This window comes from Haliaeetus leucocephalus, unplaced genomic scaffold, assembly GCF_000737465.1.
Source record: "Haliaeetus leucocephalus isolate CR32 unplaced genomic scaffold, Haliaeetus_leucocephalus-4.0 Scaffold484, whole genome shotgun sequence".
Classification (NCBI taxonomy): domain Eukaryota; kingdom Metazoa; phylum Chordata; class Aves; order Accipitriformes; family Accipitridae; genus Haliaeetus; species Haliaeetus leucocephalus.
The window spans coordinates 2,826,303-2,883,367 of NW_010972920.1; the positions used below are offsets into that span (position 1 = coordinate 2,826,303).

Below are 57,065 nucleotides of genomic sequence, written 5' to 3' on the forward strand. Positions count from 1 at the left end.
TTTTTGGTCAAATCCAGCCTGCAGCAGGTGGTTTGCTGATGTACTGGCTTGCTGCTTGCTTTGGACAAAAAGTGAACAGGTTCAAGTGACTGAATAGCAGGGTCACTTGTTTAATAAAGATGTTTCAAGATGTCTTTTCTTTTTTTCTTTTTTCCTTCTGAGTCCTGGAAAATAACCTGTGCAAATACCCATGTAGTCAGAAAAGGTTTTTCAAACTGTGTCATGTTCAGTGCTTGCTTTTGTCTCCAGACCTTTGTAAGTGTGCCTTTTGTCTGTTTTGTATGGATGGTTTTATGACATTGGAGACACACAACGTGTCTAAATGCCTTGTTAAGCCTTCAAGTAGGCAGCAGGGCTATAATGGTGTAAAGGATATAGCAAAACTACAGGGTTTCATCTGCAGTGCTCAGCAGACGCTGCACTTCTTTCTGCTTTCTATCACCGAACCTCTAAATAAGATTTTAATGTTGCATTGACCCTATTAGCATCTTTGTTTTGCAGCGCCACGCACATTCAGCTGTAAATGCACACCTTCTCGGAAAAACATGTATTATCATGTCAGCGCCAGCCATGCGTGTGTTTCAGTCTGGAAAGGGCTGGCACGGCTGCTGGGAAGCACACGCTTCCGAAGGGTATGGCCTATACTCTGACTGCAGTCCGGTGCAGCCTGGTGCCCCTTTGGTTTTGAAGGTCTGACCAGTTTCTCTGGCTCCTTCCAATATTTTGACTTCTCAACGCAGCTGTCTTCCTTCTTTTTCTTAGATGGGGGTTGGAATTAGGAGCTATTCCCGTTAGGCGTTGGGTTTAAGTCAACTACAGTGATTATATACTCCCAGATGCAAAGAATTTGTGTTTCCCTGTAGGTTTTAAAAATCACTCTCAGATCATTTTTAAGCTGTTATGATGATCACTGACCCTTCATAACCTCGGGTTCTCCAGTACCGCGCAAGGCACGATCTTCTCGTACGCGCAGACGCCTGTGCTGACTCAAACATCTCTGTTCATGATGGATTGTGTCTTGCAGAAGTTTAAGGCAAAGCCGTAGGACAAGCCATGGGGTTTTTCTTTATTTGTGTGGATTTCTACGGTGGGAACGAACCTCAAAAAACGTGGAACGTGCCTCGTGGAATGCTCCTCCTTGAGCAGCCTGTAGTGGCAGAATTAGTGGTGCAGGTCTATTACCACAACCTGTGCGCCTTTCCTCCATGCAGCCAGGGTGTGCGTGGTCTCGCTGCCAGGTATTTCGCAACTGGTTGCTTTGCCTTTCCCCAGAAGCTAATCCGGTCCTTTGTACGTCGTGGACTTTTCATACTCTGAACAGCAATGCCTCTTCCTTCCTGTTGTAAAAAATATAGTGGTGTTCAAAAGTGGGATTAACGCGGCAATTGTAAAGAGGGATAGTTGAATTCTCCTACAGGGTTGTGGCAAATAGATGGATTGGTTCTTGTAGTACCCACGCCGTTATTTAGCTTATTAATGTTCCCCCCCCCCATCTCTTCCACCATATCCACAGGACAGAGAAAACCTCTGCTCCCTCTCTCCGTGGGTGTCCCGCTCTCCCTTTTTGCTGGTGCAACATGTTTCTGAAAGAAGAAACAGTCTGGGGCTCGCTAGGATGAGGCAATTTGGGCTGAACCGCTCTTAGGGTGCATTTACATTAGTGTCTCGGTTTGGATCACTAGGGTTGGGTGGCTGGGTTGGTTTTTTTTGTTGTTTTGGGGGGGTGGGGTTTTTTGTTTGGTTTTTTTTGTTGTTTGTTTGTTTTTTCTTGGACCAAACATCCCCAACATCCCCACTTACAGTGCTGTGCTTCATCTGACGGGGTGGTCTTCACGGGCATGAACTCGATTCCCTTTTGGTAAAACTAAGCGGGACGACAAAACACAGCAGACGTGGGCCAGCCCCCAGTGGGTGTTCGGTCTACGAGACTGGACTAGGCTGGGTCAAGAATGAAAATTAAAAAGCCCCCCTGATGTGTGCATAGAGTCTGGGTGCCCGGTCTTCAGACTGGTCAATGCTTTGCAGGTGTCGTGTTGGTCCAGGCTACTTGCCGATGTAGATGGGACTGGAACGGTCCTTTCTGACCTTAAGGGAATAAATCACCGTGCTGAGAGGAGCGTGGAAGGAGGAGGAGAGTAGTAATGAATCCTTTCTGGAGCACTGGGAAATGAACGGTGGGAGAAAAATTTAACTGGAATACCTTTCTTCTTCAGGCTGAGATCAAGCTGGGAGCTTTCCTCCCTAGATCAGCTTCCTTGGTGCGTACCCCTGAAAAATCGGTCCGGTTGGGTAAAAGCTGCTTTTGCCCTGTTTTCCATTTGCACATGGCTAGCAGGGGTTGGAAACTTCAGGTTTGGGGTGGGAAACCTTTCTTGCACAATAAAACTTCAAGCCAGGAGATGCTCTAGTCTGTGCTTGTGAGAGGCAGTCACCCGAGCCACGGGAAGGTGGGGTATGAAAGGGAGGGGGGGTACACAAATAGCTTCACGGAGATTCTGGATCCAACCCAAGGCTGCGCCCTGCGACAGATGTGACTTTTTAGGCCTTATTAGTTTTCAGGGTGTGTTTTGTAAGCGACAACCAAGATAAAAGCTGAGGAAAGATCAAAGCAGATTTCATGGTTTCTATGGCTTTATGCTTCTTGGTTTCACTTTCCAGTATCTCCCTAAGTCTTTCTTCTCTCCCTGCACACTGCCCTTTCATCTGCCTCCCCGTTTCCACCCGGCAGGCGAGAGCTTGCTGACCTTCCAGCCTTGAGCATGACTTGTGAGGTCGACCAGCCTTTCTTTCATCCCCCCAAACCTGAAGCGATGTTGGATTATTTTAGCTGCGAGACAACTCCTTTCAGTATCGATTCTTTTAGCTGGTGAGATTTACGTCCTTTGCAGAAGTTGGGCTTGAGTTTCTCCTTCCCTGTCGAGAGCATCTCCGGGTAGCCACGTTGGCAGCGCGCGCAAGGCTCTGATGCCCGAAGTGCTGATTCAGGGGTGCTGGGTCCAAAAGAAACGGTTGAGAAGGGGCTTTCCAGGGGCAGGGGGGGCCATTCATCTCCCCAAAAGACATTCGTATTGCAGCGACATGGTTCCTTCTCGGTGGAGACCTGGATTTCCCCTCTTTACCATGTGCACTTCTACTCACTGCTAGAGAACGGTTGCTCGTGGCTTCATTTTTTTTTTTTTTTTAATATAACTATTCCTACGGTGGCTTGCGGGTGAAATGTGGGGAAAGCATCTTCCCCAAGGAGAAGAGGTGGGGAGACATCTGGCAAAAAGAGGACGAGGGAAGGCCTCGAAACATTAAGTGGACACTAATGAAAGTAACGATCCTAGGTGTAAACCCAAGTATGGTGGTCGAGTTTGAGTCCGTTCCTGGTATGTTAGGGTTTGAAGTGCCTCGTGGCAGAAGTGATATACTTGAGTGCGTTTTGTGGCACCGGGGTTGGGACCCCAGCCACAAACATCATCCCCCCGTAGCTTGGGAGGGGAAGGTGGATGGGGCTGGCATGCAGCGGTCCTTCCTGCAGCCATGGCTGGATGTGACTGAGATGTCCCGGGAGGTGGGACTCCCCCACTCCCCATGCATAATCCCATCCCCTCAGCCATCTCCCACCTATCTCATCCTTCTCCTTCCCCACGAACTTTTAATAGCCGAGTAGCCTCCCACCCCTCGCAGACTCCTGTGACCCTCGGCAGTGATTAACCCTGGCAGGATGGCAACCCTAGGCCAGCGGGCCTAGGACTTGGAGAGGCATCCATAGACATGACAGGCAGAAAGCTCGTCTTATGGGGCTAGTGAGGCTCTCAAAGGTAGCTGGGCACGTCCTTCTCCTTTGGCCATGTCACTTAAACTGTACCAGCTCTATAGAGCAGATCTTGGTGTAGGCAGCTGTGCATTGCGAGGACCAGCGCTCGGGTGGCTTCTCTGCATCTCTTCACTTCAGAGCGGGACTGTGGCTCATCTTCTGGTCCATTTGGCTGGTCATCCTGCCTTGCTGGCTTCCCGTCCTCTAGGTAGGTCATCCTAGGCTGTGAGTGCACAAGGCTGGGGTCTCTGTGTGCAATTCCCACTTGGAGACGTGGGTCCTGTGGGCAACGGGGATTTGCAAACCCTTCAACTAGCTTCTGTCACCTTCAGGTTACTTAATCAGCCTGGACCTCATCAGGCGAGACCCTGCTTTGAGGTGGGGAGCAATCTCTTGCATGGTTGGTGAACTTTGCAAGTAGGGAGGACATTACTCGGTCAGATGGGAAATGTCGAGCTACTGCAAGCACAAGATCTGTAAATACCGCTTTGAATGGGTGGAAAACAGCAGAGACAAAGGTCGTATATGCCGTGGCAATCGAACTCAGATAGTCTGGAAAGAGATGACTTTTGTTGGGAAATGAGTCATTAACATACGTGTGAAGCGGAGACGTGCCACTAGACATCAAGGAGGTTGGTTGTGGTTGAGGAAGCTTGTGTCAAGCTAGAAAGCAAGGGGTGCTACGTTTCTGAAGACAAGTTACTCTCTTCTGACTTAACTGGTAGAAAAAGGGTTAAGACCGTCTAGCTCTACCAGAAATAATAGTTATGGGTTATTCTGCAAGCCAAATAATGTGGACACAGCTTAATTACTGATTCAACTAAAATGGAAATCACTAATATTTGGAAAAAAAAAAAAAGAAAAATACCACTTTAAGCAAGCCTGCCAGCTTCTAGCTGCATTTATCAAGATGTCACACTCTGAGGAGAAGGGGAGGAGACCTTGCCATAATGCTTCTTGGGAGGTTGGTGGTAGGACTGTTGCTTAGTGTTTGCCGAAATAAATTACCCAAATAGGATGTAATTCAGCTCAAGCAATTAAAATCTGCCTTCAGGAGGTCGCTTCCTCAGGTAATGAGGGGAAATGTGCTTGCGTACCAGCATCTTGGTTGTATTCTGGTCTTTGTGGCATTTTTGGCACCTCTTTCCTCCTTGTCATGAGCAGAAAGGTCCAATGGTAAAAGCTCACCTGAATCCTTCCGTATTGTGGTAGTACCCTGCATCTAATTCCTTTGTCCAGGCACCCAGCTAGTGGTGCAGTTGTTGACACAGATGCAGAAGACAGCTAAAACCTTGAGCTGCCGCAGTGATGTGCTCAGTACCCAGCCTCCCACCAGCACCATCGGCTCGGCTGGGTCATCGGCGCTGCGGGGCAAGCAGGCGATGTAACCCTGCCACTCTGATTCAGTTTTTTCTCTTTAGCACCCGTTGCGTAAGTCTCCTGAAGCGCTGCAGCATCCTCACCGGCACTGCAGCATCCTCTTTCTATTCCAGGGAAAGGCGCTGGGCAGTTGTGGGGGGCCGCCTTTGAGTTTGGCAACTTCCCATCTTGCGAAGCGCAGGCTAGGTCTAGCTTGGGGGAGTTTCCAGGAGCACGTTTTTGGTCTAGCCATTGTAATTTAGACCTGGACCACTTCTTCACTCGCCCAAGAATGAAGTGCTAAAAGCATGAGGCCTTCCTCCCAGGTGGCGGAGACGTGGAGAACGTTGGCTTGAAGTCACACCAACTACACAACAAGAGCAGCAGGGCCATGTCAACGGGCACATCTCGCTTTATAATGCGCCGGCTTGCAATTTATTGGCTCCCTTCGCTGTCGCAGCCTGACTTCGTTTCAACTCATCATCGTCTTCCTCCTGCGCTGGGGAGGGGGGATTGAGTCGTCACTGTCGCACGAAGCCCCTATGCAAATCGCTAACGGCGTTCGCTCGGCAGCACCTGCAGCGTCTAGACCGGTTCCTGCACCCCCATGCAAATGTGCGGAGAGGGAGCCGAGACCTGCGGCCGAGCCACCGACACTGCTTTTTGGTAAAGCTCTTGGGCTTCCTTCCCACTTGGCCTTTTTTTCGTGCCAGGAGGCACAGAGCTTTCTGCTTTTCCGCCGGGCCTTTTGAGGAATAACGCTGCTTCTCCGCTTCGCGTTGGGTTGATTTCGGATTAACTCGCATTTGAAACAAACTGAGAGCTTCAGGTGGAGAAGTGCGGGGGTGCCGGGGTATTTCTCCAACGTGTTTTTCTAGCAGCAAGTGCAAATTAGCACAGCAGTCAGGGGATTTTCTCCTGCGCTTGCTTGGTACCATTTGCATCTCTGGGGTGGACGGGGTGTCCCAGAAACTGTCCCTGCTCTGGGGTCACGCTCTGACATGCTGCTGGACGTGTACTACTGCTTTCCCTTTGGCAGAAAGCACCCCGTTGCTGCTCTGCAGAGGTCCTATGGCGCTGGATTGACCGGGGAGGCATTTCTTCAAAGTTTTTTTTAAATTTCTCTTACCCCGATCGAGCTTTTGTTCTTGCTCTGAGCCTTTCCCCTTCCTTCTTATCCATTCCCTTTCAAAGCTCCCTCTTACCGTATTATTCCCTTTCTTTAGCCCTCAAGCAGACCAAATACTTGAGCCCTACTTTTAAAGATGCCCACAGTAGGTTTTTTCAGCTGCTTGCAGATATGCAGAGCAGAGGTGTCATCAGACTGCTCTGGTATCTCCAAAAATGAATTCTTGTCCCCATGCCATGCCACCAGCAAGTCTGTGCACCTTTGCTCGAAGACAGCAAGTGACAGCAAGCTCGATAGCTGGTTTGAACAACCTAATTTTGGACTGATTTCATTAGGCTTTGGCTAATTCTGGTGCTCTCGTGTGGAAATGTCACTTCTATACCTGGCGTCTGCTGCAGTAAGCACCGTCTGTTTTGTATCTGAGTACAAATAAAACTCTGCTAAGTTGGTAACCACCAGCACAGGGCCTGGGAGATCCACACATCCTGGTCAGTCATTCCCTTCCCTTGGGCTGTACCCTTGCATTGGTGTTATTTTTTGCAGATTTGGGCTATTAATATTTTGGAGGAAAGGAAGGCCAATTGTATAAAGGGAGCAATTCTTCTTAAAATGCAGCCAGGACAAGGGACATCAGGGGAAAAAATGGTCTTAAGAAGTTCTTTTCATATATGGATAAATGAACACAGGCTGGTTGGGAACATAGTTTTGAGGTGTAGGAGGCATGAGGGGATGGAGAACATCCCAGTAGGGCTGGAAGGAGCCCTGGGCTGGAAACTGGGCACCGCACGAAGCGGCCAAGACACACTTTTGTACGATAAAAGAGAAACCAACGCTCTGCTCTGGTCCTGGGTTTTCATGCAGCGCTGAACTTGTTGTCGCTGAAATAGGTGTGGGTGCAGCTCTCCCGCAGGTTTTCGCAGGAGGCATCGTTATCTTAGAAGCAGATGATGGACCACAAACCACAGTGGTGTCAATTCACTGCAGTTGGGGTTTTTTTGGGGGGTAATTATAAAAAAAAAAAAAACAAAACAAAACCCAAGAAAAAGTTTTTTATCTCTCCCGCAAGGAGTGCTGGGTGAGTTGTGGAGAAAGGACAGATGTGCTGAAAGTTCACTTTCTCTCAAAACAAACCTAGTGGTTTCAGCGTGGCCGAGAGGTTTGCCTGCTGCAGACGTCTCCAACGCAGCCTCTTGCATATCCTTACACGCTTGCTGGTGGAGCACGCAGGTCCTCGCTGAAGGGCAGGAGAGATGGCATCTCCAAGGCATTTACATCAGGGCTGGGTTTCTGCCCATCCTGATCAAACGTGGGAAAGGTTTTTTGTGGTTTTTTGGGGTTTTTTTTTCCTCCTGCTCCGCTTAGCTCAGGCCATTTTCTACTCTTCTTGGAAGCCGCCTTGTTGTTACAGACCAAGGTTTTGTTCTGTCCCTGGCTCCTGTGTTTGGAGATGCTGTGACAGGTTTTCCATCCTCATCTTCCAGAGGGGGCTCAGGCATGTAAAACCTCCAGTTTCCATCTGCAAAGAGCATGAGGTCTCTTATTCTTTCCACAGATGGCTCACCTACCTCCCCTCTCATTTCCCATCACCTATTTTTCAGTGTCTTCAAGGAAATCTTTGACCTCGCTGAACTAACTTGAGGCTTTCTATGGGTTGATGCCACTACATGACGTGGTTTTAAGCAGTTTAATGTCTGTAGAAGCACAGCAAAGCCACGCAGCGGAGCACTTGTTTCCTGCCTTGGTCCTGGCCTTTGGGAGGTATCTGCACCACGTTTTTGTGGGCCTCTGATTTAGGTACCATGGGAAGGATGTCTGGAGGATCCAGTGGGTGTAAAAAAATTTAAAACATCTGCTAAACATAACAGAAATAAAAAATGACTCAAATCAAACTCTTCCCTGCAAAAGTATAGCTGCTGCAGAAAATACAGAAGCTGTTAGGATATTTCTAACACGTTTCAGTTGATGCTGGCCTGGATAAGTCCACAGATCAATATGTGAGGGCCACTATTCTGAATTACTGGCATCCAGGAAGCGGTTAACTTACATATAGTAGCAGGCTAGGTCCTCACCCTCCTTCTCCCTTTTCAGAATTACCACTCAGCATGCACAAATATTAGCTACCCACAATGACTGCGAGCTTTTCCTTCCTGAGAAAACACCACAATGTTTATCAATATACATGTTAGTCATACACCAAAACCACCGTGACTACTACCAAGACAATTCAGAAACCCTGGGATTATAGCATCTCAGTCAAGTTCTCCTTTCTCGCCACGTCCACATTTATTTCACCTTTCCTACCCGAAGCAGAAACTTGTAGCAGCTTGAGGACCAGCTAGGCAAATGCACGTCTTCTGGGGCCATGTGGTGGGGAATCACCAAACTACCCCAGTGTCCTGGGGGAAACCCAAGCATGTTGCTTCAGAGCTGGGCTTCACTATGAAAATCTGCCTATAGGTATGAATCAAGAGGCTGCATCTGAAAGGGAACCGCTGGTTATGCTCCGTTCATCTTGGTAGCCATGTAGGCCATGACTGCCACGCCACCCCAGCGCCTGAAACCGTGGAGCTGAGCCCGCACTTTGAACCGTCTTTCCAGAAGCACCCGTGGGCCAGGCCAAGGACGCTGTTGGGCAGCACTGCCTGCCCAAAGGATGCCCTGATGGCTGCCGCTTCTCTGCAGCCCCAGGGTGAGCGTGTTATTTTTGTCCCGGCAGCGTTGACTTCTCCTACTTGGAAGGGAGCTGCTGCCGAGGCCACCTCTGCAGAGGAGACAACTTTCTCGGTGCTGGCAATGAAGAAGAGGCCCTGCCGTCCTCCCCCTGAGGGACGTGGGGGTTTCATCCTGGGTACAAAGTGAGTTAACGATCACCACGACGGTCAGGGAAGAAGCGTCGCGAGGACAGGCATAAAGCAACGTACCAGCACAAAGCAGCGCATCCTTAGAGGAGACAACCTCCGTGAAAGCACCTGGAATCTTGCATAGGTCTGGGGGCAAATGTTTACCCTAGGCTAAAAGTGAGGTCGCTGTGGCCGAACTGATGACCCAGGACCCCTCTAAAGCCGCCTCTCTAAATCCATCCAGCCAAAACATGCTTCTGTAGCTCCTACTTCTCTCCAGGGTAGACAGGAGATGGATGCCTGCCCATAGCCACAGATCTGGGGCGTGATCTCGCTGATGAGTTATCTTGGTCTGCCCGCTGCATGTTTCCCAGGGGTAACTTCTTCCCGTACCAGTTTTCCTAAGCACTGCCAGCACTGGTGTTGGTTTTCTTCAGTCGTGGAAGAGCCACGCTTGGGGCACCGTCGGTGTGCCCTGACTCCATTCTCTCTACCACGCAGCTCTAGGGAAAGTTGCTTTCACTTCTCTCTGTTTTCCCCAGCTGTAAAAGCAGGATCATTTTAAAAGTAATGAACTTCAGAAACAGCTTGAAACTTTTTTTAGTGCCTCCGTAGCACTTTGAGTAGGTGACCGGTCATGTCTCCTGGTAAATTGCTGCCTTCCCCACCGTTTTGCAGATTTTTGTTTGAAGAGACCCCTGCCACAACCCAGCAAAACCACTTAAACCAGTCTTAAGTTGGGCTCCTTCTAATAATTCTCTGCAAGGAGATTGAAAACTCTGAAAGTATTGAACAAAACCCAGTTTTAAAGCCATCTCCTTTTCCGCTGCCATAGCAGCAAGGCTCTCATTCCCTCCATAGGACTTCGGGAATAGCTCATGGAAATTGTCCCTGGCCTCTCTGTGACCCTGATGTACAGGGAGTTAAACTCCTCACTTGTCCGCTTTTGACCTTGATCTCTTGAACAAGATCTTCACAAGACTTTTGGACCTATCTCGGAGGAAAAAAGAGTCTTTAAGAGAAAGATAAGTAGCTTACAGTTTGGGTGGAAGACTTTTTTTTTTTTTTATTAGCTTACCAATTTGTTACTATATAAAATGCTGATGTGATTTGAAAGCTCCAAATTACAACGTTATCATGCAACCACAACATTTTTCTTCTGCCCTCTTCCTTCCTCCTTGCCTCGCAATCGTGGCCACGTGTCCCCTTCCCCTTTTGCTTCCCAGCTGGTGAACTTGCCTTATTCAGGCCACCCCCCCGTCCCACCAAAACCCGAGAGCGTGGGGTGCTGCTGTGGCTGTCGCCTTGCGGCGGTGGCCCTTGAATATCCCGTGTGAGAGCCCAAGGTGTTGGCATTACAGGACTGACCCCTTGCGTGCTGAAACGTGTCGCTTCAGTCCTTCAATGGCTCATTTTGAGAGAAACCCCAAAGGCGCTGGGAAATGTGTGGAGGAACAAGCACCAGGCAATGGTCCCCCAAAACGGGCAGGCGTATCTCCGTGTGTGTAAGGCCTGGAGGATGCCGCGTTGCCAGAATAAAGCCTTAAAGCCTTGTGGGCGTGTGGCTCTACAGCATTATAAGGATGTGCATGGTTTGACGTCCCTTTTTATATGCTCCTACGGTTTCTCACTGCCATGTAATGCGTCTACTTTGGTGTCAGTAGTTTGGCCGCTCCCATTTGTTTGTCCCTGCCATGAATGATGGAGAACTGGCTCATGGACCGCAGAGCACACTGCGCCTCTGAGCTGATAACGTAATAAAATCTGCTTTTCCTGAAACGGTAGGCAGGCAGGACGCATCTAACTAAGACCAGACTACTTCAGGTCTGAAGTGCTGTAATGGGCTACTAAATGGGGGCAAATAGGAAGACCCCTGAAGCTACCCCTGGTGCCACCCCACGGCTTGTTGCAGATCCAAACGGGGATTTGATCCCTGCGTTATCGAAGGGTGCTCTGGACATAACGTAGACAGATGTTCGCAAGGGAAACAGTGGGGCTGTACCCCCTCTCCCTCCAGTCCCAGCGCCGCAAAGGGAGAGCTCAGGTCTCACCCTCGCAAATCCCCGAGTCCATCCCAGCTCCATCGCTTTTCCTGCTGCCGTTCTCTGGCATCCATCTGCATTTCACTCCCAGGCCGCTGGTACCCAGAAAGTCGCTGCTGATAAATGGGCGCATCAGCACTTAGTCACAAATGTGCAGAGATGTGGGGAATAGTTTGCTTTTTGCTGATGCTACGGTACCAGTCATCTCTTGCATTTCCTGGGTGTTTTACTCGTACAGCGAAGTGCTAGATTTGAAGGCTCTGAGTGGAAACATATAGCAGAGATCTTGATTATTTTTCCCCGGTACGGTGCTAGGCATTTTTGCTGATGTAAGAGATAGCAAAAATAGCGTGGGGGAATTATAGCCCTAAGAAAGAAATATGTAAATATCTGAGTGCATTAAAAAAACCCTGCTTACCCGGGGTTTGCGCTCCGATTTTATGCTGGACTCTTTTTGTGGTTGAGGGGTAAATGCTGAAGGGAACAAAAGGCGATGCTTGTACAGACGCAGCTAATGAGAAACAGGGTGTGGGGAAGATGACGCGGGGAATCCAAACAGGCACTTGATTCCAAGGGCTGGTTTTAATCAATAATATCATAAATTCAGTTTCTGACTCGGCTGCGGGGAGCATCGGAGAAATTACGTCACCTCTTCACGGTCCACCAGTCAAATGTGACTGCTGAAGTTTGAATCTTGCTGCTTGTGTCAGAGCGTGACCCTCCCAAATAAATAGGGTTGTTTCTTCACCCGGTTCCTCAGACCGTCTCTGGGGGCTGAGCCTGTTGCGAGGATGCGAGCGCTGGCTGGGACAGGGACGGGAGCACGGGGGCTGCTGCTGCTGCTTATGATGATGATGATGATGATGTCCCACTCAGCCCACGCAGGTGAGCTTCTGACATCTTTGCAGAGATACCCGCGGCTGTCAGCTCCCAGCCTGCCGTGGTCGGGCATCGCCTGCATCCTGCGCCGAAAGGGACCGGAGGAGACGGGGATTCCTCCTGGCCGTTTAGCCCAGGGTTTTTCTCGTAGCCAAGGAAAGAGAGCGACCGTCTTCCTCTGTTAGGACCCGGTTCAGCTTTCAGGAGCTGTGTGAGAGCAGGGTACTGAGGTAGAGGCTCAGATAACAGTTTCTTACTGTGGTCTCTAAAGCGTTGTCAGTGAAAGCACGGGAAGGGATGGTTTCTTTGGCTCTCGAATAGATTCAGAGTTGCCGCATCTCTAAATAACGCCGTTTGTCTTTAAGTCGCTACCTTCTCTCTTTCTCAGCCATCCTGGAGGTGAACGGAAACCTCAACTGTAGGTGCGTAAAGACAACTTCGGACTACATCAGTCCCAAGCGATACGAAAGCATTGAGATAAGACCTGTGGGAAGCACCTGCAGACGTACAGAGATCATGTAAGTGCTGCGGGTGGCTCGTGGGGCAGAAAGCTGCTTTCTCCTCTGGCTCCCGCAGAGCAGCGGGGCCACTGCTTCTGCAACCGCCCTGCTTTTTTTCCTCTCTCTTTCTGAAAATAAAAGCTTTTAAAAGATGCCAGCAAGCTCACTTACGCTTTGGGGCTGAGGAACATCGGTTTAACTCCAGTGGAGGAAAGGCAGCCGAGCCGACCTGCCAGAGGTCCCTAGGACCTAAATGACCCTTTCCAGCAAGGGAAAGCGTGATTTCCCTGTGCTGGTGCTTAGTGGGGAGCGTGCTGGTGGGTGGTGTTTGCAGTTTGGAAGAAGCATATCCTCGGACACCAAGGCAGGAGGAGCCATAAAAAATTTTTCCACTACCTATATGCAACACTCCTGAGGGCAAACAGCATCTCGGGTCAAGACCTTGTCTCATTACTCCTGTTCTGACTCAAGCAGTGCGTTAAGCAGAAGTGTAAGATTTCTTTAACGGCTGGGCGCTGATACATTTGTAAGTCTACAGAGAAAATTGTCTTTGAACATGCTTCGAGCACAGTCTCCGCTCTGCACGGGAACGTGTTGCATCTTGCTTTTTCCTGACCGTCTTGTGGCTTCCCTCTGTCGCTAGCAGCTTTCTGCGATCCGCTGGCACTGTAAATGAAAGCCAAGCCTTGCAGGTCAGCTCGGGCCGCTCGAACCCCTGCCTTCGGAGGGGAGGGTGATGCTCACCAGCTCTCCTTGTGTTTCAGAATTAAACTAAAAACCTCAGGGAAAGTGTGCGTGAATCCTGACGCCCCTTGGGTAAAGAAACTGCTGAAGCGTATCGCTAGCACGTAAGTTGCTTTGATGAAAAAGCCTTTGGCTCGGGTGGCCCTTGGATGGCATCCCGTCGCCTCTGCGGTCCTGGGGAGCGCTCGCGGGACCGAGGGCTCTTGGGGGGCTGCCGGGGACGAGGGACCCGCTCCTGAGGTGATGAGGGGTGAGACCTCGCTGCGCAGAGCAGCGTTCGGTCGTCGATGCTGCCGTCCGCGGGTTGTGCTCTCCCCGGCTTCTGCCTCTGAAAACATTTTGGGGAAAAAAAAAAAAAAAAATTATTGGGGGGTGGGAGGTTGGAAACGGCAGGAGGAGGGTTTGCTCATTGCGAGGGCGATAACATATCGATGCTCGGGTGGGAAAGCCACCCTCTTCTTCGTCGTGCCCGGTTTGTGGCATAACGTAGGGATGGCCGGGAGACGTCCCCGTGAGTGATGCCCGCTCCGGGGAAATGGCAGCGAGTTCCTTCAGTTGGGGCAGGAGCTTCCTCCCCCGCCTCCCCGGACCCATTTTTCTCTGCGTTCACACGTTTCTCCTCCTTCTGCTTTTCGCAGGAAGAAAAAATAAGTTTCCTGCTAAGGAAGTGGACGCTCAGGGCCCCGAAACGGGCTGGCAGATGACGTGCAGGCGTGCAAACCTGGCCGATCCTCACTTTGCCCTCGCTCCCCCCCCCCCGTTTTCTGAAATCTCCACGTCCCAGCCCCGGTGTCGGCCGCCGCAGGGAGGGCAGCTCACTGCTGACCCCAGCCCCGTGGCAGGATCGTGGGGGTGTTTTTTCCCCCCCGCTGCATTCGGTCCCTGGATCAGCGTGAATATGAACCCTTCGTTTATTTACTCGCCCATAGCCCCTTTTTTTGGCAGGGGCTGCTCCCGTCTCTGTAGGAACGACTTTGCGACTCTTTCCGTGCGAAGTGCTCATCGGCGGAGTGTGTGTCTGGGTTTTTTATTACGCAGCGTGGCGTGTCCCATCCTGAGAGTTCAAGTCAAATAAAATTCAGGTTGTTTTTTTTTCTTATTCTGTTGTATTTTTTCCCTGGATCTCCTAGCTTCGAAGAAACTCGGCAGAGCTTTGATAAACCCCGCTGTCGTAACCTTCCTGGAGCTGAATTTACCATCATTTGCATCTGGCACTCTGGTATTGATGCTGTTTCACAGATATGCCGCAGGCATTAAAATGTGCATTTGAATATAGGTCAGGTGAGGTATTTCTGCTATAGGTAGGGGAACGAGGGCAGCACCCAGGCGCATCTCAGGCACAACAAAAACCCCTTTTATGTGAAGGAATGAGACAAGGGCAGGAAAGTTTTGTCCAAGGCAGCGACAGTAGCTGGGATGGGTGTCCCAGCCCCAAACCCCCGGCAAGGGTCCGGCAGCCCCGGCACAGCCGGCGGGAATCAAAGCTCCTTCCCGACATGACCTGTTGTCTGTCTCAGTGGTGATTTGAGGGCACGATATTGCTGGCAGGGAGCTGGGGGATATAGCCAAATCCAAGCGCCGGCGTTCGTGATGGGGCTGGGGTTTTGCAGGCAGCTGTTAGGCTTTTGAAACCAGTAAAGGCCAATAAGGAAATATAGGGGATGGGTGCGAGGTCACTTGACAGAGTTTAGGGATAATCAGCCACGGCGGCGGGGGGGAAAGAGCAAAAGCAAATGCCACCAAAGCTCGGGCTGGGATGCGCCTTGCAGGGGGGAAAATCTGGCTGCAGGAGAAATGAGTAATATCTGACGATGCAGAAGAGAAAAATACCCCCAGAAACCTCCAGGCTCGCGCGGCCGTGTGGGGGAAAGCGTTGGGGGAAACGACTGATATATTTACAAGACCTGGCTTTGTAGGGAGGGGAAAACGGAGTTGGTTTCAGGAAGCCCGAGGCCTCCCACCAAACCCGAGCTGCTTTTTTACTAATGCCGTTGCAAGCTCAGCGAGCGCTGTCAGCAGGGAACGGAGATGGGCAAAAAACACCCTGACCCCCACCCCCGGGGGCCTCCCGCCTGCGCCGCTTTACTTCTCCTATTTTCCGGCTCAAATAGAGGGGGATGCTGCCGGGGCGAGGGATGGGGCAGGTATGGCTGCGTGGGCGACCCTGCTCCTGGGGGTGCTGCTGGTGACCCACCGCCCCGGGGATGCAGGTGAGGGTCCCCGTGCCCCCATGCGGGGGGATGGAGGATGCTGGGGAAGGGCGTTGAGGTTTTCGGAGGCGGCATCCCGCTGCCGTCTCCGGGGCTTGGAGGTTCTTTTGCAAGCAGGGTCATCCCGGTGGGATTGGGGGGGGGGATGCATTGCCCAGAATGGGTTTTGGGGCTGGCAGCGGGTTTTGGGGCGATGCGCGAGCCGTGGCCGTGTGCTCCTTTAGCTCTTCTGGAAGCCAACGGCAACCTGAGCTGCCGCTGTGCCAAGACTACCAGGGCCTTCATCTCCCCGCGGAAATACAGCAGCGTCGAGGTCTGGCCGGTGGGGAGCAGCTGCCGGCGCCTCGAGGTGGTGTAAGTGGCTCCTGGGGGGTACGAGTCCCATCCTCCCCGAATTATTTCAGTTTTGTGCTCTTTTTCCTTCTGGGAAGCGCAGGGGGGCTTGGCTGCTCGAGCCCCCCCCCCCCGCCCCACCGGAGGAGGGAGAAGCGTCGGTTGCCGAAACCCCGTGTGTTTTCTAGGATAAGGCTAAAAAGCCTGGAGAGGGTCTGCGTGGATCCTGACGCCCCTTGGGTGAAGAAACTGCTGCAGGACCTCCCCAACCTGTAAGCCCTTCTCCACTCCACATCCTGCTCCCGGCGGGACCAGTCGCATCCCCTGGGGACCAGTCGCATCCCCTGGGGACCAGTCGCATCCCCTGGGGACCAGTCTTCACATGTTTCTCCTCCCCTTCTGCTTTTGGCAGGAGGAAGAAAGAGCCTCACCACAGAGGAAGCTGCCACCGACAGGACGGCCAGATGTGCGGGGCCTGAAATTGGACCCCCCCTCCTTTCCCTCCCCTCCATCCCACTGTCACCTTGCCCCAGTGCAAGGAGGGGAGCCGTGTAATGCCCTGAGCCCCTTTTTCCTTTGTGTTTTTAGGCATTTAAGCCCTTGGAAATGCCAGTCCCCAGCTTGCCCATCCTCCCAACCCGTGGCCATGGGCTGGGTGTCCCCTTTGGGCACAAGATAACGGGTCCAATAAAAGTGGCAATTCTCCGTCACCGTCACTCGCATCCCTTCTTGTGGCGTGCTGGGACTTGGGGGGGTGCTCAGGGGAGCAAGTCCCCCCTCCACGGGATGGGGAGCAGAGCTGGGGGGGTCACCGGCGTTTCTTCATCAAGAAACAAAGGGCAAACGGGAGGTTTTAGGAGGCGGCCACGACGGTTTCTGCCTTTTTTTGGTGGGGGCCACGTGCAACTGGGGGAAGCGACGGCAGGGAAGTCGAAGAGCGGGGCAGCTTTTTTCCCTGCCCTGCGGCGTTTCCCAGCCTGTGAAATCCCCGGCGGGGGCTGGTTATAAAGGAACCCCCCCGTGGCAGGTCGGGGCAGGTGGCAAGGATGCGGCTGCTGCCGGCGGCGCTGGCCCTGGCCCTGCTCCTCAGCAACTTGGTGCCGGGGGACGGTGAGTGACCTTGGGGTGTCTGTCTGTCTGTCCGTCTCCCCCTCTAAATCCCTAGATAGAGGCGTTGGGTGCCCTGGATGGGGCCGAGCATGGGCTCCTCAAAGCTTTCAAATTTGTCTCTTGCCCATTTTTGAATTTAACTTTTAAACCCGGGGGGGCTGCTTGGGATGGGGAGGTGGGATTTGGCTGATGGGTTTAAGCGGCTTCTCTTCCAGATCCCTGTGAAACTCGAGCGCTTGGTGGGTGGGCGACGGGTTTAATTCGTAAAACGTTGGTTAAGTTTTCAAATCCTGAAGCTTAAACCCCCTCTGTACACGTGAAAAGAAAGCTTTGAGACTGTGCCGGGAGGGACTAGCCTCGCCGCTTGCCGCTGCAAACCCTGTTAACACAAGCCCGTCCCTGCAAAAGACCCCCGTGGGTGCTGGGGAGGGGATGGGATGGTGGCACTGGGATGGCAGGGAGGGGGGGTATCCCTGGCCGCCTCCCCCCCCCCCGGAGGGGCCAAGACCTGGCTGTGGGCTGCTTTCGGGCGCAGGTCTGTCGCTGGAGAGCCTGCTGACCAACATGAGGTGCAAGTGCATCAAATCGACCGCCCAGGTCATCAACTTGGGGCTGATCCTTGCCATCGACGTTACGCCGCCGGGCATTCACTGCAGGAGGAAGGAGATCATGTAAGTGGAAAGCCTGCAAACCGATTCTCGCAAATTGCTCGCTCGGGTACCAGGGCAAAAAACACGCAGGCGTTCGCGCCCTCTCCGAAGCCCCTAAATCTCGCGGTGACTCTTGCAAGGCACGGGTTGTTGCACGGGACGCTGATGCCCATTTTAATGGGGGTTACCCCCGGCGTGGCTCACGGAGCTGAGGTCGAGACCCCCAAAAAATCCCGTCTATCTCCCGGCAAGGGTCGCAGGGGTGCGCTCGTAACTGTGCCGGGGAACCGGAGGGGTTTTCTCTGCAGACAGTGGTGTGGTTAGAAAAATTTTGGGGAAGAGGCGTGCGTGGGGCTGAGGGGGGTCTCGTCACCTTGTAGCCTCACCCTGAAGAAAAACAAGAAGGTGTGCGTGGCTCCCGAGGCACCCTGGATCCAGCTGCTCATCCACAAGCTGACCCAGAGGTACGCAACACCCAGCGAGCGAAAAACAAGCGGCGTATCGAAACGAGTTGGCAGGACGCTCCCCTCCTCCTGACCGCTTTATTTTCATTTCTTTCCTCCCTTTCCCCAAAATCCACAGGAACTTCACCAAAAAAGAAGGGGCGGCGCGGCCGCGGCGGGCAGCCGAGCGGTGGGCTGGGGGAGTGGAGCTATGGTGCTGGCCCCCTCGCAGACCCCCCACCCCATCTTTCCCTCTGTCCCCGTACCATAATAAATAACCAGCAGTGGTTATTTATTCCTCTGCGGGGACAGCAGCGATATAACTCCTCCGTGCTGAGATACGCCGGGTTTCACGGCACGACACTGGCGCTTGCTCTGCTCCCGGGGTTTTGGCGGGGGGCAGGAGCCTTTCCCTGCTCCCCCCCCAAAAAAAGGCTTTTTCCTCGGGCGCCTGGCGTCACCCTCCATTTCGGGTGCCTGCACTGTTCCTGCACGTGATGGCAGCCCGTCCCGGGCGCCATCAATAAAAGGATGAACGTGCTTCCCTCGCACGGCTGCGGCAGCTCTTTCTGCACGGATTTGTGGAAAAATTGGGATTTTTGGGGTGGGGGAGTTAGACCGGACTGTGGCACCGTGAAGCCCTCGGTTGCTTTGCCGCGGGGCGCTTCCTAACACGTCGCCTTTGCTCTGCCCCGAGTTTTCGTGCCTTTTTCTGACAGCTCCTGGGAGGAGCATGTCGTGCTATGGGATGTTGGCAGAAGTTGGATGGGGTCTGACCTCCACAGCCCCACGCTGCTGGCTCCCAGTTGGGCAAGCACAGGAGAAATGGGACATACTGGGAAATTTCCCAGTTGAGTGGCTGAGGCTCTCTCCGCAGACCCCCAGTTTCCTAGGACGGATGCACACGTCCCGCGGGGATGCCGGCACGGCACAGGGATGTCCCTCAGCCACATGGAGCGAGGCGACACAGGTGTGACTTGCAAGTCTGCACAAAATTATCACCGTTTAAAAATCTGGCTTGGCCGTACCGGTAGTTAGGTGTCTGAGGTCTGGGGATCCCCCCAAAAGGGAAGGACTCAAATTTGCATCACCCACCCCACCACCCTGGACGCCACAAGCGCATCCCAGGGCAGTGGCAAGCTGTGAAACACCCGGCCGGTCCCCATGTCCTCCCTCCTTCCCACCCTGTGCTTCTCAGGAACCACAGCAGGGGACGAGAGTGTTTGCAAAAGGGCTGTTTATTGCCTACAGAAGGAAACAAAAGTATACAGGTGGGAAGAAACAAGCAGATATTTAGCCCTATCCATCACGTGCGAGCAGTACCCCATCTCCACGGTGCAAAGTGGGTGTGTTTCAATGAAAAAAAAAAAAATCTAAAAAGGCAAGAAAAAAGTAACAGTTCAGGGTTATTATCGTTATTTTGTCCAGGCCAGGTCTGTGCAGGGGAGCAGGTCTTCCCCCTGCCTGGGTCCCTACCATCCCCACTTGACAGGAATTCGCTTTCTTGGTGAGTTTTTCATTGCAAAGCATAATTACGGGGGGAATTGCAGCATAGCATGGCACTTTCTGCAAAACACGAGTTCTTTCAGGGGGAGAGAAAAAAAGGATCCTTTTGTAAAAGCAAATCAGAGGGCTGGAGAAAAGGTTTCTTACTATTCATTCCCACGGGAAACATGGAACAAGCAAGTTACTCAGGTTTTTTTGCTCAGGTCTCAGTTGAAGGCTGCTGCTCTTTGCAAGCACCGTGCCTAGGACTGGTGTCAAACTTGGCAAAGCTTTTTGCCTGAGAGACCTACCCCATCCCCATGTCAGGGCTGGTGGGGAAGGCAGCCCCCCAGGATCCCCCCCGGGTGGTGACGGTGCTGCCGAGCTGGCCCAAGGCAGGAGAGGGAAAACCGGGGCCGGGGGGCCAGCAGCGGCTCCGGCCTCTGCAAGCAGCAATTTCCCCGTCCGAGAGGCCAGCCCGCTCTCAATTTAAAACGAAGCTACCATTTCCATAAAACGAGACATAAACCCCCCCTAAAATTTCAGTGTAAGCACGCCCGGGAGTGACACTGCAGCTTCTCCCCTCTCCACGTGCACTTCCACGTTCTGAGGGACAGGACCTTGCGGTTGCAAAAGCAACGCACAAGAAAGAAATCCAACTAAAAAAAACCCCCGACCTCCCAAAATAACCACCGTGAAATGGGGCGGGAGGGGGAGCCCTGGCTCCCATCACCGCTGCTCCAGTCCAGCCTGTGAGTTTATGAATTAAGGGCATATTTAGCTAACATGGTGCACACAAAACACTTTAATTGCTCAGAAAGCAAACACACGATGCAATAATTAAAAATGGAAAACAAGCCAAAGTCATGTAACATCACTTGTAAAGAAAGCCACCATGAGGTTGGGGTTTTTTTTGGTTGTTTTTTTTTTTGCTTTGGAACAAAGACAAATACAGACAAATGCAAACTCAGTAAATGCCTAAATTGTTGGAGCTGTTTAACAAAGAGGACAAGACCAAGTACCAGGATCATTCTAACCTTCACCACTCAAAACGGTGAGAGATTTCGCAAGCTAAACACACCGTACAGTTGCAGGAGGGGAAGGAAAAAAGAGTCGTATCACTTGGCGTGCTTTGCCATCAGAGCCGTTTAAAACACCCTAAAGTACCAAAGTACCCCAGCATTTCTCCATCTTCATGCTTGTTTTCAGATATACTCCAAGAAACTGTACTCCTGAAGTCCATCATCCTCACACATAGCCAAACCAGCAAACTTTATTGTCTCTTATTTATAGAGCCAAATCATTTTTCTTAGGATGAGGGAGTTCTTTAAAGGTGTTAATTTTGCCCCTTTTCTGATGGTGCAATGCCTGCGCCTGTCTCATCCGCTCTGTTTTTTGTCCCTGCTCTCGTTTCCTGGAGGAAAAGCAAACCCGTGGTCGGTGTCAGTGCAAAGAGTGGTCACAGGAGAAGATACTGTTATCGCTTAGAGCTGTGCCTGGATCTAGAGCCTTATAATCTTCTGCTAAAGTTGTTTTTAGTCTTAAAGTGAGTTCTTGGCTGACTCTTGGCATAGAGGCTTAAGACATGAATGGTTTTCACCAGGTTCTCTCGGGGTTTGTGTCGCCTTTCAACACTCAAGGGTGAGAAAGGGAGGGTATGTGACTATGCTTCTGTAATCTTATAAAAAAACTAATGAGCTGCATACCACAAGACACTTTTCCTCACCATGAGATGGAGAGACTCAGCTAGTAATAGCGTCTATCAGAAAAACTCAAACTTCTCTGCATCTAGGGCTCATTTCTTTTCTGGTCTGTAACAAATCAGGTCCTCTGCCCCCTTGGGCAAAACCCCTCCCAAGACCAAGCACTTCAGCTCCTTTTGGGACACGCGAAATTGGGCAGGCGAGGTTTTTCATTGCGTGTGCTTGCTGCCGAAACCGTATCACTTTTGAAGTCAACGTGAACTTCAGCGAGCCTCGTATGCCGCTTTGCTTCCTACCAGGCAGTTTTGGTTGCGAAGACGGCCCAGAAGAATGTCACACCTCTGTGGTGACCAAGTAGGACAACGACCCACTGCTCTTCTATGTTGACAGCCTGATTTTAGCTGAACCACCTCCTGCTGCTGCCTAGCGTACCAGCGTGCTAGATAAGGGTGTGTTTAGATCAGTCATCTCCTCATACAATGGAGAGGGTCCTTCCTTAGGTCTTAGATCAGGCCTTAGAGCTTCATTACCATTACAAGAAAAGTATCTATGCAGAAACCAAGAACGGAAGAATCTCAATTATGTACAAAGCTGAGGTTGCTGGGGGGAGGACCACTGCTATTTGCCATTTAACTTCCTTTTAAAACCAGTACGAGGGTATGTATCACATTTGTGTGATATTTCTAATGCAGGCTATTGATTTCGTTTGGATAGGACTAAAAAACTTTTCACTCCACGCCACTATGCCAAGTTTCATGCCAAAGGAAAGTTTTGATGCTAGAAGCTGAAAATGCATCGTGGAAATAAAGTAACTGCTGCTGTGTTGGTGGGTTTAAATCTGGTCTTCAGATATTAAGGACTGACAGCCCCTTCTGGCTCCTGCTCCCTACCAAGAAGGCGTAAATACTGCACCTCCTGGTCTAGGAATCCTTAAAAGTGTTTCCCTAACCCGTCTTCTAAATTAACAGAGAAACTCTGAATTTCAACAAGCCTTTTTGGCTTCCCCCTCGCCACCTGACCAAAACCAACCCCAGAGAAAAAAAGTGATATGAACCTTTGAGGTCTCAAATTCTCACTCGTGATTCAGACCCGATGTCTCACAAGCTGGGTGTGGAAAGCCGGTCTCCAAAAGAGCAGTATTTGGGATTAATTGGGAGCTGCAGATGCTCAGCACCTTTGTGAAGTGGGCCTTTGGGAGCTCAAGAGCGTGAATGTGGATTTAGGAGTGTCTGTGGCAAAGCCAGCAAGGTGGGAGACCATCAGCCATCCGCAGCATTACCCAAATGCTGAAGATCACGGTAAGGTTTTGAAAGCTGTGTTAGGTCAGTGGCAAGTGCTTCTGAAAAGGTTGAGAGTCAAAGATTTTGGTTTTCTAGGCTATACAACACAGAACAGCGAGGACCTGGGACTAACGAGACCATTTCTGAATGTTTCTGCAGACTAAACAGGAGTGACTTCCAACAGAGAAAGCTTACCCATAAAATGAAATATTTTCTCAACAAGTACTAGAAAGGGACGACAAAAGCTTTTAACCAGGCAAATGGGAAGGAAAGCTGGTCTCAGACCCCATTGTGCCATACCTGACTTCAGCGTGTGGTACGCAAATATTCACGCTCCTTGCATCGAAATAAGGAAACAAAAATATTCAGCTACATTGTACAAAATTCTCTTTTTTTTATATATATATATACACACACAAAACCCCATATCTAACAGATTTACCATATTGAATTTTAAAAAGTTGCATGAAGAAGGGTGTTGGATTTTATTTCTCTGCTTGCTTTAGGCAGTGCTGTTGCTTAGAAGTTGACACCAGGCACCATATTTTTGAAAGCAAACCAAGACAGCGAGGAGCAGTAAAGGGCTTAGAGCTTTTTTTCCAGGTGTCAGCTGTGAGGACACTGCGACGTGCTGGGAAACGAGGGTCAGTGATGGAGAGAACTGATGGTGTCCCATTCATCTCTGCTTAGGATTAGGGATAATTTGTTTTGTATTACTCCCTCTCCTCTAGCAAACACCCTACCGTCAGCTTCCATCTGGGTCAAAAGAAAACTAGCGTTGCCATCAGGATGATGCATATGTTTGTTGAAAGGCTGCCTGCTCCCCACTCCCTCTCTTCCTAGAGTAGAAAATCGCTACGGAGAGCGGCGTTTCTGCTCAGCTGGGAAAAAAAGCGCAGTCCCCTTACTGCTCCTGCTGGGAAAGGAGAAAAAAAAACAGAAGGAAAACAGGGAGGGAGCCAGACCTGTGAAAGGTGGGTAAACATGTCCCCAGTTATGTGCATTGACTGAAACATCACCAAGACTCTTTTTTTTTAAAATCCAGAGGTTTTGTGCAACGTCTGTTAAAATGACTTTTTAAAAAAAAATCGCACAGCGTAATGGACGTTCGGAAGTGCATTTCGCAGCAGAGAAAATCCAATTTAACACCTTCCCGCAACAGAACACTTCAATCGGTTAGAAACCAAAGGAAAGTCAAACTTAAGCAGTTTACAATGTTTGCCAGGGTTTTTTTCCTCATCCCCATCCTCTCCCACCCCGATATTACAAAACATTGTTGTTGGGTTTTATTTTTATTAATAAATGGGCTCCTCTGCAGTTCATATACAATCATAGGTGAATTTTAAATTCCATTTTATACAAACATCTCAAAAAATATTGGGAGTGAAGTATGGTAGGAAATACTGCTCACGTTGCTAGTTAACATACGTGTAGGAAAAGGAGGACAAGGGTTTGTTAGTGCACACCTCCAGAGCAGAGCACCCCTCCCTCCAAAAAAGATACAGTAGCTGATTACAGAAAGGTAATGTCCACAAAATTAAGTTTTTCATGCTATTCTACTTTCCAGTACTATACTTTCAAATCGCTTTCGCAATTTATCTGCAATGGCTAGGTGGCGAACGCTGAGGTATATTAAAAAAGAGATACCTGCACCTAGAGGAAAATCCGTCTTTAGAAAGGGCTTTTTTTTTTGGTGCTGCACAAAGCAATTGCCAGACAGGAATTTCACCCAGTTATGATCGCTTCCAATTTGTAGCAGACAATAGATGACGCCTCCATTTTTTAGGCACTTCTTTTAAAAGGGAGTTGTTGTTTCGTTGAACCGATTTTTGCGTTCTGTCCCCCACCACCCCCTCCCCGGCCCCCAACGAGCGTCAGGGAATAGTTTCTGCTCTAGGTCCAATTGATTTTTTTCCCTATGGATAATTTCCTATGTATAAAACGACAAAGGAAATGTTTAATTAAAGAGTGGAGGAACAGCCTGACTTAGCAGTTTTGCAAGACAGAAGATGGCTCCTTAGTATTTAAAACTAATTTCACAATTTAAATTTGACTTTTTGAAGTATACGAATGAGACATAAATATAGGCTATCAATCTGTTTAAAAATTTCATTCACATAATGGAAAATTTTTTCATTTATTAAAAATATCACATTTTGAGACTAGAAACAGTAAAGTGCATGAAAAGTTTAAAATATAAATTCAAGAAAATCTTATAGCAGCAAAAAAGCAGAATAAAGAAAAACTTAAAAACACAGACACAACCTTTTCCTATCACTGTGCCATTTTTTTTTCTAACATTAAGCAGCCAACCAATTTTTCAGAAAATTGCATTATGTTTAATGCCTCTTCAGGCACAAGGTTTTGAACTGGCCACCTAGAGCATAAAAAGGGAAAAAAAGGATTTCCAACACATCCAAAGAGCATTAACAGTTGGGAATGAACCAGCAGCTTTTTAATTCAACCCTAACCGACAACAGAAAAGAAAGATTATTAAAAAAGTGTGATGGCTATTTGGCAACTAGGGTCAGGAAAAATGATCCAAGGAATGACTACAGCTACCACTCGCTCCCCCAGTGAAAAAAGCATGCCGACAGCTACTCCACGTGCCCTTTCGGAGACAGAAGTAAGGTCATTTCCAGCGGTTTTTCCTGTACCCTACGCTTAAGCAGTTAATCCCAAGTTTCCCATCTTTGCAACCAAACTTCGGAAAAGGGAACCTAGGATGGATTTGCAACACCTTTATTCACCCGGAACCCAAACGCTTGCAACGGCTCGCTTCAAACGCAATTTCTTACCATTTCTAAGTCCTGCTCCCAAACTGTGCTGCTGAACAGTGTGTCGCCCTCGCTTGCCAAAGCAGGGAGGCAGCTCTGTTTCACAGAGGTCCCTTGGATCCCTGTGTACCTCGCCCAGAAAGGACCAAGTTCTTCAGAGCTCCAAAAAAAAGTCACCGTGGCGTCACTCGAGCAAGCGGTCTATACACAGCATTAAATGCTCACCTGCAAAGTCCTGTGAGACGTAGCTTCGCTGGAAATTTCATTCTAAATGAAATTACATCAGGAGAATTTAGACCTCAAATTTTATCACAGATATTAAGCCATCTTTGGTTTTTAATATTAGGTAGACAAGGGGCAGGGCCGCACTGCTAATCATTTATAGTCAGGTATTAAGTGCTTTGCTAATGTGCAAAATTTATTTTGGATGCCGAGTTCAGTCTCCGTTTTGGGTTCAAACAAACAGGATTTCTAATATTCTTCCTACAAAACAAGCATTTCTATTTTTGTTTTTCTTTCTCCTAAAAGGTTGGCTCATTTCGCCACGTTCTGGAAAAAAGCATTACCTTGAAATATGTTAATATGCAAGTTTTTAATCTCATTTGTCCATTTATAAGTGCAGCTTCCTACTGAAAAGAAAAAGCTTGCCAGTTTAAAAAAAAAATTAAATTAAAAACCTGGAAAGGGAATAATACTTTGGTTCCAGCCCTAGTGCCAAATGATACCAATATGCACCAAAATGTGCAAAATCTCATATCAAACACATAAGGAAAGGAGCTTGAAGAAGCAGCTTAAGGTTGGCCATACTTCACTCCTATATACTTTGATTTACAACTGTACAGGTCCATAACAACAGGTCCTTGCCCTCAAAGGGGCAGGGCTCCACTACCTCCTGTTAGGCAAGTGCACACCGTTGACAAGAGGCAGGAGCGGAGGATGGAGTTCTAGTTGTGTTAACAGTGAGAAGTGGTCTGAAGGGATGTGAGGGTGTGGACACCCAGTGATGTTGTTGTCAACCAGCCACTGAGGGTCCAAAGGCCCCAGGACACCAAGCACGTTCATGTGAGTGTTGGAATAGAAAATGTAGTCAATCACACCCTAGGGAGAAAGAGAAACACGACAGTGAGAACAGACCTCGCTTCTGGCAACCTGAACTCGACTGGCTTCTGGCTGCAATTCACAGGAAGAGGCACAGCGCTGGAATTAGGGTAAGAAACGCGCGCGGCGTTTTGCGTTCAAAGCGCTGCATCCGTTCTCATTAAGTCACTGGCCAGAGCCAGGTCGACAGCTTAAAAATGCCAGCAAATCAAGGATTTGTGTGCGGTAGGAAAAGTGTCCAGCGAGTGTAGGAACCAGTGATGAAGCACTTACAGGAACAGAGGGAAAGACAGCCAATGGTCAGAGAATTAAGACAGCATCCTGGGGAGACCAGGTCAATGTCTGCCATTTCAGAAAAATCGCTGCTTACTTTGAAATCAAAAGTGTAATTGGTGTAAGGCATCAAGTTGTTTTCGTAGGCGCTCTTGAGTTGGAAGCCATGCGTAATTCTTCCTTCAGAAGCCCCGTTTTTCCCATTGCCACTGAAGTTCATGAGACACTCGTTATAACGCAACTCCTTGAAGTCCTTGTGGTTGTCAGCTACTATGCCATTGCTTAAGTATTCCACTACACCTGTTTGCAAAGGAAAGGATTCAGGGAGTTGCTTTAAATTATGACATTCAGGGAATGTTGGCCTCGGAGTCAAAACCCAAAACACCACTAAGACACACCATGAGATTAAAAAAGAGCTTTCCACCAAAGGGGAAATCTACACAGCAGCTGTCTTGTCCACCTCTGAGCCATACACACCTTTCTGACACAGAGCCAGGGAACTGAGGCTCTCCTTTGAGGATTACAGTAAACCCATAGTACATGTACTGTAGTACGCATGTGATGGAGTGCTAGAGGGACAGCTTTCGTACGTATACCTGATACTACAGTATCGGATGTCATAATTACCAAAGCAAACCCATCTCCTTAGAAAGTTTTCATGTTCCATCACAAACTCACGTCTTTCCTAATTATTGCTGCTCAAGGCGTGGGTATTTATTTAACAATTTATTTAAGATCTATTTGTTCTTTTCTACATCTTTGTAGGCGTAACCAACTTTTCTGGAGTGTACAGCAGACCACAAAAAGCAGACTACTCAACCGGAGGACTTGCATTCTCTTCAGCCAGATTTTGAAAGACAGCTGCTACTAAGAAAGCTTTCATCCAAACCTACCCAGGGAAGTGCAAACCGCCCCATTGCCCTCAGAGAAAAAGAGGATTCAAACGTTCTAAACAGGTAAATTAAAAATTAAGCCAAAACCTGTCTTACCTGAATCAGGCAGTGAGTTGAGATCTGCACACAGCACCAGAGGGATAGAGTTAGGATCTGCTGTTGGGCTACCTGGCCTGCTTGAGGCTTTCTCAAGGATATTTTTCAGTTCTGAGACAAACATCATAGTCTGAATGAGTTTCACATCAGAGTATTCAGGGTCCCAGTGCATGTGGGCATTGGCCACAATAAGCAGCTGTTTGTCCACATGAAGCGATTTCATACCTGGATAAACAAATGCATTTTTATCAGCGAAAGGCTGATTGTGTGAATACAGCAGATTTCCCTCTGTTAACATTCAGGGTCTAGCTACTAAGGACTCCAAGTCAGACGTGCCAGCAGATGGATGTACTTTCACTGCTGGAAAAAAGGCATTACCTGAACCACTACTCCTTCCTAAATCAACAGCTTTTACACAATATTACGTGACTAAATCTCTCCAATACAGGAAAGAAATAGCCAGCATAATCTGATACCGTTACAATTGCATTCCTTCTCTACCGTTCAAGTGGTCATCGCCTGACCGTGCACCACTATTCAATATTTAAGGCATAAGGGAGTTTCCCAACTCTTAGCTGCCATGGTACGGCCAATTGTTCCCTTGGGAAAAAAATCAAACCTGCTTATATGAACGCAGTATGAACCTGGCTGCTGCAAAACACTATAGCTGGTTTTACTATTTATCTGAGAAACAGTACTCTGAAAGGTGGGGCATAAAGTCACAGGCAGCTCCTTCCAGTCCTGCAATTTAGACATTGCACTCCTTTGAAGGGTACACCGGCAACAAGCAATCAAAAAACCAGACACACAGACAGAGCAGGGTGGCAATTTTAAGTATGTTGAAATTGTCTACTGCATCTGATCAAACGTAATGAAAATGTGACAGTCAGTCAATCAAGTGGCATGAAAAGATACCTGATAATTTCATTCTTGCACATCAGTACATTAGCACTGTCATATAATCACCGGGAGAGGATGGAAGGATTCAATCAAGGGGAAAAAAAGACAGTTGAAAATAGAAGTTGAACACTACCGACAACTACTTGTAAGAGCATACGCATGTAAACACACTGACCTTGGAAAAGCTTAATTCTTCAAGTAGAATTTAACAGAATAAGTAAGCAGGGACAAAAGCTTGAAAGGAGAAAGCTAAATGCTGGGCATCTGGCTGCAAGTGCAACCAGACCAGGAAATCACGTCATCTGTGTCCTGTCTTAGCCATCAATGGGCTATCCTTTCTCAAATTAGCACAGCGAACAGCGTTCACTCATCTGCGAGTATTTGGTTACCACCACCAATGGCAATAATATTCTAGAAAGCTGTATTACCTAGGAATAACTCATGCCTTTACGTGGAACTGAATAATCAGTGAGAGAACCATGGTTGTACTCACTTGCTCCAAATAATTCTTTGTGCACCTCTAGCACCACGGCAACTCCGATGTTGTCCTTCGTCATCACTCTGTTTAACATAGCTTCTGAACCTTCAGAGTTAGCCATCGCCACCTGGTTGAACTCCACTGTATGCTTCTGCACCAGTGTAAATCTGATTAAACAAAGAGAATCGTGTGTGAACACGTGTGATGTACAGGTATGTGAAAAGACATGGTTTCTATCTGCACTCCAGTCTGCCACATGCGAGGGGAGAGCCTGCAGGACAGGGTGAGGCACGTTTCTTTTGTCCTCTTGCTTTATAAAAGTAAAAAAAGTTCTAAGAAATATCCCAGTCCGGATAGAGCTCTCAGTCTGGCAAGTGAGATACTCTCAGGGGATATGAGATACCTGGGGTTTAGGATGTGTTTACTTGTTTCAGCGTAGCATTCTGAGAGGACTATTCAGAGCAACGCTCAGGGTTATCGCACCTCCTCAGGAGTGTTCTAGGCAAAAAATTAAGATGAGATGGTAATAAAAGGCTTGCCTTTTACTTTGGGCAAATGCATTATTAAAAAACAGCTTCTTACAAACTACTAGCTACCACCATTAGTTTAATGAAATTGGTTTTTGATTCCTTTCCAGCCTTAGGATGCCCAAAGATGCCTTGCTTCAGGAAAAACTGAAGGCTATTGAAAGGGTTTTTTTGTTTTGTTTCGTGCTCCAAGAAAATTAAAAAAGAGTATTATTAGTCTTCTGTTTTCACCTGTAAGAGCCACAGCATAATAACCAGTTCTCTATATACCCTTGTTAGTTTCAAGGTTTGAAAAACATCAGTTGTTTGCTTTCACAGACCTCCTCTATTCAAAGCCAATCGAGTTGGTTTTATACATGATCTGAAAGGCTGAATTTTGTTTCTGTAAGCAGTGAAAACTCTGAAAGAGAGCTAAGGCTTTGCGAAACTTCCATTTTAATGACTGAAAACTGTTGAGAGGGAATATTTGGAGGCATACTCGGTGTGGTACAACCCGTGAGCAGTTTACACAGATGAGAAGTGTGAATGCCAGCACCTCTCCTCCCTTCCCAATAGTTTGATGCTTTTAGTGTAGCAGAACTTTTTTGGATCAGGTATTCAATTATGTAATTTATACATAAATTCGATTAATAAAAGCAGAGAAAATTCTGTGATCCTTTGGCAGCAATGCATCTTTTAATACCTGAAGATTAAGCCAGCACAGCTTTTATAGATCTTTAATCTTAGAGGGGTGAAACTTCCATCAAGCAAGGCAAAAGTGTGTAGAGAAGATGAGCTATTTATTAGATCTGCCAAAAAATGCGCACACGAAGCACCTAAGTTTTTACTCATACTCGCTCTCCTGCAACTTCTATGTTTCTGAGGAAATACCTTTGTTCATAGTCTGAAAGGCATGGAGGGACTGTGTTGCAAATAGAGCAGCAAACAGGAAGGGAGGATCATTCTTTGTACAGCACAGTACTTTGGTTACCATGCACCCTGAGAGATGAAAGCTTTCAGACCTAAATCAAGCTGGTTTTAATGTATTTTTGAAAAGCTGCTTCTGCCCCTTACTTTTCAGTTTTGAAGAATATTGCACAGCCATCCACATGCTTTTTCTCCTGCTCAGACATGATTTTGGCACGTGACTTGGGAGAAAAGAATCCATCGTATCCTCGTTCTTTCAAGGCTGGCAGAAAAAGGGTGAAGTATTGCTCTGTTTCCACTTCCTGGAATTGAACACAAATGCCTTAGGCTAACAAAGTCAAGTAAACCCTTCCTATCGCTGTACAGCAACTTGGGCCTGCCTTGGCTTGCAGTCAACAGCTCTCACCAAAGTGAAAAGCTTCTGTTTGCACAAATCATGTCACTTCCTAGATTAATGGCCTGCTGGAAACAGATTTGCATTCCTGGATATCCTGGAATCCCCCCAAAAGGGAAAGTGACAGGTGTATTTTGTATAGCAATAGATTACACCTGATGTTTTTGACATCTGAATGCAGATACAGTCCTAGGTTAAAACTTCTGAGAGGTTGACAGATATCCAGCAGCAATTAGTATTTAATCTGGAGAGCTCTTTTGCACAAGGGTCTCTCGCTGTTCTGTAACAATACATTTTCTCTGTAGTAACATTTGAACTCCAAGAGGATTTCAGATGTTGATCTTGAGGTTTTCAGACCAAAGTAACGAGTCTCTTCTTGTGCAAGATTTTTGCTTACCAAAACTTGCTTAAAAAATGAAAGATCAGTTTAAAGGCAGAAGTGTTCAACTGTTCTAAACATCGGCAATAAACTTCTAATAACACATCAGGATACATGTACCAATGACAATTGATATTTAACTTTGACCATGAGAGTCCCCTTGTTAGCCAATGAGAATATTTTTGAGACTTTAACTTCTGTACCAAGCAGGAATGGACTAGGAACAGTGGCATTTGGGGATATAGCATTCTATATTCTCCCCTCCTGCCATAAACCCCATACACCCAGAGGGAGAATATTTAGGATGTTTTTCTGAGGGGGAATGACCCAGATCTTCCAACACAAATCACCTACTAATTTAGCTAATTTTATCTCACTTACTTTGTCTCATTTCATAAAACACAAGCCAATGTGTAAACAAGTTGCCGTGCACCCAGCTTGTACCAGTAATCCCCAGAATTTGTTAGCAAGCAGGCGAATATGGTGTTCTCAAGGGAGCGTTTCATTCTAAAGGTAGAAGTTAAGGTTTTCTGTTTCTGATGAAAAATACAGTTATTTTCCAATTACCTGAAGACTAATGATATCTGCATCACAGTTGACAATTTCTTCCATGATTCCCTTTTTTCTATACTCCCAATTGAGTGCCCAAGATGGGCAGTAGCCATAGAGCTGCCGGGTGGCATATTTATCACACAGCACATTGTAACACATAACTGTGAATGAAGCTGGAAGGAAAGAAAGAAAGGGCAAGGTTATCAACCTCTGAATATTACAAATGCTGAACTTATTCAAGCCAAAATACTGAACCTTACATGGTCTATTCTGGCGGGCCTACTGAACACAAGTCAGTGGGCTTATTCCACTAGCGTTTCATGAGCAGGAGTTAAAAAGGCCCTGCTGAGCCAGCAGTTACCACGTAAGGCTAAACTCTTCCTGAAAAAAAATCAGCATTACTACCAAAACGAGAGGGCATCATGTGCGTCACAAAACAATGAAATCCTATTTTGCAGTCAATTCTTTATTTCCTTTGGGGTTGGGGGAGATTTAGGGGTTGACAACAATTAGGAACAGTCTCTCTCTTTGGTAAGGTGAGGGAAAGGAGCAGCTATTTCAGTGACAGAGTCAAAACCCAGCATTTATTGCATGAGTTGCCTTGATACAGCAACTTAGTGACCTGTACAGTTCTAAAGCAAAAGGAAAGCCAAACTGCTAAAGAAGCTGTTACTATGTCATGATACCACAGTATCAGAGAGAAATGCTGATTTAGAACGCTTCATTTTAAGGCAGTCTGATTCCAAAACATGTGTACAATTTTCCTAGCATCTGTACAACATTTCTGAGTTGTATACAGTTGTAGCTGTGTCTATCAAGTCTAAGTGGGAGAGAGGTCTGGGTGAGGGCAAGGAAAAGAAGAAGAAATTAAGTCATAAATTAGCAAGTACCTAATACATTATTTGGTCACATTTCAGAAAAATGAGAAAGAAGTCAGCATGCAGCTTATCTGATCATTCAACTTGAAACACACGTCCTTCACACACAAACTTCTCAACTCCCTTAGATTTTACACCAAGAAAAAAAGATAGGTAAATGCAACATCCTAGCACTGTGCCACTGGAAAAGCCTGCTCATATCTGCAGGGAAAGAATTGAGGTTTTACTATGAGGCTACCCCACAGCTGTACTTGTTTATACTTGTCGTCAGAGGTTTCCACTGTTCGGTTGTTTCAATTTTATAATAACAACCAATTGGCTTGTTACAGTTTTAACCACGAAATATTGCACAGCTCACTTGCCTAACGCTATGCTTTCTAATGACTTCTGAATTCTGTTTCTGCTCAGGAAGTTTGATTTAAAAAATAAAACCAAAGTCCGTAAAACTCCACTGAGATACTGATTCGTACGGGAATTTGAAACGGAAATGCAGAACTTGATGTTGTGGTGGCTTACAGGACTTTTGGCATTTTCCATTTCTTCCTTTTTTTTTTTTCTGGTTTGTTGTTCTTTAATATAAAAAAGGTGACAGATGAGCTTAACTGCAACATTAGCCTGCTTAACACGTGACCGAGTTAAGTTTTGAAGACTTGCCATCGTCACGCTTCTAAAAAGAAAAAGTACAGAGGACTGCCACATTATTCTTGCTGGTTATTAATCTGATCTTCTGCAATAACAATATTAGCATTTTTCTTCTTTATACAAGTTCACTGATGCTTTTTGAGGGCTATATTCAGGATGCACAGGGGAAGAAGGGCCACTGGATTTAGACAGCCTGAAGACATGCTGCCTCTTGCACTTTACCAAAAGCAACAATAGAGGGCATTAAACTAACTTCAGTACCAGGCACTCCACGTGTTTACTTGCAGATAGCAACTTCTCAAAGTCTCCCTTTAGTCAGCCTGCGCGCAGGCACAGCACTTGTATACAGTTATTTTACAGTTCTTACTATTTCTGAGAACTGATTTTTTCAAAAAAAGCTCTTCTGCTTGAGCCTCAGTGGCTGGAACAGTTATGAAAAAGCCTAACATGTAAAAGAAATGACCAGCATCCCATTCAAATTACAAAAATTATATTTACAGCACAGCCATATGTTAATTGTTTTAGTACAAATGAACACAAATTGCTATTTTCAGTCCGATCCATGTAAGGCAGAAGACTTGTCTGAAAATAAAGCCAAAGAAAAGCTTTTCAGCGCGTTATAGTGAGAACACAGGGTAAAGAACCACAGATTTACCTGAGGGCAGAATTTGGTCTCGTTCTTTTAAAGTAATCCATGGCCTTGGAGGCAGCTGCTCTGGATGAACTAAAAAAAATTTAAAACAGTGATTAATTCAGCATTTGTATTTGTAAGTTACAATTTCCAAGTCCAAATTATGACTGAACAGTAATGTTCCATACTGTGCTTTGCAACCCCAAATCCCCAAGTCTTTTTATGCTCCAGGGGAGGCAAGAATCATTTAAATAGCTAACTATAGCAAGAGCAAATTTGTCAGTTGTAAGATTCACAACTATTTTTGTCCCTTGCTTTCAAATCTAGAAGCACCACCTAAATACTCCTGCACCTTGAATACACTGCTGAAGAAAGAAGGCTAAGTCCTGCAATAGTTCAGACATCCTGCACTCCCCTTCTCCAGGATCCTCACCCTATACCCATCACTCCTGCAATGCTTTAACTTAGCAGACATCAAGTGGCAAACGGAAAGCTCAGTTACAGAACCATGAAGCAGGATTTGAGTCAGGTACTGGATATTCTTAATCGCTTTGGTATTTCTAGATCTAAATTTGACATTCTGCTTGCATTTGGATTATAATTTCTAGTGGAAAGTATCAAAATGGCTTCAGCAAGGAAGACTTAGCACTTTGTTGGCGATTGAAGGGTTTCAAACAGAACAGTGGGAACAACTGGCTGTAACATGGGAATACGGGAAAAGCTTAGAAAATACGTCAACCTCTTCCACTGTGTGTGTTTATGTGTACGACTGGAACCACTTGACAAAAACACAAAAGCAGTTATAAAACACTCTCCCTTCAGTGGTTCAGATTCTTGTTTTAGCAGCAAATACTGTCAGAAATGCATGCTTTTACACCACTTCTGTCAATCAGATTTGTAGGGCTGTCACCTGCTAGATTGTCAAGCATGTAGTTCAGTAGCTTTCGAGTTCCGTCCGGATCCTGGTAGAGGCTGAGAATATCTTGTGATAAAGGATTGCCTGCCAACAGCATAAAACAACAACTGGGTGATTAGCTGCCTGACTTTCTTGAGGCTTTCCAACCAAAGAAAATCCCCCGTAATGAGAACAGACAAATTGACCCAGAAGACATTTAGGTTGCTTAACTTGGAACTGTAGAATACCACAGTAACAGATGCTATAGAATTAGCTAGCACACATAGACTTTCTTCCTTCGACTCACCTCAGTCAATAATACAGTAGGTTAAAGGGTTTATTTACCTACCTACAGATTTAAAATAGGCTCATAAGAAAGTTTAATAGCATTTAAAAAGAAAAGCGTTGTTTTCCAAACTGGCTGGTCATTTTTGCTGCAAGCTTAATATCTCAAATAAACTGTAAGAAAATATTGAGGTAATACACAAAGCTTTTGAGCCCACCTCCTCAGTAATTCAAGAGTACTCCTAGGAGTATTTAGCTGTAAAGAACTCACTCACCTTTCAAACCTAGGGTTTGTAGCTGGAAGAGCCGTCCAAGTTCATAAGGCAAAACCCGTAACAGATTGTTATTTAAAAGCAATTCCCTGCAGCAAATGCAAAAACACTTTTGATGAGTATCACATCAGAAGAAAATTCTTAAAGCGCTATATGCCGCTCATCTTCAAAGATTACACTTTTCACCCTGAATTTTTTTGTATTATGGAAAGATATGCCAACCTTCCCATTTCAAAGCATGACCAAAATACTTTCATTAGGAAAAAAAAAAGCCACAAAAACCCCAAAACACAAAATTAAATCAGGGAGAATTCAAACAGCAGGCAATCACCTACTCTCAAAGAATGTTTCAGAGCAGAAGACTACATAGCTTACAGACATGTATCTGTAGAGATCAGAAAAGGAGGGTAATGAACCCCAAAATAATTATTAGAACTGAAGCTTTGCACCAATCTTGAATTTTTCAGAATTATTTTAAATACAAGAATGGCAAGCAAAATAAAACTGGTCCCAATCCCAGAACACAGGTTTCTGAAAAGTTAACTAGAATAATTTCTCTCACCTGAGAGACACCATGTTTCCTAGTTCTGCTGGTAAACTTCTGAGTTTGTTGGATGACAGATCCAGGTAAACCAGATTATGAAGCTTGGCAATATCAGGTGGAATGCGAGTAAGATTATTGTCATTGAGGTGCAGAGCAGTCAAGTGCGTCAGCGACCAAAGTGATGTACTTAAGCTCCGCACTCTACCTAAAAAAGAACAGCAAAGAACCGCCTCTTCAGTCTGGTCTGCACTCTCAAACCATCAGATACAAAGTATGGGGGATGTCAGAATATGGGATTTCCAGTGTGGAAACCCTACCACTTCACTGGAACACTCAGCGACACTTGCAGAAGATACATTTGTGCATCTTTTCTATGAGCAGACTTTAAATAATTATCTAACCCTCCCAGTTAAAAGGACAGAGACAAAGGTACAGTTCTAGGGAAGCAGATGTTGTATCCAAAAACTCGTGTCCAATCTGAGTTGGTGTTTTAAATCAACTGGGCTGAATGTGAGACAGCCAAGCTCAAAGGCAATCTGGTAAGTCAATTACTCCTCCTCCCCCAACTCTGAAAAACTGTCTTCACAACAGGATCCCCTATCTGAAAGCATCTGGTATGATTCTGGGGCACTAACAACTCCACCGAACCAAAATACAACACCAAATGAACTCACCCGAGATCTCTAATTCAGCCCAGTGTGACTTCTTCCCGTTGGCTACCTCTTCTGCTGACATGATGGTGTAAATTCTGCGAGGATCTGGAGGATCATATTTTTCCTTTGGCATCCCTGTTAGTCTGAAAGACCACCAGAACCATTACCGTCTGTCACTCGGCAACATTTCTTCATTTCTAGCCCGCCAGGAGCTTACCTTCTCCAGTGACACTCTGCAAAAACAAATGCCCTAGAGTTTATGTACAATAAATATTATGCTGATGTCAGCCCAACTGCTCCCAGCAGCATGGAGTTAAGCAGGTGCTCAGGCCTTTGCAGAATACGGGCCCGTAATGGAAAAGGGCATTTCTTCCTACAAAGTTTGGTTTTCTGCAGTCATCCACAGTGCAACCTTGTACTGTCCGAATGCAGACTTTCTGGATTTCCTTGTTTATCCCCAGACCAAAGCATAACCTACATCATCGCTGAGTTATTTGCTGTGTGCAGAACCTGCAGACAAGACGACAGCGTTTCGCTGTTCACGGTGAAAGCACATGGACTGCTCCCTCCTGTAGTTTTCACAGGGAACCAACGATTGAAGGGAAGGCTCTTCTCTTTGCTTTTACAGCAATTATTTTCCACGTACAAAGTCCCGCTTTTGCACTCCACTTATACAAGACTTGAAATTGCAGTCTGAAGGGGAATTAGCTCAATTTTTCCATTAATTATCTAGCTTTTCTGTTTTGTGCTTTTTCATGCTCAGTATCAGTCAAGACCTTTTTACTCCTAATGGCCTAGGAGACATCAAATGAGCTCAGGTAAAATTCTCATTAGCTGTTCCTGTGCATACAGGGCTTCAGCCCAGTCCAAAACTTTAATATCAGAGGCACTCACGACTTAAGGGTGAGCTTGCACACACACAAATTCAACTGATCTCATTTTCCAGATTCTTGTCAGAAGAGAGCTCCCATGTCCCATTCAAAAAACATACACCTTCCAGATGACACGGGGAGGTTTCCCTCCATACCTCCCCAGACCGCTGTGCCGAGAAACACTAGGGGGGCAGAGGGGTTGTTTGGTTTGAAAACATAAGGTTAGCTGAATTTGCTGTTCACTCGTCTTTTCCTCCCCAGACACACAAAATACACAAACCCTGATTTTATACAAATCCAAAGCAGCTGGTCTACAGGATGCATTTTTTTCTCCTCATACATACATCTCTACTACAACTGGCTGCAATAGCTGTGAAGCTTTTAAAACAACTATAACTTGTTTGGTTTGCTGAACTGACAGGAGAGAAAACTATCAAGAATTTGAGGAAACTACTTCAAGTGGTTTTTTAGCTAGTCCAACTAAACAAAGATCACACGTCCATTTTATGAACTCAAAGTCTTGCAGTTTTTTTCCAATTGGTGCAGATAGCCAAACCAGCGTTCCAGCACTGCACAGGAGCAGGAGTTGTCAGGGCTGTCCCCTGCAAAGGGTCTCAGTTACAGGTCTGGTGCTTCCCTCCCTGACGAATGCCCAAGGAAATTCCATTTAAACCGAATTAAGGCTCCCTGTTGCAAGCGCAGGGGAGATGTGAGCCCCACCACGTCTAATTATAGCCAACTTCTATTTACAGGTGAAGTCATACGGCGAGGAAAGCTACAGGGTAAGAGGATTCTGCGCTCACGCTGCTCAGCTGCAGCAATTCAGTTTGGGGCGATGAATGAAACAGATTATTTAAGGACATGGGATTAGACCTGAAATCCTTCGATCCTCATTTCAGAACCCCAAAATCGGGAACGGTACTTCCCAACACAATCAGAGTTACAGGCTATGCTTCGGGATTGCTAACTCTCCAGTGCTTGGGTTTTGCTGGATTTAGCTTCACTGTTAAATACGTGCATGTGCAGAAGCAGGGAGCAGCCCCGGCCCCAAGAACGGATTCCTCACAGCCCCTGCCGAGAGCCACGAGAGCCCTATTTCACCTTTTCTCCCAGGCATCCTTGCCCTTAGACACGTATGAAACTAATCCACATTCCAGCGAGTCTCGACACGGCTCTTCCTGGATTTTGCTAGACCCCTGGAGCCGACCAGAGACATCCAGCAGAGCCGTGAATCACTGCTGAGACAGGGGGCCAAGACCCGAGCATTGGGAGAGCTTGCAGTCCCTGGCAGCTGTGGAGAGCACCGTCCCAGTCCCAACGCCTGCGAGGAAGCACGCTGCAATGCTACCGTACTTTGTATTAAAGCCTAATTGCCTCGACTAGCACCGAGTGTATTATCTAGCATCCTACTCAATACAAACTTTACATGATACACACTCAAATCAAGACCACAGTCCTAGCATTTCAGACACGGCATAAACGGAGCAAGTCTCTTTGTGCCAAAAAGCTAGTTTTGCAGTAAGTAAAGCTGTCACATCACTGTCACAGGATTACCAGCAATGATCCTTTAATAGACAATTAGATTTCATTACCTGGCACTATTTATTTCATCCACAAGGCGTACTGCAGCTTAGAAGGGGAAAACCTAAAAGCTGGGTGGTGAAAATCGAGCAGAATACCAACAAAGGATTAAGGGTTTAGGGCAGAAGGGAGTGTTTTGGATCTTTAAGTCTTAATCATCAGACATTTGAACTGACCCAGGATGGGTCTTCGTTTTGCTTTTTCATCTTTCATATCTTAAAACGATCCATACTTCTACCACATCTGGACCTAAGACATCGCAAACTTTGCTGTCCAATACCCAGCATCAGCATTTGGGTGAGTGCCCTGTGAAACACGCTGTGCTTACCGGGTCTTCACATTCTTGTTTTCTACAGCATAATATTATAGTGTTATCAGACCCAGGCAGGCTTAAATTTCAGTTTCTACATACTGAAACTCCTCCCTGCCCTGCATACTGCTGGCAAAAGCTTTGGCCGCGGTTGCTTCCTATGGGCTTCTCAAGGTGCATTTCCAGCTAAAAAAGGAAGCGGGAAATTATTTGTATTTCTGCTCGCCATTTCATCGCAAGCCAGACACAGATGGCTAACAGCTCAGGAAGGCTCAGTCCAGCCAGGGGTCCTTGCTGTCACACACGCACATTGGTTCAAAGTCTTGAAGCGGCAGCAGCCTCCTCCAGCTGCTGAGCAGCCTCGCTGGAAACCAGAGCAGGGCTTGCCATTCCCACTGCCAGACCCCAGCAGCTTCGCTCCTCGCAGCAGGACAGAAGTTGGACAAATATCCCAGGGCCTGGCAATGAAGTCATTAATACTGCGGTGGTTAGACCATCTGAGTCACCCCATACTCATCCATACCTGCCCACAGGCCAAGAGATGACCACTGACCGGGTGACACCATCAAAAAGCTTCAGGATTACAGTTTCCTCCTTGGCAGGAAACCCAATTGAATTATGTTGAAATATCGCTCGTTATGAGAAGTGCTCTGCCAATTTAAAGCAATTTGCGGCAGTCAGAGGCCTTCCAATGAAATGAGCCCTGAACTGCGAGTCAAACGACACGCACATTTTTCAGGTATTAGTCACTTTAATATTATTTTGAAATAGTAGTGAGTCAAACGAGCACCAGTGTAATTTCCACAGTTACAGAAAAGGGAAAACAAACCTAAATCAAATACTATTTTTTTTTCTTGTGCGTAACAGCAACATTGAGCAAGACTTGAAAGCCACCACATGTATTTTTTTGAAGCAAAAATGAATTCTGCCTGGGTTCCCAACTCCTATCATTCCCATCTCCCTCTCTGCTTGTCCTGGAACTAAACCAGTATCCAAAAATCCCAGCCTATTTTTGCTCGGTCTTCAGGGAGCTACACCAAGTTCCCTGAATCAGTTAACCCCAAAATCAGACACACATTAGCGCTGTGGCAAGGAACAAAGCAGGAAGACCCAGGCAGTGGTGTGGGAACTGAAATAGCTCTGATTTAGGTCAGCTTGAGCTGTTGCAGAGTTCCACCCTGCAGGTTCAAGCAAGGCCTTTGCTAAAATTCAGCTAACAACACAGGTGTGATATAAGCAGAATATGTGGACTCAGTTTCTTTGTTTTTCAAGTGGGACCGAAAAAAGAAGTTCTTGCCAGCTTTTCTTCTAAAGAGTTCCCGTGGAAAACTTTTGAAGCTACTAAAGCTTGCTCTCCACTACAATTCTAACCATGTAAACTTAAAGAGTATGACCCTGACATTATGTAAATTAAAGAAAACCTGAATATGAGAACACCAGTGCATTAGTAAGGACAATATTTAAGCTCTGAACAAACTTCGAAATCTGGAGGTTCCTAACAGTGTCATGCTTATGTGCTAACTCTTTGGCTACAAGCCCATCCTCAAAAGCCTAGAGATGACTGGCATAGCAGGGTTACTCAGCTGAAACCCTAAGTACGGTCCCAGGTGAACTTAAGCAGCTCTAGCTCAGCTGTATATAAAAAGGGTTAAGGGGCCATTACTTGTTTTGGAAGTGTTGCAAGTAGTAGGTTTTTGGCTGCCTTTTTTGCATTCTTGTTTTTATATGCTGTTGTGTTTGCTGGCTTTTGTGTACGGGGCATGCTAACTATTGATTAAAGCCAAAAAAAAAAAAAAAAGGAATAATGTGATGGTACTGAAAGTGTGAAGAGTGTCAAAGAAGAAAGTTTTGAGATATCAGGCTGTGCCACAGGCTTTTACTCTGAAGACACATTTTTTGGGCAACAAACAACAGGAGCTTCTGCACACTTGGAGTTTCAGACAACCAGGTAATAACAGAAAAGAGCACTGCTTTTCTAGACTTAACTATCCAAGACTTTCTTGAGTAATACAGGTACAGAGAATATGAGATAGGGAGCATATAGTTAGCAGTATGAAATAGAATCTGTGATTTTTTTGTAAAGGAAAAGCCGAAAGCAGCCCTACAAACTGCATCAACACAATAAGAGAAAACAGGACACTGTGTTAGATATTAAGAAATTTCTTAACTCATAGTGTATTTTTTTTTTGTATGGGTGGGGGAAATCAACAGCAGCTGTGAACATAGAAAAAGCTCTTCCATTACATAGCACATCCAAACACACCAAAGTAACTATCTCAGGGTTGCTATGAGGGATGAACTGCATCACTATCACTTCTAATAAAGCCACATCTCTTTTTCTGAAGGCAAATATCCCCCATCAAGCAGAAGGATTAATGTATGTTCAGTGGAAAGAGAAAGCCTGCTCAAAGCTGTTCAGATGATTTGGCATTTATGTTGCAGGAGGGCTTTGAAGCCAGATAGGTCAAAGTCCCTCAGAGCTATGTCCTGCTGCAAAAATAATGACCAGTCCCTTCCCCAGAGAGGTTAGAAGATGCATTTCTTAAATTACAGCGACTAGAATGTGTTGTTCCATTTAAGTTCTTTCATACCTTGATGCATAAATGAATTGTCTGTTTCTAACAAGGAAGTAAATAGAAAAGAGCTGCAACTTCATCTTGCTTCAGCCCAATGTTCGTGGATGTGTTGGCACAACTCAAAATCCTCGCCTCCAGCAGAGTGACATTCTTTGTGATTTTTTTTTTCAGTCTCTGTATATAGATGAGTCAAACTGCCAAAGCATTTTGAAAACTATCCAGCAGACGGCCCTGAATCATTCCTCCTTCCTCTGCGCAGTAACAGCTTACTGTCCATCCATTTCCATATGGTGATCCCTCCCAGGAATTAAAAATCCTGCTGGTTGATGAGGCCAGAGTGTGTGTGTGCGCATGTATACACACAGGCATGTGTTATTTAATGTTGGAAAGTTGGACTGGAAGCTGGAAACCAGAGCCATTTTTATCTATGTATTTTGTAAACAGGACTAAATGGTTGCAAAGGGAGGAGAGGAAGGCCACTTGTCTGTAACAAGCACGCTCAGTTTTTATATGACTGGATGACAAAAGTCTCTCAACTTCAGCCTGCCAGAGGAGAAGGGGAAGTATAGCCAATACCCACAAATACAAAAACTGACTTAGAGTACTTTTGAGGGGGGATGAAGATCAATAAAGTAAGGTGATTGCTTAAGGCTATGTTAAGGGGATTTAAATCAAAACTGCTAATACTAGGATATGTATATATGTGTGTTAGCTTAAGGTAAACTACTTAGAATATCAGTATATATAGTATCTAGTGTAAATATGCTAGCAAGAAAATAGGCAAGGGGAATTTTGGTAGTGTTTTGCTTGGATCTGAATTGTCTTCATTGTGCTTTCCTGCAGGAACGGGTTCAACCACTGCTGCATACGCTGTCTCTACGAAGAGTTCAACGAGCACTGTGAGTCTGACAACAGAAGTACTGTCTCTTTTCAGTTTCTTATTCCAAGTAACCTGATTGGGAATAGAGTTTATCAGTGAAACAAATAAAAATGCCTTATAATGTGTTTTTTTATTAAAAAGAGAAAATAAGCATTTTGTTACTGTCATTTCCCTATACTGAGATTTCAAACAATCTTTGACAAAAGTATAACCAAAGTACATAAATAGAGACTACTTGGACACAAGTAAGTATCCTACCAACAGGAGGATAGTTGAACACTAAGTGGAAATAAATCACAAGGCAAAAGATGAAACTTGAAGTGAATATTAAATCGAAGGAATAACTACTAATATCTCAAGCTTAGCACCACGGAGCTAGCAACAAATGATGAAGTTCACAAGTACAACTAAAAAAAAATTTTTTATTTTGTAAATCTGTAAAAAGATGTATTTATTTTTGTATCATCCATCCAGGGAAATTGTTTCTCATGAGAAGGCGCACTGACTCTGCTGTGCAGAGGGCTCCACTACATGAACTCAGTAGGACTACCTATCTCTACTCACTAGCAATCTCTTATTTAGCAGGAAGAGTCTATATCAGAACTGTGGAAATCTAGAGCATTAAGGGTCATTTCCTTCTATCTCCTTTCAAGTCTGTAGCAACAGTAACTCTGCCTCTATAGTAACATGTAGACGGGGTCTCAGCCCAGTTAGCTTTTTTTAAATAACCTGGGCTCCAAGTGGGAAAGAGACAGGACCTTACTTCTGTAATGCTGTTAGAAAATTACATCAGCTTGTACTCCTCTCATCTGCTAATGCCTTTAAAAATACAGCAATGTAATACAGGGGTTTTCTTGAACCACATCAGTCATGCATCTAAAACCAAACTTGCTTTAGTAAGACCTTTGTTACTCTTAGGTTCAGTACTTAAATTCCTTAACTTGAAACTTTTAGGGAGTCTTCACACATATCGCAAGCTGAATGTTTTAATAGAACTACCACCTCTTCTACGTGATCAAGATAAATATTAGATGTAGAAAATATTTCAACAAAATAAACTTCAGAAGTAATTTTCATAGTCCTTCCCTGTAGCTATCACAAGGCAGATCTCCTTCAAGGACTATAACTTTATGTTTAAGCAGACGTAGAAGGACCTGAGTAGTGGGATCTCTATACTGATGGTGAGAGGATGAAAAGCTGTTCCTCTAAGCTATAAGTGGCCAGGAAGCATGTTTGTCCTGAGAGACGGAAGGGAACAGATTCTACCTATGGTGTTGCCCCTGCCTAGCAATTTTATCTTTGCCAGAGTCAAGGGAAACTTGCAGCCATCCACCAGGTTTGGAACGAGGTTGCATGGGCAGGAGGCTTCTTCATGGAGTAACTTCAGGGTTGGGAAGAGAGCACTACTGTTTCATAAACTTGGCTGACAATTTAGAAAGCGTTGCAGTCCTTACCAGAACGGTGGCAATCCTGTGAGAACCTGCATGCAGGATTTCGGACTTGCACTCACCCACTCCAGCTAGCGAACCCCAAAGTGTGGTGAAAAGGACATGTCGACAACAAGCACAGCAACAATACGATGGAATTTTTCCAAACCTTGCTGTAGTTTTTATTCCATGTGGTACTTAGATTAGGCTCAGCAAGAGGAGGCTATTTAAGTTTCACATGTTCAGTTTCACAGAAAATCCTCTCTTTGCTCATTAGCGAGCTCTTCATCGTGCAGGAGGTGCAGCGTTTCACAGTGATCCGCTACAGGCTGTCATACAAAGGGACTGTTTTCAGGGACTGAAAACACAGTCACTGTTACCTGAACTATGCAGCTTTCTTCCTTTCCAGTAAGGAATTGCCTATGCCTGGTACACAGGTTAGGGTACCGGCTCAGCTCATGGAGAGCTGCTCACGTGTTGTCAAGTGTCCGTAAGGCAAGTAAAACATGATGCAGGACCAGCTGCAGCGACGTTCAGCGACCGCATCCTGCGAGGCTTCTCGCCTCTTCTGCCCGTCTTGACATATGGCGCAAGCCTGAGCGCAGGGAAATTCAAGTTAGGGGTGGGAATAGTGAAACTCAAGAGGTAACCAAGAACCTGCAGCTGATAGTAAATTCAGTGGCAGTGGGATCCAGGGGCCTTCACATTACCACTTCAACAAAGACTGTAAAAGCCCAGAGAAGCATAGAAAAGTCATAGAACCAAACCCTGGTGGAAAAAAAAAAAAAAACCAAACAAAAAAACCCAGCAAAAGCCAAGGGGAGGAGTGGGAAGGGAGGGAACGCGCTGTATTAGATTAATTCTAGAGCCAACTGGCACCTGTTTGATGGAAATGCTAATTTGTCCTACTGACATACACCCACTAATTATTTCCCCTGTTCCCTCATCTCTTCTAAATGAAGTATAGAGTTTTTTCTTAAATCACAGGTAATGCAAGAATATCCAGGTTTCCACCCTTCCTCTTCCTCTGTGTCACACCCCCACTTACAAGAACAGCTGAACTACTTACTGCATGGAAATACTATGTAGCATTACAGTTATTTTTAATTTCTGTACTTAATTAACATTTCAGTCCTTACTCCAAAACAACAGTTTCTGCTCTATTTGAAGTAGTCTGTTACCTCTTATTGCGTACATGACAACTCTTGAATATCTGCATCAAGTCAGAGAGGAATACCTGCCTTTGTCTGCAGATGCCTTTTATACTTACTGCTTTCAGAGGAGCTCTTAGGGGCTAGTTTACAAGCCAATACAGGGCAGGTAGCTCCTCAAAAGCAAAGCTCTGCTTAACAGAAATGCATACAAGGGATCTATTATAGGGCAAGAAGACTTTAAACAGACAACCTGTAAATAAACCTAATAAGAAGCCCCCAGAGGGATGGTTTAAATAGCACATTTATTTACACAAGTATTCCAAGCTAGTTCAAAGAAATGACCCATTTGCAATGCCACCCCATCCCCTGGAGAGCGCCGGTCTTTTAATAAGATACAGGACACAGTGGCTTAAAGGATTAGAAACTGAAGTCACTAGGAATCTGGGGAAGACTGTGCCGGATCAGTAGCAAGCATCAAGACAAAACACTGTCCTGGGCTTTGCACACAGAAGAAAAGCAGCTGTGCATGGCTGCAACTTAAAGCAGGAGGTTTTCCTAGTACCAGTTGAACAGCGGTAGGACTGGGGAGACAGAAAGCTTACACCACCAAGAACTGAATAAGCTTAAAGTGTCGTGGTGTGCGAGCATCCCGTTGAGCCTCTAGGGAAAGAGCTGTTTTATTGACAAGCCTAATCCAACACCTCAGCTCATTCAGTCACTTGCTTAGAAACGATAAAGACCCTGTTCAGGTTGCTCTGAGCCAACACCTTGTCTCATTCAACTCCTCAGGATCAATAATTGGAGAGAAGTCAGTTATCGACCTGTTTTTTGAGCAAAACTACACCAGAATTATTAATTCACACACACCACTGCAGCAACTTGGAAGTGGTCTTCTCAATGAACATTTCCTCCTTTCTTTAAAATACAATTTGAATCATTAATAACCTTTCATCCTTCAAAGAAAAGTTCATGCTAGGAGAAAAGAACAAATGAGATTATTTCCGTGGCTACGACGTTATCTTGCCCTTTAAGTGGTAGGCTGCCAACACTTCAAGAAAATAAGCAAAGCCCAGCAGCACTTCAGCTACTCTCCCTTTATGATAGAAAGATAATGGCCAGCTTATCACTCACGATCTGTTCTTTGCAGCAATAATTAACAGGGAAATCTGCCACCATAAAACTTACTTCAAACAGCTTTAAAGTTACAAGGCCTGCCCTGTTCAACTAAAGGTAGATTTGGATGAGTCAAAGCTCAAGATTTAAAAAAAAACCAAACAAACACCCCCCCCCCCCCCCCCCCCAAAAAAGAGATAAAAAAGCCAGAGGGAAAAAAGTACACACCAATAGTGGAAACTGTTTTGCAATCGCTGGCATAATAAATTAGCCATTTTCATATTACAGCCCAGTTTCAACAGGCCATAGGATGCTGCACTAGCGCTTAAAGTAGCTAGGCTTGTATGCTCAGAAGAGGAGGAGAAAGAAAAGCAATCTCTTTAAAATAAAGCAGTTTATAGGCATAAACCCCTTTCTCAGTAGGGTATATTTAAATGTATTTTATTTCTTTAATCAAAGAAGTAAAAGAGCTTGCCTGGTAGCCTGAGAAGAGCATATTATTTGGATATCAAAAGATAGTTAGTTCAGCTGCTTCTGTATCTGATTATCCAAATCTTTCCTGTGTGCATTTACACCACACTTAACCTTCCAAACACTAGATGTAGTTTTAAAATACATGTTGATGAGTAACATATACTCTTCTAGTTGTGTTCCAGCAAGGTGGAAGACAAGAAACTATAGCAACAATAGCCCAAGACAATCTCTCTGGGGACCAGGAAATTAACCTCTAACAAAAGTGAGATGCAGATATCTGGAGGCTAATTCGCTATGAGCATCTATGAAATCTGACCGCAATAAGACACACGAGAGCTGTGTTGTCCAGTGGGTCAACATGCTACCCAGTGCAGCAGGTATCCTGCTCTCTAAACCAAAATTAGCAGAAGGCTAATTCTCTTGCCCAGAACGATCACTGTAATATTTAGTTTATTAGAGGGAAGCAGGCCATACAGGAACAAACCCTGAGGTATATGTCAGCTGGCAGGGGACACGGCCAAGAGCTGACATGAATTGCACTCGTTCCTCTGTTAGAAGACAGGTTGAACTTGGGTGGATTCTTCTGTTCAGCCACTTGAATGGATTTCATCTAAAGTGTGTGCATTACCTAACCAGGCAATTGCTTTGGCAATTTTTGCTGAAGTTTTTCAAACAAGTCAGCTTTCTGTTATTTCTTAATATGCTAGCATGTGAGAAGTTAATTCAAGAGTTCCCTAATGTTTGTGTTTGCAAAGGCTTCCTCGCAGTCCCTCCTCCTTCCCTGTCACGCTGAGTTTTGGTCACAGTCCTTTGCTGTGGATTCAGAGTTATGCAAGCCACCGGGCACTGTTGGAAGAGCTGCGGAGGTCCAAGCACTCGTGACACTAAATGCTGTAAAAAGCTGAAAAGAAGATAATGATATCTGAAAGAAAGTTAAAGAAGAGAAATACAGTCCGAAGCCCTGGCCCTACCAAGCATCACTCACCGCTGGGTAGCACACTCACCACTGCTTTACAGAAATGGAGCCTAAAGCAAGAGAGCAGACACAGGGGCTATGTGGAAGAGGCCGGTACAGATTCAGGAATGCTGTAGCGTTGTTGACAGCTTGAGGTTTTAAAGCACATAATTTTCCAAGTAGAAAATACTTCTGAGTTGTACTCATCTCCCCACATATGTGTCCAGAGTTGTTTTGTCCATACCTGCAGCTGCCATGAAATAAGTGGCCATCAATTTAAAACTGAACGGTTCCACCTTTACATGCAGAGGGAGCTTTATTTTGCAGCACCTAGGGGTTACTGTAGCAGGCAGAAAAACATCTTGCAGTTCACCACAGGACTAGTCACTGTGCAGTCTTCAAGTCAAACCATACACCAAAAAATACATCAAAGAATGAAACGGATATCCTAAGGTCACAGCCTCACTCAGACTTTGCCACATAAGTCTGCAAAAAGGCTATATAACCTTGTAATCCAAGACATTTCAAAGAGATCTTAGTCCTGTAAAAAATCCAAATGTCCTACTCTATCCACAGGTCTCAAATAATTAATGTATGTGTTTTTCTCATCCACTCAAAATATTCCTAATTAATCCGATGAACTCTACTCCTTCACAACCTGTCGCTCCAGACTAAGGAGGAGAAGACAGAGGATCATCGCACAGGTACAAAAATGAGCCTAGAGATTGAACTACTCCCAATGGTAAGACATAATTTGGCTGGAGGAAAAAATGCAAGCCAAGGGCCATCTGACAATCTGAACCCAACTCTTCCTGGCACTTCTGACTATATTCTGGTATGTGAGAAGTTTGCCTGGCCCCGTTTTCCTTTTGCCGTCCTAACTTTCCAAAACAAAAAGGGATTAGAGGAAAGGCGTTCACAAGTGGAAATTTCTGCTGGGTGGATAATTCATCCTGTGCTAGCTCTCTCTTACTTCCAGGGCCAGTTGTAAATTCATGTAACAGAATAAATATAAGTTGAATTTTAAGGTATAGAGGAAGCAGTAACCAGTTTTGTGAAACTACATTCAGCACTGCCCCAATTGGCCTTTTCCTGCCCAGAGCTGCAAGTTCCATGAGTCTAAGAAAATGCAAGAAGAGTGTTTTCTTTTACCTGGAGAGCACAGTTTCTGACAACTGTTCTGCTTTTATGTCCCTTGCAAATCAGTTTTAAGTTCCCTATGTGCATCAGCAGGAAGCTCTGTTTTGCAGCAGCCTGTCATGTGTGCAAGAGCAGAGCAGTGCATACCGATACGTGCTCTGACAAGAAGCGAGTGAACCAACCCTTTCTGAAAAGCCAGGAAACGCTGGCAGTTACGCAGCACTGGTACCAGTTCCTATCTGCATTTCTCCCAACAGACAACTGAGTGACAACCCTATGCTTTCACCCCGAGCGTTTTAATTCTGCTCCAGCTCTAGAAGAGCAACTAGAAGAGCAAAGGATATTTTCCACATATCAAGGCTGACTCCAGATAAAAGATATTTACTTGAGGGAGATACACCCCCTGCCCCTAGTGCCATTGGGAAGCTTATTGACTTCACACAAGTCCATACGGCAAGCAAGTCTTGGGTGCACATTCACTGCCACCCCCCAAGAGCAAACTGCCTAGCTTTCATGGAAGAGACAAATGCATCCAGAGTGTTTGAATAAGACCCTTCCATTGGAAGCTCTCAAATACTGGTTTTAGGCCATGAAATCTTAGCATTAAGCACCAGGAGTAGGAATGGCTGCAGGCCACGTAGCTGAAAACATAAAAACCTGCGGGACCCCTCCGCTCCATTGTTTACAAAACACAGGATGGTAATATCCAGCAAAGCATACGAGGTATGTTTCCTGCTTTCCCCCTTTCTCAATTTTCTTGCGAGTTCTGCCTGGAAAAAAACAGCTAAAAATCTGCAGAAATAAGTCTTCCTCAACACGCTTCTCTCTCTACATACTTAAAGCCAAGCCAGAACCTTCTGAGAGCACCTTTAGATTGATTTCTTAGGAAGAAAAAAAAGCAAAACTAATATGTGATTAGAAGGCGCAAAGATGTTCAGTCAGATGGAAGCATTCCTGAAAAGCGAGGTGAAAACTACACCATCAATTCATTCCGCTACCCTAAAGGGTAAACAGCAAACTTGAGCACAATCTACAAATCTCAACTATTATTAACAGCTTGACCAAACATGGCTGGTTCTTGTAGTGATGTTTGTACTTGTGAAATCCAATGAACTAAAATAATATGTTGGATGGACCCTGACACCAAAGCAAAGAGGACAAAAAGAAGAGGAGGTCGCTTTGCACTATTGTTCCCAATGTGAGGTTCAGGTCCCTCGCTCAGAGAAGAAACTTGCTAAAAAAAGCTGTTTCAGCTGGTAATGGACACTGAAAGAAATGAAAACAAAAGAGGCTTTCTGGGTCTCAAACTTACCCAAAATGCACACATCTCTAGCTTTCACAAAACTTTGCTTACCAGCCCATAAAGACCTCATTTTCAAAATTACCTGTCAGTAAAGCAGTTTTCTGGAGCCGTCAGAATGTCTTAAGGAAACCAAAGCCATTTTTTACATGGGGAAAGCTCCCTTTTCAATACTGGGACCCTGCAAGGTGACGGTTATGTATCCCTTCTGTCTGTAGCTGTGAGTTGTGGCATGCGTATTGCTAAGCAGAAGGCAATTCCCTTTCCCCCTCACTACTCCTGAGAAGACCTTCCTTCTCCCTGCCCACCCTAAAAGCAGACAACAAAAACTCCCTCCGCAGCAACACAAGGTTAAACATTCCTCTTTTGCAACTTGCAGAGCTGCCTTGGCCCACGAATAGTTTTTGCCTTTAAAAAGCATTTAAGATAGCTTAACTGGGTTTTTTAGTTTCAGGTGGTTTTAAGGAGGAGACTGGGAGCTGTTGACTTGCAGTAGTAGCTGTGGAAGGATTGGTGGCCAGGATAAAGGACCCTTACTCGGGAGCTTTGGTTTGCGTTCCCCTTTCCGACACAGGCCTCTGGAGATCACAGGTGGGCGCGTAAGTCGGGAAAGGCAAAGGCCCATGGGCTCTTCAGAGGAGAGCTGCCTCTGGTAGTTTCCCAGCCAGAAAAATTCCTGCTGCTCCTAGCTGAGGGCCCAATAGGTTTTCCTTTACGCTTCGTTTAGGGTAACGAATAATCATGATTCACATCGGCGGGGATGATGGCAGGGTGCTCTGAAGGATTAGTCAGTTTGTGTGTGTAAACAGTCAAAGATTTACCAATCCTCAAGCTGCAAATGGCGGGGGGGGACAGACCCAAAACTGAAAACCCTTCTGAAGATCCATCACCCCATGGACTCAGAAAGTATATGCCCCCTCCTGAGGGTTGTCATCTTTATTCCCTCAAGTGGACCTGCTTGAATTGGAGCCTGGCAGCAGTGCTGCTGTTTTGATCCTGAGATCGCTATTTTTGACACTGCCACTTTTAACCATCAGTGTCACAAGCAAGCCTCAGCTTGCTTTTGGCAGCGAGGTAATGAGCAAAAACACCTCCTCTTCCTCTCTCCTCTGGCCCTACTCTCATTGTTGTGCTCAAAGTGGAAGTTTCACTTTCTCCAACCTGTTTAGTTTTGACAAAAAGAAGTATTTAATTTCTCTGCTGCTGTGAAATCTGCCTGCAGACAATGTACATGTGGTGTTTATTTAAAATATGCACCTATACCACAGACTTCATATCCTAGGAAATCTGCAGATAAGAGTCCTACAGCCCCTTTAACCTCATTTAATATACCTTTCTCAGAGAAAACATAAAGCTCCTTTACAGGCAAGCAGAACGTGAAAGACGATAACCCGTTTAGCGAAATGCTACGCATAAACAGCTACAATGCTGTGCAATCATAAAACGCCATTAATCATTTACATCAGGAAATGCCAAAGTAAGGGTGAACACACGCAACCTTATCTGTTCCTTGTGTACACATGAGGTTACAAGCTTTGGTTAAATTACTTCTATGCTTGACACACAACGGCTAAATGGGGTTCTGTTCCTTGGCCCTGGGTACTGACTTCATACAGCTTCAAAAATCTCTGTGTTCACTGACTACACGTGAGTTGTAGCTAAAACTGTCTGGAGCTGCTTTTTCTTCATCTTGGAGCATTTTTATCAGTGCTGGTTTGATGTCTCCCCTTGCAAGGGATAAAATTTGTTTCTTGTAGAACATCATATAATGCATTTCTGCCTTATATAAGCCATTTCTGCCTACCTTTAATCATATTTTCAATGACCACCTCTCGAACCCTGGAGGGAAAGCTTTCTGGTAGTGTCTGAACACTGTTAAGTTTCTTCTTGATCCTCTGAAGGGAAATGCGCAAGTGACTGCAAAACTTGTTCTTCTAAACAGGATTCCAGAGCACCTTTTCTGGAGAGATTTTTTTCCCGTGCTCTCTTTTATTCAGAGTAATTCCAGTTTGGGGTTGGGTTTTTTCCGTGGACTTTTTTTCTCTTGCTTTCAACTTTGAGAGGCGTTTTCTCCCAAATAATAGAAACCTAGTCACATCCAGTACCTTGCCATTACAAGTAGGTATCACGTAGCCCTTCTGTGAATTTAACAAGCTTCAAACAAAGCCAGTCAGCGTGTTCAGCTAAAGGCCTTACACGTTCCTCTCTGCACCCTATTCTGAGATCTATGCCAAGGCACTCCTGAAAGAGGCACAAATAGATCCAGTAAATCCTGTGCATATAAAGTCTTTTTTCTATTTTCCGTGGGATACTTCAGAGTTTACTTTGTCCGCTCGGAGTTTTTCGGTTTTTTTTTGGGGGGGGGGGGGTCTTGTGGCGCAGGGTACATGTGTGAAGTTTGCCGACGTGGACCTGAGATGCACGAGCCTTTTAAGATGGGGAAGGAGAGCAAGAGAATTCCAGAAACATTGTCACCAGCTAAAGATACCAGTGAAGAAATGTCCTAAGACAGTCTCTTTTTTTATCATTACAGGTGAGATGGAGAAGCTGTACAGACAAATCACTGAAACCCAAAGAATTAATGAAAAGGTGACGTTCCACGGTACTGTCGCTGCTGATCTAAGAATCAACACTTCTAAAACACATGAACACCCTGCAGCCTCCATTTCCTGTTTTTTTTATTTATTTACCATCAGGTTAGTGAGCGAAAGAGGCTCAGCACAGGGTCCAACGTGTGGCAGGGCTGGAAGCAAAGCAGCACTTCCCCTTCCGGCACCAGCAAAGTTCAGTCCGCTCAGCTGGGATAACTGCACCATCAAAACAGCTTGCTGCGTGTTTTGACGTGCACGTTAACTGATAACCTGACAAATGGAGGAGAACGCGCAGCTCTTGGATTTAGTCACAATTTCTACGCAGCCTTCCAGAGCGATGGAAGACCTGACCGCCGGGTGTCCTGAGCAAGGTAAGTGCAGCATTAAAGGCAGCTTGCTCCCCTAGCCTGAGCCACCAGTGGTGCACAGGGGACATAGACAAATGCAGAGGAGAGCTATCTCTATCTTTACAGTGCTACCAAATCTGCTTGAGACAGGAGAAACGCTCTGTTGAACTGAAGAAAGCAAGTAACAAGCACTCAAGCCTTGATTACAGGCTATCATCAAGAGAACCACAGAATTTTGGGGGAAAAAAAAAAAAAATATTACAAGAGGCTTAGCATTTAATGCTTTAAAGTAGTAAATCCACAGCAAATCCTCCTGAATCTAAATATGCCTAAGACATAGTTTAACTTATTTTTTAAAGTTTTCTCAAATGCCATGTTATGCTCCCAAACAACTAAGCTCCACCGTTACGTTTGCTTTCGCGGTACTTTGCAAATCAGGTTACATCCAGTGCCTCGAGTGCCCTTTTGGCATCCCAAAAGCTCTTTCCAATAAATAGTAAGCAAGCCATTTATTTGTATTTATCTTCCTTTTTAAACTCAAGTAACCCAAAACTGTCCAAAAGATTAAAGCTGATCTAAGCAGTAATTTTTTTTTTGCAGTTAAAGAAAGCTTGCTCTAAAATTATGCATGTTACTGACGCATAATTTTACCACTTAAAAACAGAATGCCCTCAGAAAGGTTTTAATAAGAAAAAAGAAATACACCTCCCCACTTGTGCACATTGACTCTGAAGAAAAAAGCAGCTGCTGCGATCTATCTAAACGTCTCAGTGTTTTAGATTTCAATTAAGTAAAGACTTACCCCAGCGTGGAAATTAATTAATTTTTCTCCAACGGTGCCTTTTCATTTTACTACCAGAGTCCACACACACCTTGGGATCGCTTTTTGGCTTATTTCTTGTAAGACTGGTGTGAAAGCTAAATACTACTGTGCTTGGCAAACTTGGTCAAAAGCCTGCCTCGTCTTTCGCTAAAACAAGATTGTTAATGAAAAACAACCACAGTCCACGTGGAAAAAAAAATAATAATCCCAGCTTATCACATGAAATGGAAGTTTATAAACACCTTTGGATGGAAAGAAAACCAGTAGCAGCCATAACATCACTTACTTCCACGAGAGAATTCTCACTGCGAACGTGACCGAGCTTCTATGGACCGTGGATGGGAAGAGGAGAGCCACACGCAGAAAATACACCCTTGACCAGTCGTCCCTTCCAAGCCAGGCAAATAAATGTCTGATTACACTACATCCCTGGGAGCACAGTGCTTTACTGGCAGCAGCACCGCTACCAGGACAGGGAAAAACACCCTTTAAAAACGAAAACAAGCTATATCAGTAAAAGTGCACTTTTGCAGATAACTGCTTCTACAGCTGGGGCTTCTGCTGGCACAGCTATGTCAGTCACGGGTCACACTTCGTCACAGTGCTCGCAGACAGAGCTGTGCCAGCAGAAGTTTACCATATAGACCTGGTGGGAAACTCAACAGCGACTAAAATGAATCTGCAAAGTTTCGTGGTTTTCATGCTGCTGCCAAACTAAGTTTTTCTAACAGTCTGATGATGGGTAGTCTTACTCCTGTGCTGCTGACACGTTAGGATCTCGGTTTCCAAGGACAGAAGAAACCTAAACTTAGCTCAGGAATGTGGCAATACCTATCAGTCATTTACATTGTACTTTATCCTTCAATTAAATACACAGACTAAATTAGAAAGAGCAGTTGTAGGAAGAAAAGATAGAACGGAATAAATGAAATTCTGCTGTACTTTAGCACTCAGAGTAGACCGCCCTCACTTTTAATAGTAAGAAAAGAACAAAACTGAAAGTGTTTAACGGGATTTGTTTAGCAGATAGCAAAGCACTGCAAAATTCCCACCGTTCAGTTAAACTGAACAGTCAAACTGTAACGGGGCTTTTGTCATCTTCAATCATCTTTGAAGACAGCGGGCAAGGAGATTTAACACCCGAGTTGGCACTCAAACATAAGTTCTATTCGGATGAAGCGACACAATACTACGGGTCGTGTGTACGGTGATGTGTATCGTTATTCCAGAGCACGGAGCAGCAAGACGTCAGAAGTGTGCGCTGCTGATCTGTTCTGGAGCAAAATCACAAAATCAAGCTGTAAATAAACTCCCACCACCCTCCATGAGGGAAAAGAACGCTACAGGCAAGCGCTTCGGTGCCTCTGAACCTGCTTGCATTCAATAATGAATAAAGCCGTCTGAAGCGCAGGGCTGTGGAAAGAAGGGCTACGTACAGGAAGTCAGGTCAGGCTGCGGTGCTTGCACGCAGTGCAAAGTAAACCTCAAATGTAAAGCCTGCCTTTATCTTTTGTGAGGTATCGCCAGCACGTGGCCGTACCGAAAGCAGGCTGCGTTTTGGAAGAGCAACGTTTGGCAGTACAAATTTCACTGTCGCTTCCTATTTTGATAGGGAGAACACAGAAATAAAATCACTGGCATTGCTGCGTTTGTAAAGGCCGTGCTCAACCTTCGTCAGAGCTTTCTGGCCCTCCAAATTGGGATATGGCTTCTAAGAATTCCTTGGGTTGTATCACACAGAAGACTTTGTTGTTTGAAACAACGTACTTTTTTTTTTTAGGAGAAAAAAAAAAAAGGCACCAGGGCAAAAACATCTCAAAGGAATGGCAGAGGCTAAAAATAGACACATTATCATCACTTTCATTATCAGCCATGTCTACACACACAAGAAGTATAACCGTGAGCAACTTCAGGATGAGGCGTTTTCCCCTCCAGGATGGTTTTAGGTTGCAGGGGAGCGCGTTTGTGCTTGGCTGAGCAGTGCAGCGACACAGAGGGGGGTTGGCACAGGTATGAATTTAATTGTAGCAACCCCCCCCCCCCCCGCTTAAACAAGGCCAGCTAAAATTCTTATCAGCAGGCCAGCTCATGGTAAGTTGTAACTCCCCAAAGCAAATACTTAGCCTATTCAAAGTTTCAAAAATGGCCTGATAAAGTCTACTTCTCTAAAGCTTTCAGAAGGTTAGATAAAACTTGGTGTGGCCACAAAACGGCAGAAAGTAACCGAGCCCTCCGCCATATTTACTAAGAGTACTTAAGTTCAAAAAGCAAGCCCCAAACTGTTACAAAAACTCTGTGTTTAGGTGCATTACTTCATTTGCAAGCACCACCGCCTGAACTCCAAGCCCAGCTTTTATTGCAGGTGACGTCCCTGCCATCTTCCTCGTACGGGACTGCTGCGGACCACCGGGAAAAAGCGGCGAGACCCGCATCTCCCCCAAAACACCCTCGCCGACCCCACTGCCGGCTCACCCACGGTGCCAGGCGAAGGTCCCATCACGGGATGCTGGCCGGCCCGGAGGGGATCGGGGCCGAGCGCTTGCTTTCGCCCCACAACCGGGGTTCGCCTCATGGTTGGGGTTTGCCTCATGGTTGGGGTTTGCCTTGTGGCGGGCGTTCACCTCACGGTTGGGGTTCACCTCACGGTTGGGGTTCACCTCACGGTTGGGGTTTGCCTTGTGGCGGGCGTTCACCTCACGGTTGGGGTTCACCTCACGGTTGGGGTTTGCCTCACGACCGGGGTTCGCCTCACAGCTGGGGTTCGCCCCACTGCTGCCGTCTTCAGCCGGGGTTACGGGGTGAGCCTGGCATCCCCAAAAGCATCTTTCTGGGGGGGGCTACCGCCAACGCCGCCGCGGCCCAGCCTCCGGGGGACCCCCGCTCCCTCCTCACCCCCGGTCCCTCGGGGGGGGGGGGGCGCTCTCCCCCCCTGGCCGCCCC

At 46.1% G+C, this 57,065-nt stretch overlaps 4 protein-coding genes across 5 annotated transcripts; 3 read left to right on the forward strand and 1 right to left on the reverse strand.

Moving 5' to 3' along the window:
• The first annotated feature begins 11,963 nt into the window (after window positions 1-11,963).
• Window positions 11,964-13,946, forward strand: CXCL13 (chemokine (C-X-C motif) ligand 13). The gene is made up of 4 exons (XM_010575597.1): window positions 11,964-12,057; window positions 12,440-12,569; window positions 13,316-13,399; window positions 13,934-13,946. The coding sequence occupies exons 1-4, from the start codon at window positions 11,964-11,966 to the stop codon at window positions 13,944-13,946; spliced, it is 321 nt and encodes a 106-aa protein (XP_010573899.1).
• A 1,495-nt stretch (window positions 13,947-15,441) lies between these two features.
• LOC104836844 (interleukin-8-like) lies at window positions 15,442-16,114 on the forward strand. Its single transcript, XM_010575598.1, has 3 exons — window positions 15,442-15,505; window positions 15,730-15,859; window positions 16,027-16,114. Exons 1-3 carry the CDS (start codon window positions 15,442-15,444, stop codon window positions 16,112-16,114), a joined length of 282 nt encoding a protein of 93 aa, XP_010573900.1.
• Window positions 16,115-16,884: 770 nt separating this feature from the next.
• Window positions 16,885-18,135, forward strand: LOC104836845 (C-X-C motif chemokine 2-like). Its single transcript, XM_010575599.1, has 3 exons — window positions 16,885-16,948; window positions 17,484-17,619; window positions 17,979-18,135. The coding sequence occupies exons 1-3, from the start codon at window positions 16,885-16,887 to the stop codon at window positions 18,133-18,135; spliced, it is 357 nt and encodes a 118-aa protein (XP_010573901.1).
• A 6,492-nt stretch (window positions 18,136-24,627) lies between these two features.
• CNOT6L (CCR4-NOT transcription complex, subunit 6-like) lies at window positions 24,628-55,414 on the reverse strand. 2 transcript variants are annotated; one of them, XM_010575517.1, is made up of 13 exons: window positions 54,412-55,414; window positions 36,800-36,815; window positions 36,604-36,725; window positions 35,948-36,134; window positions 35,389-35,474; window positions 34,844-34,933; window positions 33,958-34,026; window positions 31,798-31,955; window positions 30,605-30,759; window positions 29,040-29,191; window positions 27,647-27,871; window positions 26,755-26,957; window positions 24,628-26,384 (listed from the first exon to the last, which is right to left on the reverse strand). In XM_010575517.1, the coding sequence occupies exons 3-13, from the start codon at window positions 36,713-36,715 to the stop codon at window positions 26,172-26,174; spliced, it is 1,650 nt and encodes a 549-aa protein (XP_010573819.1). In that variant the 5' UTR covers window positions 36,716-36,725; window positions 36,800-36,815; window positions 54,412-55,414; the 3' UTR covers window positions 24,628-26,171. The 2 variants fall into 2 exon arrangements, with proteins under 2 accessions (XP_010573819.1, XP_010573818.1); XM_010575516.1 differs by lacking the exon at window positions 36,800-36,815 and having other exon boundaries at window positions 54,412-55,413.
• Window positions 55,415-57,065: the final 1,651 nt, after the last annotated feature.

Bases quoted from the DNA above. Each gene is read 5' to 3' on its own strand.
- LOC104836845 (XM_010575599.1), top strand. From the start codon at position 16,885: ATGCGGCTGCTGCCGGCGGCGCTGGCCCTGGCCCTGCTCCTCAGCAAC. The intron at 16,949-17,483 runs GTGAGTGACCTT...TTTCGGGCGCAG, and splicing joins CAACTTGGTGCCGGGGGACG to GTCTGTCGCTGGAGAGCCTG. The intron at 17,620-17,978 runs GTAAGTGGAAAG...GTCACCTTGTAG, and splicing joins TGCAGGAGGAAGGAGATCAT to CCTCACCCTGAAGAAAAACA.
- LOC104836844 (XM_010575598.1), top strand. From the start codon at position 15,442: ATGGCTGCGTGGGCGACCCTGCTCCTGGGGGTGCTGCTGGTGACCCAC. The intron at 15,506-15,729 runs GTGAGGGTCCCC...GTGCTCCTTTAG, and splicing joins CCACCGCCCCGGGGATGCAG to CTCTTCTGGAAGCCAACGGC. The intron at 15,860-16,026 runs GTAAGTGGCTCC...TGTGTTTTCTAG, and splicing joins TGCCGGCGCCTCGAGGTGGT to GATAAGGCTAAAAAGCCTGG.
- CNOT6L (XM_010575517.1), bottom strand. From the start codon at position 36,715: ATGCCAAAGGAAAAATATGATCCTCCAGATCCTCGCAGAATTTACACC. The intron at 34,027-34,843 runs GTGACAGCCCTA...AATTTTTTTTAG, and splicing joins CATGCTTGACAATCTAGCAG to TTCATCCAGAGCAGCTGCCT. The intron at 27,872-29,039 runs GTGAGTACAACC...TTGTTTATCCAG, and splicing joins CAAAGAATTATTTGGAGCAA to GTATGAAATCGCTTCATGTG.
- CXCL13 (XM_010575597.1), top strand. From the start codon at position 11,964: ATGCGAGCGCTGGCTGGGACAGGGACGGGAGCACGGGGGCTGCTGCTG. The intron at 12,058-12,439 runs GTGAGCTTCTGA...TCTCTTTCTCAG, and splicing joins GTCCCACTCAGCCCACGCAG to CCATCCTGGAGGTGAACGGA. The intron at 12,570-13,315 runs GTAAGTGCTGCG...CTTGTGTTTCAG, and splicing joins TGCAGACGTACAGAGATCAT to AATTAAACTAAAAACCTCAG.